General features: G+C 43.8%; 1 long non-coding RNA gene across 1 annotated transcript; it reads right to left on the reverse strand.

Moving 5' to 3' along the window:
• Positions 1-11,680: 11,680 nt before the first annotated feature.
• On the reverse strand, positions 11,681-47,971 carry LOC125917798 (uncharacterized). Its single transcript, XR_007456298.1, has 3 exons — positions 47,716-47,971; positions 44,639-44,803; positions 11,681-12,795 (listed from the first exon to the last, which is right to left on the reverse strand). It is a non-coding gene; the product is annotated as an uncharacterized LOC125917798 (long non-coding RNA).
• Between the last annotated feature and the right edge of the window lie 24,118 nt (positions 47,972-72,089).

The following is a 72,089-nucleotide window of genomic DNA, read 5'->3' on the forward strand; positions in this document are numbered from 1 at the left end:
CGGTGTCTGTCCCGTTCGCTTCTTTCATCCCAGTGCTAAGCACAGTTGCTTGGCACACAGTTAAGTACTCGCCAACCACATGCCAAGTTGTCTTCCCCTTGAGAAGTCTCCATCCCACTTCTGGAAGGGATTCTTTTTCTCCCAGTGTCCTCACATTGCCTTAAGTATCTCCTAAAGCTTAGCTACCTGTGTTCATGGTCTCAGCACGTCTGCCGGTGCCCTGCCCACCCCTTTCTGTGACACCAGCTAAGGTACACTGCAGGCCCACAGACCCTAGCCTGAGAGCGGTAAAGTGCACTGGTTAAGAACAGGACTCTAGAACCAGACTGCCTGGTTTATAACCCTGGCTCTGCCACCTGCCAGCTAGTGACCTTGGCGGGTCACCTCTCTGTGCCTCAGTGTCCCCATCTAGAATAATCATTCCTTCTTCAGAGTGGCCATAAGGTGTTACATATGCTAACATATTTACAGTGCTTGGGAAGGGACCTGGGTCTATATAAATGGCAGCTATGATGATGAAGAGGTGAGGAAGAGGAGGCTGTTACTCGTAATATTATGGCCACAGACATCAAAAGTGTTTTTGGCTACTACTTCTGTTTGCCTTGACTCTTGTGCCAACCAACCCTTGAACGAGATTTCTAAAACCAATAATGGCAAACTACAGTGACTTCAGCTTCTTCCCAAGTGGTCACCCGGGACCCATCTCCTTATTTCTGTTCCATTCCAGGTCCTCCTACCGTGTCCATTCCTGGATTTTTGCATTGGCTTCCTGTTCCTGTTCCAATAGTAGAACAGAAAATCCAGCTCCTATGGCTTAGACTCATTGTCTCATTGCCTCAGAGAGTGCTGCCCAGCTCCAGTCACAAAGGCCATAAATCTTAAACCCAACTACTAAGAGTCGAGAAATTTCCCTACTGGTAGAGGATGAGTTAGCATGTTTTCTCTCTTAAAGTCACGCACAACGAAAGGAGGCGCTTATGGTTAACAGAGTCATGGAGTGACATAGCCAGCCGCTGGAACACTGGGTCATTCCGGGACCTTGGGCTGTAAGTGACTCTAGTGGATGGCCAATAACCTGTGTGCACTGAACAGTCACAGGCTGAGGCAGAAAATCCAGCCCAATCAAAGATACCAAACCTGGTAGAGAGTAACAGCGCCCCTGGGTCAGTCTCAGGAGGAAAAGGTGAAGGTCTGCACTGCTCCAGAGAAGAGAAGGCAGAGATTTCAGATCTGGTTCCGGAAATCAAGGATAATGATCCGTATATTACAGAATACAACACAGTTGTAACAAGAAGTCTATAAACTCAGTATAATGAGTATGTATTCCTTCTTATAAATTCCACTCAAGCTTCTTTCTATAACTCAACTTTTCATAACCCCATTCCAGTGGAGAAACAAAAGTCAGTCTAGGTCAGTGCGCACACAGTGCCCCCAGACTCCCACCCCCAACCTCTTCCTGCTGCCTTCTCTCTGGGACTGGGACTAAGAGCTCAGGGGATGGAGACAGGTGCAGGGGACACTTCTGACCCAAGCTGGCACTGGGCTGCAGAGATATTCTTAGCTGTGACGGGAGCCTTAAGACATGCACTCAGTGATGACACATTTCTGGACACAGGTAAGTCCAGAGTTCCACCCCTAAGCATCTCTTCACCAAACACATCACTTGGGATGCCAGTTTAGAAAAGTTCCAAACTAGAGAGATGGTCTCAAAGTCACTTAACTCCTCCTAACCTCAGTGTCTCCATCTATAAAATAAGTGGGTCTTTTCAAACTCTATGCTTTCCATGAGCCCCTCTTGCCCTTATTCTAGGCTGATCTGTAGGGTTCTCCACGCTGGCAATTTGAAGCAAAACCAGGTCCTCGGTGAAGCAGAGAGAAACACACTGATCCCCTTCTGTCAAGCGCTGAGAAAGAGCAGTCTTTCCACGTAACCTACTTAAATCTCAACTCAAATTTCAAGTATTTCTGTACGAAAGTTTAAATTGTCTGCCACACTGGGGAGAAACAGAGGCCGTTTACGATTGATTACCAGAAGGCAGCCAGCGGTGAGTTTCTAGGAGTTGACATTTGTGACTTTAGTGTTGGGTTGCCACAGGTTTTGCTTTTAATATTAATTGAAGTTACCATAGCTCCCCGGATAGACAGGCTGACGGCCACACAGCATGAGGAAAAGCTGGTGTTAAATTGCTTCCCCCCCCCCCCCCCAACTTGCCTTTTGATTTACGTGTCTAAAGGCATTAAAAATATTCTTCAACCTGAAATGCAGCATTTTTAGTTACTGAATTTTCTTGTAGCTTGTATAATTCTGATTGCCCGAGGCAATCTGGTTTGATGAGATTACATTTTTTTAGACTGCCATCTGACCAATTTCTGCCTTTTGTAAGACTGCTTTGGAACTTTTGACCTTTCTAACTTCAAACATCTTGGAGGGTGTTGTGTTAAGAGGGAAAGAGAGAAGAGGGAACTTAATTGGAGACTTTAGAATCTTGTTCTGAGCAGATGAGGTTAGAGATCTTACACACAGAAGGAATGTATGAGAAGAAAAACTATTGGAGAGTCAGAGACAAAAAAAGATGTAAAAACAGGAAAGGTGGGAAGTGGTCAAGGACGACAGACACAACAGACGTTCCTTCGAAGGTTTGAAGATCATGCTCTTAAATGAGACAAATCCAATCTATCCTGAATGTCTCTCCAGGTAAAAATTTAAAAGTAAATTTCAAAAGATCCTTTACTCCCACTGGATGGGACTCAGGATATAAGCTCCGTCCCTTGGTTCATTTTCCATTTGACTTCTGATTTCACTCTTGTAACCAAATGAGACAGGATATTGACTATTCACCACTGTTTCCTGGGAGAGAGACTGGGCTGTGGGCAGGTTTACTTACACCCAAAACAGGGAGCGGAGACCAAATTATAGTCTAGTTTTTCTGGTCTCATAGATGTAACACGTTTTAATATGGCAATGGGCCAATAATCAGGAACTTAGCCTTTTCCTGTGAAGGTTGGAACTGAGGGTAGTGGGCCAGGACGTGGTGTCTGTGGGCAGCAGAAGCCCTTCTCTTATATCTCAAATGACACCAAGTAGGGCTGCAGAAGTCATACTGGCTAAAAACAAAAACACAAACAAACAAAACAAGACAAGACAAAAAGCCAGGAATATTTGTTCTCTAAGCATCACAGCCTGAGATGGCTATCACAGGTGGCTTTTGGGTTAAGTCTTCACATAAATTTATCGAGAAGAGAGCATATGAATCCTTAACTAAACAGGAGTATCAACAGGATCTGAGACGCAGAAGATCAAAACCAGAAAGCTGGAGTCACTCACTTGAATCACAGCAGATATACAGGGAAGGTAGCAGGTACTGGAGGATATATGGTTGCTGGGACCCCGGAAGCTATTCGGCGTGAAAATGCCAAAGCAAAGATTAAGGTTCAAAGATGCTGAACTACAAAGAGAGGGGGCTGCCTCTTACTGAGGCATTTTCTTCGTTAAAATAACGATGGGCTCCACACATCTGGTTATGCGGTATGTGTTAGAGCAACGGGCGTAAGACCAACCAACCCCTGGTATCAGCAATACCCGTGTCAGTGACAGCGGTGACAAGAACCACCACCCGCTGGCTAAGCTGAGGTCGGCTCTCAGTTCTCCTGGAAATGGACAAGTGTAGTGGCTTAGCAGCAGATGAAAAACTCAGGGTGAAGCCTTGCTTCGTGGTCCTGAAAAAGTGGTTATTCCATTGTGCACTTCCAAAAATGTCCGTATATGGTACCAGAAGAACCCACTGGTTGGAGCATCAACAGGAGAGCCAACTGTCCTCCACGCTGTCAACGCGTATCTTTCCAAACAGGCATCTCTTCAGAGCCTGCAATGCTTACAAGTCTGTTTAGAAGCCTGGAGTGGCTCTTCCTTGACTATGGGCTAAAGTCTAGATTCCTTAGAACTGCATCAAAACTGGCATCAAAAAACTTCACAAATGTGACCTGAGACTTTAAAAAAAATTTTTTTTAATCTTTATTTTTGAGAGAGAGAGAAAGAGCACGAGTGGGGGAAGGGCAGAGAGAGAGGGAGACACAGAATCCGAAGCAGGGTCCAGGCTCCCAGCTGTCAGCACAGAGCCCGATGTGGGGCTCGAACGCACAAACTATGAGATCGTGATCCGAGCCTAAGTCAGATGCTTAACTGACTGAGCCACCCAAGCACCCCAACCTGAGCTTATTTTTTTTTTTTTTAATTTTTTTTTCAACGTTTTTTATTTATTTTTGGGACAGAGAAGAGACAGAGCATGAACGGGGGAGGGGCAGAGAGAGAGGGAGACACAGAACCGGAAACAGGCTCCAGGCTCCGAGCCGTCAGCCCAGAGCCCGACGCGGGGCTCGAACTCACGGACTGCGAGATCGTGACCTGGCCAAAGTCGGACGCCCAACCAGCTGTGCCACCCAGGCACCCCTGAGCTTATTTCTTAATATCTAGCTATACTCTTTCTCAAATTCACAGTGCACTTTTCTACTGTAATTTGGCAAAATAAGCATAACAAAACATTTATCACTGAAACCATTTCTAAGTGCATAATTGAGTGGCATTAAATAAAGCCACAGTGCTTGTGTATGTAAGCATGACCATTATCTTTTTACAAAATTGTTTCATCATACCCAACATAAACTCTGTACCCATTAAACAGTAACTCCCTCTTTCCTCCTCCCCTCAGCTCCTGGCAACTTCTACTCTCCTTTCTGTATCTACGTATTTGTCTAGTCTAGGTAACTCCTGGAAGTGGTATCACACAATATTTGTCCTTCTGTGTCTGGCTTATTTCACTAAGCATAATGTTTTCAAGGTTCATCCATATTATAGCATATTGTCGGGATTTCACTTCTTTTCAAGGTAACATTGTGTACTACATTTTGTTTATGCATTCATCTACCAATGACAATTTGAGTTGTTTCTACCTTTTGACTACTGTGAATAATGCTGCTAAGAACACTGGTATATAGGTATCCGTTAGAGTCCCTACGTTCTTTTGGATTATATATGTAACTGCCAGTCATATGGCAGTTCCAGATTTCAATCTTGAAGAATTGCCAAGGTATTTTCCACAGTGGCGGACCCATTTTACATTGTCACCAATAACATGTAAGGGTTCCAACTTCTCTACACCGTCAACGTTTCTTTTGATGGCAGCCGTCTCAACAGGTACGAAGTAATAACTCACTGTGATTTGGGTTGGCATTTTCCTAATGTCTTAGCACATTGAGCATCTTTTCCTGTGCTTCTTGGCCACGTGTGTATCTTCTTTGGAGAAATGTCTACTCAAGTCCTTTACACAACTTTTAATTGGGTTGTTCAATTTTGGGTTGTTGAGTAATGTATATTCTGGCTATTAATCTCTTGTCAGAGATAGGATTTGCAAATATTTTCTCTCCCGTTCTGTAGGCTGTCTTTGTGCTTTCTTGATAGCTTGATAGCTGTGTGCTTTCTTGTGTCCTTTGATGTACAAAGTTCTTAATTTTGATGAAGCCCAAAATTATTCTTTTGTTTCCTGTATTTTGGTATCACATGTATGAAATTATTACCAAATCTAAAGTCATGAAGAATTTCCCCAATGTTTTGTCTTTTAGAGGTTTTATAAATTTAGCTCTTAAGTTTATGTTGGTCGTTTAGCCCCTTTGAGTTAATTTTCATATATAGAGTAAGGTAGAAGTCCAACTTTATTGTTTTGTATGTGGATATACAGTTTTCCCAATACCATTTGTTGAAAAGACCGTCCTTTTTTACTGGTCTTGTCAAAAATCAATTGACCATATAAGTGAAATTTTTTTTCTGGGATTTCTGTTCTATTCTATTGATCTGCATGTCTGTTCTTGTGCCAGGACCATACTGTTTTAATTATTGTAGCCATATTGTAAGTTTTGAAGTTATTAAGTATTTGTTAGTCTTTGAATTTTTTCTTTTTCAAGATTGTTTTGGCAATTGCATTCCATATGAATTTGAGGGCTGGTTTTTCCATTTCTGCCAAAAAGTGGGGGGGTGTTGTTTTGATAGCAATTACATTGAATCTGTAGCTTGCATTAGGTAGTGTTGATACTTTAAGTCTTCTAGATGTGAACGTAGGATATCTTTACATTTATTTACATATTTAAAAAATTCCTTTCAGCAATGGTTTATAGTTTTCAGCATGCAAGTCTTTTAACTCCCTTGTTAGGTTTATTCTTCAGTATTTAATTCTTTAGATGTTATCGTAAATGGAATTGCTTTCTGACGTCTTTTTAAATGGCTCACTGCTGTGTATAGAAACACAACTGATTTGTGTGTGTTGATCTTATAATCTACAACTATGCTAAATTTATTAGGTCTAACAGCTTTCTTGTGAATTCTTCCAGATTCGGTATACATAGGATCATGTCATCTGCAAATACAGTTTTACCTCTTCCTTTCCAATTTGGATGCCTTTTATTTATTTTTCTTGGCTAATAGCTCTCATTAGAACCTCTCGCACAATGTTTTATAGCAGCAGTGAAAAAAGGCACCCTTGTCTTGTTCCTGATCTTAGGGAGAAAACTTTTAGTCTTTCACCACTGAGTATGGTGTGAGCTGTGTGTTTTCATAAATATCCTTTATGTTGAGGAGTTTCCCCTCTACTCCTAGTTTTCTAAGAGGTTTTTGTCATGTAATGGTGCTGGATTTTGTCAAATGTTTTTGCTGTGTCAGTTGAGATGATCAAATGTTCCCCCCCCCCATTTTATTAGTGTGATATGTAATGTTGATTGATTTTATGTTGAACCACCCTTGCATTCCTGGGATGAATCCCACTAGGTCATGGTAGATAATCCTTTTAATATGCTATTGAAATCAACTTGCAGATCTGCTCAGTACTTTTGTGAAGTATTTTTGCATTTATATTCATGAGGGCCATTGGCTTTCAATTTTCTTTTCTTTATTTGGCTCTACCGTCAGGGTAATGCTGGCCCCAAAGAATGAGTTAGAAAGTATTCCTTCCTTTTTCATTTTGTTAAAGTGGAGGAGAAGTACTGGTGTTAATTATTCTTTTTACGTTTGGGAGAATTCACTTGTGAATCCATTTGCTCCTGGACTTTTTTTTTTTGTTCATGCTGTTCAGGGGAAAGTCTAGCGTTTAAGGGAAGAAAGTCCTGCTGCGAGGCATTTTCTTAAGAGGGCCGAGTTCCACAAAAGAATTTTCCCAGGGACACCTACCAATACACTTAGTTCAATCTAATCTTCACTCACCAGATGTTTAAATTACTTCTGGCTATTTCAAAACAGATCACACCTGCAAGAGTAAAGGCATCACACAAATTCATCCTGGAAGGGCAGAGACTCACAAGATAGCACCAGGAACTACATTCAGGAGTGAGTGCCGTCAGAGTCATTCTAAAGTGACTCTGAGGGAGATAACACAACTTAAAAAGTAAGCTGTGGTTTGTAACTAGCCTTGATACTTATGCATACAGTATGTGGATGGTATGTTTTAGTTCACAAAGGTTGGACCTAAGCATAACAAGTCTTAACTAAACAACATGCTTTATATTTATTTGAAATTCTCTTGCTCTGTTTAAAAACCACATGTGTCTTATTCCCTTTTATGGAAATTGGGGGTAAAAACAAGTTAAAAGCTTGGATGTTGGAATCAGTCTGGAATAACATCTATAGTTACTGTTATTAAGTAGGCATATTAAAAGCAGATTACATAAACCTAGGTGTTAAAATTTGTAGTTCTTTAGGCTTTTCTGGATTCCAAGTTTTCTCTGACCTTGATCCAAGGTTGTATTTTTTACAATGTATATTGTATTTTAAAAATACAATGTAAAATGTATTTTTTAAATGTATATTTTAAATATATATATATGCATATATATATATATATATATGTGTATGTATATTTACATAAATATTTTTTTCTGGGCACTTGCCCATCAGTATTCATAAGTGTATTCAGATGTCCATAAACCAGGAAGACTGCAAGAGGCCAAATGAAACTCTTTGCTTCAAACTCTACACAGTTGGGATGTTTTGGCTATGGAACCCCAGGAAACAGTACTGGTAGGAAATAATTGACAGAAAACTAATGAAGAATAATAGTGTCTGCATTTCCTTTTACCCCCAAGGCAGGGTGGGGGAGGGTATGACTTCTAGGTCTCCTATTAGTCTGCTTGCTCTTTTCATCTTTGGCCACAGAAAATCTCCTTCTTGATCTCAGATCGGCCACCCAAATCTGGGCCCCACACCGTTCATTAATTTGATCTCCTCAAATACAGCTGCGATCCATTTTCTTTGAATTTTTCTTCCTTTGCTGCATTTGTTAGAATTAGAGCTTAAGTCCCTTGAGGCAAGAATCTTTTTATTCCATATATAATTCTTTTGGGTGGTCGTGAGTTAATATCAGAATTGAAAACCACCTAACCCTATTTATAAAATTGGTTTGCATGTTTAAATGGCTAAAGTAATCATGAAAAGGGAAAAAAAACTGTGTGTGCCAAGGACATACTACTTGATATACGTGATCCCATTTCAGCTTTCAATGACCCTGCGGTGGGATCGTGTCCCTATTTTACATGAGCTTCAGAAAGTGACCTGGCTGCAACTTAACCCGAACTTTTGCTGATGTCAAAAACCTCACGCTCTTTCCCTAAACTATCTGCCTCCAATTTGTACTGAGGTCTGAACCTAGTTGGTTCAGATCCTTGACTCCTTTATGGTTTCTTAACTCAAATTTTATAGTTTCAACACCATAAATGCTAGCTCGATGGAAAGGCAAGTGCAAATTCATCACACACGTGCTATTAATAAATTAAAAAACTAAAAAAAAAATATTTTGACAAATAGTTAGGACCCCAGATTAAATATAAATTTGGCATGGATCCCAAAAAGGTTGCCCCATAGAGCTGAGGTTTTCAAGCTTTCTTTTCTTTTCTTTTTTTCTTTTCTTAACATTTATTTTTGAGACAGAGAGAGAGAGAGACAGAGCATGAGCAGTGGAGGGGCAGAGAGGGAGGAGACACAGAATCTGAAGCAGACTCCAGGCTCCGAGCTGTCAGTACAGAGCGGACACAGGGTTCGAACCCACGATCCGTGAGATCATGACCTGAGCCGAAGTTGGACGCAACAGAATGAGGCACCAAGGCGCCCCGGTTCTCAAGCTTTCTTGACTCATGGCACCCCTAGACCAAAAGAAACAGCTAACCGTTCTCTTTACTAAGTAGGTAGGTACTAACAACTTAGTACATACTTGTGTCTTACTATCTTACAAAATCTGTGCGAAAAAAATACAAGTATATTGAAATACATAGTTCTTTTATTCCAAACTTACCATAATTACTTATTAACGGAAGCTGTGCATCTATGGGGCACCGCACAACTTCTCAAACCTTGAAACAAAATCATCTGCAGTTCTGGTTCCACATTTTCACTTGATACTTGCTTTTTGTCACAGCAACTGCCTAAAATCCGGCCTTAAACATGGCACCTTCAAAAAGCGTGCACTCCAATGTTGAAACTGAACCATTTTGAGCGAGTAGTTTGCACAGTATCTGACAGATGTCGGTGTTTCCCTCAAAAATTTAAAATATCCTGGGGTGCCTCAGGGGCCAGGCAAATCTTAAGAATATCTTTTTCCCTCTCTTTTTTCCTCTCTCTCTCTTTTCCTCCCCTCCCCTCCCTCCCTCTTTCCCTTCCTTTGCTTTCTTCTATGTTTGTTTTATAATGATAAAACCTCTTAAAGCCTCATTTGTAACTCCAACCCTCTCTTTATGACTAAAAATTTCAACCTGGCTTGAAGTCGGCAGAAAAGCATGTTTTGACGGAAAGACATATGGGAATCTGATGTTTAGACACATTTTCCCAGAAACAGAGCAAAGTTTTCACCAAAGAATATTTTACATGATCCTAATCTACCTTACACTTGATGAACCAAGGAAGATGGAAGGAAAGAGGGAGAGGGAGGGGAAGGAAGGGAAAAGAAACTTGATCAATAAATCTTCTTTATGTAGACGCGTGACAGTGGGAGGTGGGGTCTCTGGGAGCTGAATGGGTCCCGAGGGTGGAGTCCTCACGAATGGGAGGCTTGGAGAGCTCTCTCACCCCTTCTACCGTGGGAGGTGCACAAGCAGACGATGAAGCAGGAAGTGAGCCCTCACGAAATACTAAATCTCCCCAGGGCCCTGATCTTGGACTTCCTAGTCTACACAATCAGGAGAAATAGATTTCTGCTGGTGAAAAGCCGCGCAGTCTACGGTGCTGTTAACGGCAGCCTGAATGAACCGAGACGGATCCCTTCAGAGTTTCCTTTTCGGCAGGAGGGAGGACATTAAAAAACCCAAAAAAGACTTTGGTCCTGAAAGCAAACACGAGAAGAAAATAAGCACAACAGGAGCTATGCTTACAAACTGCAAGTCGACTGTCCTATCGTGGCTGACTTTTTTTTGAAGTTTATTTATTTCTTTGGAGAGAGAGAGAACGAACAGGGGAGGGGCACAGAGAGAGGTAGAGACTCCCAAGCAGGCCGCACACCGTCCGCGCAGAGTCTGACGGAGGCTCGAACTCAAGAAGCGTGAGCCTTAGTTGGCCACCCAGAGGCCCCGTGGCTTTTTGTTTGAATCGGGACAGTCTATGTTATGCTATGCTGACAACTCCCAGTCTCAGTGGCTTAAGCCAACAAAAGTTCCTTTCTTGTTCTACACCTGTCTAGCACATGTCTACACCTGCTCCTTGCACTCCCTCGGGGACCTCATCCTGACACGTGTGCCTGTAATCACCCCCCTGTGGCGGGAAGAGTGCATGGCCACTCAACACGTCCGCCTCAAAGACACGACCCTTCCGCTCCCACTGCCTTGGCCACGGCCAACGCCGGTCACGAGGCCAGGCTGAACTCCAGGCCGATGGGAGACGCACGGCAGCCGTACGGGCCGGGAGGAGAGGACGTGGAAAGGCAAGAGCTTTCCTGCCGTCCAAACCTGCTCCTGCAGCACCCCCCCCATCCGGGGCTTGTCCTGTCCACAGGAGAACGGTCTTGTCAGCGACCACCACACCCGCTCCCTCCTCCCTCCCTCCAGCAGGATGTCATGGAAAAACCGCAAGCTGGATTTTCAGACCACAGCCACCCCACTGGCCAACTGGTCACCAGGACGGTAAACGAGATCATGTGTGGTCTGGTCCCCGCTGCAGGGCTTTTCATGCTTTCTGAACCGAAGAGCTGAATGAGGTTGCACCCCGACTGGGGGGAAGGAAACAGCGGAAGTGGGGAGGGGAGCACCCTGTGTGGCTGAAACAATTCTTGAGAATCCCAACCGCGGCTGGTGAGGGGCGCTGGGGCTGTTACAGGACGGCCGTCATGCTTTCATGGAAAGGACAACTGAAGGAAGGAGAGTGGAGGCAACAAAAAGCACACAGCAGGAGGGGGGAGTAGGAGGGCGAGAGTGGGGAAAGGGTGATGGGGGACAGGAGCACCGTTCTGGTCTCCAGTCAGTGACGGGCGCAAAGTTCTTCTTAAGCCCCGTACCGCGTGACTCCAGGCTGTCTCGCAGGGTGAGCCCAAATGCATGCTCCGCTGGGGACCCTGGGAGGGACACGGGCAGGTCCTCCGCGTTTGAAACCTGACTTCCTCTTAGAAGCACATGCTGGGTTTGGAGAAATGCACTAACACTGGTTTTGTTTTCCAAACTCACCAACTGATGACATAATTAAATTTTATTTGGATGCCTCGAAAGACATAAAAGGCTGAAACATTTTGACATAAAAAGAAGAGCTGAACAGGGTATGAGTTTAAAGATGAAGCATCCTATGGTAACCAGAGGGCACCCGATTTCCCTGTGACTCCCTACCGTCCAAATAACATTTAAATTCTGATGTTCGTAAGATTGCTTCATAAGTCAGCTCCTTTCACGTAAGTGAAATAAGTCACTGTATTTAGTAAAGGCCAGTGATGTCAGGTAGAAATAAATATTTGATGTCACCGATCAGAAACGTCAGAAAAGGGGCACAGCTGGTTTTAGACAAATCCAGTTTCTGAAAGTTTGCGGGTGCTGAAGACGTGGGGGGACTCCTTGCACTTGTCAAAAACGTCGCCGAGAGCCCTGGAACTGGCGACTCTCCCGGTGCCTTCCAAAAGAATTCTTGCTTCCAAATGCAGGTTTCTCTATAAACTTTTCAGGAACACATCTGCTGTGAAAAATAAGATGTTCGTAGCACCGGGACTCCAAACAAAGCAGAGAGACAAAGATACATTTTTAAAGGGGTAATGAAATTCAAAATTCTTCCCACACAAGGAAAAGATGACTGTGTAATTAGGTTCTGACTTGAAGACAAGAGGTTGAAAGAAAATGCAACCCCTTGCATTTCTTGCCGCAAATAAACCAAAAGGAGCTTAATTTAAAAGATATGCCATGGCAACAGTTAGTAGGTTTTAGGTCAAATAACCAATGGCCCAACTCCACGAGAAACACAATCAGCCTCATTAAAAAGTGTGGCTGGAGCAGAGGCAGGGAGACCAGGATAAATGACTGCTCTTGGAGTACTGATGTGATTGTTTTTCTGTTCACTGAAGATTTTAATTAGAAATTTCTTCTTCTTCTCCAATGTTTCATTTAGTTGTGTTTTCACTAGAGATTTTGACAAAAAAAGGCGAGAAGAAGAGCCAACAGAGCCAGGCCCACGGACACCCTCAGTGCACGGTCTTGACGAAGATTTTGCAAGCGGAGGGCCATCCTGGAGCTCGCGAAGTCTCGCCCGACGGCAGAAGTGTGGGATACTGAACTCGGGTGATTCCCAAGCCTATTTCTGAATTCCTAGGAAGACGGAAACATAGAGGGGGGGAAAAAAGATTTAAAAGATGCAAACAAGCCCTACTGTGATGTCAATCAAATAACGAGTCCCTATACAAGGAGCTTTTTTTGTCTTTATTGAGATGCAACCGACACAGGACATTGTTATCGTTCAGGTGTACAACCTCATCGTGTTTTGTATGTTCCAAAATGGCTACCACAAGAAGTCTAGTTAACATCGACTACCACGCATAGTTACAATTTTATTCTTGTGACAACTTTTAGGATTTAGTCTCTTAGCAACTTTCAAATATACAACTCAGTATTGTTAACTACAGTCACCACGCTGCACAGTATGTGCCCAGGGCTCATTCACACTATAACTGGAGGTTTGTGCCTTTTAACCACCTTCGGGCATTTGCCCGTCGCCACCCCAATCCATCTGTTCTCTGTAACTACGAGCTTGTTTTGTCTTTTTAAAGATTCCACATGTAACTGAGCCCGTACAGTATTTGTCCTTGTCTGACTTATTTCACTTACCATATTGCCCTAAAGGCTCATCCATGCTGTTGCAAATGGTAACATTTCCCTCTTTTTATGGCTGAATAATATTCTGTTACATACATATATATATCATCCCACATCTTCTTCATCCATTTATCCACCGATGGACACATAGGCTGTTTCCATACCTTGGTTACTATAAATAAGGCTACAGTGAACACAGGGGGGTTAGTGTTTTCATTTTCTTCAGATAAACACACAGAAGAGAAACTGCTGCTGGATCATATGGCAGTTCTGTTTTTAATTTTTTGAGGACCCTCCAGACTGTTTTCCACAGTGGCTGCACCAGTTTGCATTCCTACCAACAGTGCCCTTTTCTTCACATCCTCGCCAATGCTTGTTATTTGTCTTTTTGATATAACAGCCATTCTAACAGGTATGAGGTGTCACTGTGGTTTTCATTTGCGTTTCCCTGATGATTAGTGATGTTTAAGTGCCTCTCATGTACCTGTCGGCCATCTGTATGTCTTCTGTGGAAAAATATCTACTCAGATCCTCTGCCCATTTTGTAATCAGATTGGTTTTTTTTTTGCTAGTGACTTGTAGGAGTTCTTTATATATCTTGGTTATTATTCCCTTATCACATATCAGATAGACGATTTGTAAATATTTTCTCCATTCAGTAGGTTGCCTTTTTGTTTTGTTGATGGTTTGCTTTGTTGTGCAGAAGCTTTTTAGCTTGATGTAAGAAGCAGCTATCACTTAGTTACTCCTTCAACAGAGACACATTCAGACATGCACCATGGGCCAGATGGCCTCAAGTTAGGTATGGGGAAATCACATTTCCTTTCCTGGAAGTGTCAGACCAAATTGATGATTTTCCAGATTATACACAACATATACGAGACAGAGTGTGTGTTTATGGAGAATCAAGGCAGAATTCATGAAGCCTAACGTTTATGTAGAGTGGAATCATAGGAAAAACGTTAACTTTTAGGGATGCAACCACATCCACTCGGCAAAAGAAGGACAGAGGAAAAACTGTGGAAGCCATGTGATTCCACAAACGTATCCCTCAGGGTGGAGATTTCCAGCCGGGGCCCTGCTGCAGGAGGGCTGCCCCAAACTCGCAGAGGGGTCTGAAGGGGTCTCGGCGGCCAGAGGGACGGGCCCTCCACATGCGGCTCCCTCCGTTTACTCCGCTGGGCAGTGTAGCCACTACCACTTTCTCTGTGTGCCAGGCATGGACAAGGTCGGAAAGTCCTGCTTGGAAGGAGCACGAAGAGTGAGGAGTCACCGCCACACTGCTTTTTAGGTGGTCTCTGTTCCCTGATGCTTCTTCCTGGGGGTGCAGAGGAGTAGGGGGGGAGGCACCTGGCTGCTCTCAAGATGGCTCTGGTTTTGTAAAGTGTAACTTAAATTCTATTATATAAGATTTCCGCCTTGTGTACAGGCTTTAGAATCGGTGCCTCTTCTGAAACGTGAAACAACATTTTGAGGGAGGGGGAGGGGGCAGGGGAGGAGGGGAAGGATGTGGGGAAGAAGAGCACGGGTGGGAGGAACAAAGTAGGGGGAGGAGGGGGCGACCCAGAGGCAGGACAGCATAAGGCATGTCCGTGGAAGAACGTGTAGAGAAATACACAGAAGCACACGTTATTTTGCTTATTCTTTCCTCCCAAGCTCCCCAAGAACCCCCTGCTGACACCTTCGTCCTCTGCGTGGGAAGTGCGGGCTGCAGCTGGGCCAGCAGAGGCACTGGAACCGCACGTTCCGGAAAGGAACAGAGGCAGGAATGGGCAGGGTCTGTGGAAGGGAGGGGAGAGAACGAGAGGAGAGGGTCCAGTGACAAGCTGAGGTGGGAGGTGACGCACGCCTTCGTTAGGATGCTGGCGGGAGTCACGGATAGGACGGACGGTGGACTTTGGGCGGAGAACCAACAGGACCTGTGTTCAGAGGAGTTAATGAGAGGTGCCAAGACTAGGAATGGGGAAATAAAAAATCACCTTTACAATCCAGCCTCCACTGCCTAATACCTCCATGTGACGGATGTGCAACAATTCTTGCTCTGACCGTAGGAGACTAATTGCAAAGTCACCGAAACTGTTAACCACAAGGATAAATCTCTCGACCCAATGGCAGTCGAATCGCTATTTACTTCGGCGCCCCATAGGTACCTGGGCTGATGCCCTGCGGGGTCCGTCCCTCAACAAGGGACGTGCACCCCAGAAGATGGAGCTCTCTTCCCCCCGAGGCAGTGGGGGCAGCGGCCAGAGCACAGAGGTGCGCCCAAACCTGCCTGCACCCCAGAAGACCATCCTCTTGTGCAACCGGCTTTCTGTGTGATGTGCTAGAGTTAAGAACATGTGGACAAACTTTTATTTTGACTAAAAGTAGTCTTGGGGGCGCCTGGGTGGCTCAGTCAGTTGAGTGTCTGACTTCAACTGGGTCATGATCTCACAATTCGTGGGTTCGAGCCCCGCATCGGGCTCTGCGCTGACAGCTCGGAGCCTGGAGCCTGCTTCGGATTCTGTCTCCCCCTCTGTCTGCCCCTCCCCCACTCACACTCTGTCTCAAAAACTAAACGTTAAAAAAAATTAAAAGTAAAGTAACAAAACTGAAATTAAATTAAAAAAAATAAAAGTCATCTCACTATCTCAAGGACAGCACTCATATGGATGCACTACAATGACATCAACGATGGGGCTTCTTCCAACGCAGGGAGGCTGTCTAACTCACCTCTGGCCTCTTGAAACTGCACAACTACAGGTATAGAGCAGGGACTCAGTAAATGTTTAGCAGTGAATCAGTGAATGAATGAATGAATGAATGGGGGATGAGATCCCCATCCTCATCTGACCAGATGAGATCCAACCGGTCAGAAAGATGCCCTTCCGTGTCCCTGGTAACCGACGTGGCCTATGATGTGTTCAGGGAACTAATCTACACGAATCCTAAAACCTCGCCTCTAGAAATTAAATCAACGCTTCTTCAGTTTGGGTTTAGAAGACCATAACTAAGACTACAGACCGTTCCCCAGAGAAATGTGGAGGTCCCCGCGCACATCTGCGCGCAGCCCCCCGTCACGCTTCATGCTGTATGACCTCAGGAGGATCACAGACACCCTCACCCAGGAATAGATCTGGATAACACAGAGACGGAAGCTTTCTTTTTAAGAAAAAAATATGAATGCAAAATTAAGTACAGGGCCCTGGAAGGGGGCCCTCAAAGAGAGGCCCTGAAATGAAACCTCTCCCAGCTTCTAGAAATATCCACCTCTGTTCCACCCCAGGCTCTGAATGCTGGACCTTGGTGCTGCACCTGCCATTCAAGGCGCTGTCACTTGGTGATTGCTGCTGCCAGCTGGGGCAGGGGTCAGGCTGACCTGGGCAGGGCGAGGTGCGTCTTAAAGCCTTACGCATTTGGTTGAGCTTATAAAACATTCTGCTTCACAAAGCTGCAGTGCAGGTAACGTGCCTGTGCTCTCAGCCTGAAAAAAAAAAAACCCTCGGCTTCTGACGGTTTCACAACATTTCTTCTTCTTCTAACTCATTTGCCATAAAATTGCTCAAAATATGAAAGTTACTTATTATACGACCATAGTGGGTCAGCTGTAATTGTAGTCAACATAGCCATTTTTTCCCCTGGGCATTACTCAACCACCCCCCCCCCCCCACCCCCCCCTCACATACCAAACACACCAGAATATAAAGTGCTCTGGTGACAAGCCGCCCTCCCGTTCCTAGTGGCCGCGTCTGCACCACAGAATCGCACACGAGCTCCAGGAAGCCCACCTCACCTGCCAGTCTCCCTCAGATCAAAACACAGCAGGAGAAGGAAGATTTAGTCTGTCTACCACACTGTGCGTCTTTTACTGTCTTCACCTTTCACCGATTCAAGACCTTAAGAGAGTCTGATGATGTATTTTTAAATATAAGGTTGAAAAAAAAAAGGTTTCTCAGAAGACAGTAATCAGCAGGCAGCGAGCTCTGTGTACTTCAGCTGTCACTATTGCTGTGGCACTGAAAGAAAAGAAACTTGAAAATACAGGAAACAGAAGGACTTTCTCATCAAGTCCAAGATGCTCAAACACAGCAGACCTCTACACAGTGAGAAGGAGCATTCACGAGTAGGAAATAACACGGCATTCCTATAACGCAGTTAAAATAAAAAGTGCTTATAGGTGAGGTGACGATCAATACCCAATCGTGAGGTAAAAGTTTACGTGTGCGCGCGTGCACGACTGCACGCAGAGAACAATGTGTGTAAGTGACTTAGAGAAAAAGTTAGTATGGTCGATAGTTCTGGAAAGTAGACAGAAGGCTCAAACCCTCCCTAAACTTTTTTAAAAAAACATTTTTTTTAATGTTTATTTATTTATTTTTTTTTTTGAGAGACAGAGCACAAGCAGGAGAAGGGAAGGGAAGCACGAAAGGGAGGGAAGACACAGAATCCAAAGCAGGCTTCAGGCTCCGAGCTGTCAGTACAGAGCCTGATGTGGGGCTCGAACTCACAAACCATGAGATCATGACCTGAGATGAAGTCAGATGCTGAACCGACTGAGCCACCCAGGCGCCCCATTCCTCCCTAAACTTCTTTAACATTACTGCCAAAAGTCAGTGGGGCTCCTGGGTGGCACAGTTGGTTGAGTGTCTGACTCTTCATTTTGGCTCAGGTCATGATCTCAGGGTTGTGAACTTGAGCCCCACGTCGGGCTCTGCGCTGAGTATGGAGCCTACTTAAGATTCTCTCTCTCCCCCTCCCCCTTCCTCTTCCCCCCTCCCTCTCTCTCTCCCTCCCTTCCTCTGCCCCTCTCCCCACCTTGCTCACTCTCCAAAAAAAATAAAAAGAACTAAATCTTTAAAACAACATTATTACCAAAATTTATTAATTCTTGAAATTCAAGACGCACTTCTCTCTCTCAAACTATAACGCACCCAATATGAGAAATTTTACTGCTTATTAAAACTAAACCAACACCAACTCTCAAACTTACACTTTTTAAGAAATCAAACTCCACTTACAAATGCCTTTTTTGAAACAGACAGAAATTTGAAAGGAGGTAGGATGTGACCTTTGTTCAATAAAGATCCTTATATTTATCCAGTTATAACAAACTAAGGACAACTCTGAGAAAGTGTTAACTTGGATTAACATGGGCTCTTCCCCTCCCTTGTAAATCTCACTGCTTCCTTGATTAATTTCTAAACATGTTGCTAATTTTTTTTTTTTTTTTTTTTTTATTTATTTATTGGGGGGGGGGGAGCAGAAAGAGAGAGAATCCCAAGCAGGCTCTGAGCTGTCAGCACAGAGCCTGATGTGGGGCCCAAACCCACAAACTGCAAGATCATGACCTGAGCCGAAATCAAGAATCAGATGCTTAGCCGACTGAGCCACCCAGGCACTCCTATACTTGCTAAATCTTAACATATCCTACTAGTTTTCAAAAGTCTAGTTTGTTAAATCCAATTAATGTAAGAAATCTGTGAATGTAGAACCAAGTACATATTCTGAAAACGAAGCCAAACAAAAAGAATGTTGATGTTCAGGAGCTTTACAGATCAGATCAACCGGGTGGAGATAAACGAAGGCTTTAGAGACAAAACTCAGTCTAGTCAGATGGTGACAACAGTCCATCCTGAATTATCCCTTCCTTGGGCAGTTACCCAGGCATTGCTAGGGAAGGGAGAGAGCCCCACACACGGTCACACTGCACGCACCAATGTCAAATGACACCAGTTCTGGGGACAGGAAGTATGCCGGTCCCAGACTCTAATCCCATCTCTACTGGAGGATTTTGGGACAAATGATTCATCCTCTCTGTTTCCACATAAAATCACCTAAAAAAACAGAGGTACTATTAGTATTTTCACATCATGGGGTTGTTACGGGGATCGAATGAGATTTGTATATTCAGTTTTTGAGCACATAAAACTCAAGATTAACAATATTCCGTGGTAGTTTGCAGTTCTAAATACCAAACTGCCTCAAGATGTTCTCTTTGTAAAATGATAAGGTCACTATGTTATCTATTTCTCAAGTACGATTAATTGATTTATGCTACTTTTGTCCCTTATGCATCATCAGGGGACACAAGGTGTGTAACGAATGAGCATGGGTTTCGAATTCCGACAGGGCAGAAACCGAATCCAAATTCAGACACTTAGCAGCTGTGAGACCTTGGGCAAGCAGTGGAAACTCCCTAAGCCTTGCTACCTCTCCTATGAGGCAAAGCTATCTCAGTATCTACCTTTAGTTGATGTGGAAAGGGGGGAAAATACCACACCCAGCGCCCTGGTGGATGCCTGGGATACAGAAGGTCTGGATAAAGGGCTATTTTACCCCAGCCCAGCAGTGGGACTTGGGACGTGGGGAAGGCCAGGGCCTCCCCCAGCGCTGAGCAAAAGTACCAAGTGAGACGGACACGTGCGGCCCTGGGTACCACCCTCAAGCACTCGCCCACAAGAGAGGGACTGTGCCTCCCTTGCTCCGACATCTTTTCCCCTCTGGGCTCTTACTCTGTGGAATGAGCCTTCTGGAACGGCTCTCAACTAAAACCATCTCATACATGAAAAGAAACTCGAATTCCACAATTTATGACACGGGATTCAGCCATCAGACGTGCCAGGGGCCCATTTTTACATCTGCTTTCTCCTTTGATATTTAATTTTGTCATAAACTTTTTTTTCAAAGAATCTAAAAACGAGGGAAAGAAAGTCACTGTCGATCCCATACAACCTTCTTGCCCTTGCTCTGTGCCCAGCCTGAACCAGCCAGCTCCCCCCCACCCACGGTCTTCCCCCAGCCTCCTTATTGTTCTCCCACGGCCCCGTCAGACAGGACCTCCTGTAGGAAAAGCTCTCTCAACCATCGCCCCGCCCCAGAGGACAGAGGACTCAGGTCCTTCCCTCCGTGGGGCTGGGTATCCTGCTGACTGGCCCTCACCATGGCACCCGTCAGTGGCACCTCTCTACTCCTGCATGATCCTGTGTATACTCCGTGAAAGGGGCCTCTCCAATTGCGCCCTGGCCCAGCATGGAGTGTGGGGGGGGGGGGCAATGCTAGCTGAAGGAGTATTTGCATTTCTACCTGTTCCTCAGTGCTGGGGATTCACATTTTATACAGGTGTGGACAGTCTTCCATACAAACTGCCATGTGCCTATTCTTGTATTTATAAGATTCTTGGGCAAATGGAACAGGGGGTCAAACATTATCTATACACACAGCATAAATATAAAATAGTAGCAATGGGGAAAAACTTACCAGTGGAGAAGGAGTGTGGTATATTAGCTTTCTATTGCTACTTGAATAAATTACCGCAAACCTCAGGTTTAAAAAAGTTTTTTAAGTTTATTTGAGAGAGAGACAGAGATGGCAAGCTGGGGAGGGGTAGAGACAGAGGGAGAGAGAATCTTAAGCAGGCTCCATGCTTAGCTCAGAACCTGACATGGGGCTCGAACCCACAAACCTTGAGATCATGGCCTGAGCCGAAATCAAGATTTGGACACTCAACCAACTGAGCCACCCAGGCGCCCCCAAACCTCAGGTGTTTTTTTTTTTTTTATATTTTTATTTATTTTTGAGAGAGAAGGACAGCGTGAGCAGGGGAGGGGCAGAGAGAGTGGGAGCCACGGAATCTGAAGCAGGCTCCAGGCTCTGAGCTGTCAGCACAGAGCCTGGTGCAGGGCTCAAACTCATGAACGGCGAGATCATGACCTGAGCTGAAATCGGATGCTTAACCGACTGGGCCCCCCAGGCACCACAGGTTTTAGTAACATTCATTCTCTTGCAATTCTGGAGGTCAGCGATTCTAAAATCAAGATGTCAGCAGAGCTGCGTTGTTCTGGCGATTCTGGGGGGTTGACGGGGAGGGGCGCTGGTTTCCTTGCCCTCTACCTAGCTTCTAGAGGCGGCCTGTATCCGTTGACTTGTGGCCTCTTCCCTCCATTTCCAAAGCCAGTAGTATCGGCTTTTTGATAAGGATCCTTGTGATCTACATTGGGCCATGGGGATAATCCAGGATAATTTCTCCATCACCACCTTTACTTGAATCCCATACCTGAAGTCCCTTTTGCCATGTCAGGCAACATTCACAGGTTGCCGGGATCAGGATGTGGGTTATTGTGTGTGCGCGTGTGTGTGCACATTGTGCTCACCACTCCTGGCACATGTGAATCCCCATGGTCTCATTATCCCACCAGGTGAGCTCAATGCAGGCAGTGCCGAATAGTCCCCGTTTACAGGGAAGAGGGGTGCAGGGCACCTCCCTTCATGGCTGGCTGGCCGTGAAGCTTCCTGGAGGAGGAAGAGGGGGGCTCCAGGACTCAGCCTCTGCTGAGGTCTTTTCCTCCTGCCAACACAGACCTGTGAAGCCACCACGTTGGTCCTACTCATGGCTCTTTCAGCCGAAACAGAGAAGGACCTGAAGGACGTAGTCGATTAATGTTCTCTGAAAAGATACTTGTGTTCCTTTGCATTCTATATTTATATTTTTATACAGATGCAAATATCCTGTCCTGTTCTTGGGAGCTGAATGGGCTTGGCCTTCCAATGGAAAGTCGTGCTGTTCTGAGGCCTCACCTGCATTTCCTCCTCTTTATCAAAAATATTTATAAATTATTAATACATATGACCACAGAACCAGAAGCATGAGGATCCAGGAGGACAGGGGGATGACAGCCTCTACGTAAAAGCCTCTACATTCTCTACTAAGTAGAATGAGAAACGTTTATGCATTGGTCACCATGTGGCCGGCAGGACTGCGAGTATTCTGTATGCATTCTTTTCTTCCTCCCCAATTCCCAGGGAAGCTGTTCACAGGACTTCATTCCAGCTTGCCCAATTTACACAGAGCAGGTATACCAGCGAAGCAGAGGAGAGGCCTGGCTTCGGTCATGGTGAATTTAGCATTGGTCGTAATGTAGCGCAGGTGCCCTTATAATGCGATGGGAAGAAAAACCAACCGCTCCACAGAAAATGACGGTGTGGGTCAAGACTCCAACCGGCAGACTTTATCCATTTTGCTCACTACTGCATCTCATGGAGATACTGGTGACATTTTGTGTCTCTACAGATGGCCATTCCAGGAAAGCCAGCCTCCCGTCTCGGAGAGGCGTTTCATGCTACCTGTCTTACGGTTCTGAACCACATGCTGAGATTCAAGTGTGACCTGTAGATGGCACCTTGCTGAATTTTCTCTGAACGCGGGCGCGTGCGCGCACACACACACACACACACACACACACACACACACACGTGATCTGCTCACATTAGGATGTGCTGCAAAATGTGTTTTAATGAGGAACAGTTGGTCTGGTTCTGCTCAAATAAAAGACACTCCTGTAAGAGACTTGCCACCTGTCTTCCCATCTTGCAGCACAGCGTCGAAGGGAGTTCTTCTGTCCCTGACACCTGCAGGTATTGCCAGAGTGCCCTCCACGTGCCAGCTCCCTTCCTCCGACTGACAGACACCCTCCCCTCTGAGCCCCGTGTCACTACCAGATACGAGGACAGACAGCGGATGACGGGTGCCAGGCTACCTCTCTCCACTGCTCCTCTAGACAATGCCTCAAACTGGGAGCATCTTGATACCCTTTCGTTCTGAGTCCCTGATTATCTCCGAACCAAAGGTCTTTGTATTCTCTAGTTCCTGAAGTCTGTGAAGAATATTATATGCATACTCCATCAGTACACTGGCCTGTAGCTGGATCCACAAATTAAACCTGGGATCGATTACACCTGTTCATTTATTTGGGGGAGACTATTTACATTTTTAAAACTTCTGTCACAGAGTTACATGATGAGAGCACAGTACTGTCAGCCTTCCTGTAGCAGTTTTGGGCATGGGCAATTCTGAATCAGATATTATTCTTACATGACTTTCCCCACACCCCCTCACCTCAAATGTGTCATTGCTATCAGGTCATTAAAATCGCAAAGGGAAAATCGTAAACCAGAACATGCCCACACACACACAAAATCACTACAATCTTGTTTTCTATCTTGTTTTGGTGACAGCAGAGTAAATATGAGGCTTTGTGAATAGGGCCAAAGATACATTATTAAACTATGTACTGTATGATCAAATGCATTTCAGACTACATTCTGAATAATGTTGCCTTGACGGTCAGCAAAGGGAGAGCTCTGATGAGCCTCTGCTTGGTCTGGGTGACTCCTCTCAGGGTGTCCAAACCCCTGGCTTGAACCGAGGCAAATGAAAGAAAGGGATGATCATACCAAAATCAAAGCACAGCAGCCACCCATCACCTAATTATTATTTTCTGTGAGATCGTAATTCATCCGACTCGAGAGATACGAAAACAACTCTTAAGCTCTGAACTTCTTTTAATGGATTCAAAATATTATGTGTAAATTTTTCTTATGGCTCAAAGGCACTGTGAGTGCTTCAAGTGGAAGTTAACAGGGATGAAGGAAAACATGTTTGATAGCTCATAACTCAAGATAAATTAGAGCTTAGAATCACCTTCTTGTTTTTTTCCAACTGAGCCTGAACATACGGCCTATGCAGAAAATCTATCAAAACCAAAGATGGGATCGATGCAAGCAAATCACGTTAAAATATACATGATGCGGTGCAATACACTGTCAGAAAAGAACCTCAAAATCTGATTCTGTAAAGATTACTTTAAATACAAAATCATCTTCATATCTGAAAGTTATCTCTATCATGATTGTCTTTTAATTCCCAAAATACAAACTTAAGGAAGCACCTCTTAAAAATTTTTTTCAATGTTTATTTTCGAGAGAGAGACAGAGTGTGAGCGGGCAAGGGGAAGGGGGGGGGGGGGGGGGGGGCGGGGAGAGGGAGACACAGAATCCGAAGCAGGCTCCAGGCTCTGAGCGGTCAGCACAGAGCCCAACACCGGGTGTGAACCCATGAACAGCAAGACCATGACCTGAGCTGAAGTCGGATGCTTAACCGGCTGAGCCACCCAGGCGCCCCAGGAAGCACCTCTTAATGTCAGTATCTCCAATGTAAACTGTTGCCCCAGTCCCTGATAATAAGGAATGCATACAGGTGGCTGCCCAGACTTTGTAATTCCTTCTCAGCCCTACAGTTGTGGGGTTCTAGCTGAATTCTGTCATCTTCTTTAAAGTTCCCAATCTTTCACTTAGCACCCAGTTTCCATTCTAATGCCTTACACTTGCCTAATTCTGGCTTGTTACATTTACCAAAATCAGTGGGTGAAGTGAGGGCAGAAGGATCAGATCTAGAATAACACAGTATAAAAGCCTTTGCCAACAGTGGTGTTTGTCATGTGTTTACATATAACCTCTTTAGTTCTACAAAAACCAAGAGGTCGCAAGCTTTGCCAAAAGGCATGTTATCTGAGGTCTGGCATCTTAGCGGGAGAGACACTTACAGTTTTACTTCTTATTCATCGTGAGAAGATTTTCTTACTCACCACACTTAAAAAACCAAGCTATTTATTTACCATGTCACGATTTGGCAATTACTCTAGAACGTATATGTAGGTCCCTCTTTGGTTAACTAAGTATCAGCCACAGATGTATATAGAAGTACACACACACACACACACACACGGGGGTGGAAATAAAGAGGGAACCAAGAGGCGCCCTTAGAATCATGAAGTCAGTAATCACAATGTTCATGACGATGGTGGAAGTCTGAACCCCTCTATTCTGAAATACTGGCTGGAAATCAGAATCCATGCAAACTCAGGCTGCCCCACAGGTGTATCAAAGCTGAAGACAGGACAGGTGAATTGGACCCAGATGCTTTACTGATAAGGAAGTCTTTCTGATCTTTTTTTTTTTATGTTTTTATTTATTTTTTGAAGGAGAGAGAGAGAGAGAGAGAGAGAGAGAGAGAGAGGGGCAGCGAGGCAGCATGGGTGGGGGGGAAGCAGAGAGAGAGGGAGACACCGAATTCGAAGTGGGCTCCAGGCTCTAAGCTGATAGCACAGAGCCCAATGCAGGGCTCGACCTCACAAACCACGAGATCATGACCTGAGCCGAAGTCGGACGCTCAACTGACTGAGCCACCCAGGTGCCCCCAATCATCTCTTAAGCTACAACACAAACCAACCCTCGTTCCACGGAGTGTACTCAAGAAGCCGTGAACGAGGGTGTTGACAAACGGAACAATCAGGTGTATGAAAGTTAATCTTTAAGCAAGCAATTCAACTCAAAATAATTACTCCTAAGGATTTCTTCCCACTAGGTAACCGTGAGAGTGTGTTGACAGATATTTGTGTTTAAAATGAGAAAGAAGTCGTGTGTGATGCTAACTGCTGTCACCATGCAACCCTCCCCTGTTCTAAGAAGCACTTTCGGTGATACTGGGAATATGGTTTGAGCATCAGTGAGTTCCATGAACTGCATGAAAGGAATAAAGTCGATGGCAGGCGCTTTGCTCTGTCTCAAAGAATCTCGTAAACGATGAGCTAACACGTAAAACGTTTCCTAGAGATCACCATGATGGTGATTCAGCTTGGAAGATGCAGATAAACTAGTTAAGAAAAATTACATGGTATGTATTTAAACTCAGCCATCTGAACAAAGTTCACGTCTCCATTTTCCTCTCACTTCCAAAGTTCCAAAATCCATCCCAAGGCATTCTCATTTCCCCTTTCTATTTTGAATATGGAAAGTTATCAAAAAGTTAAAAACAACAGCCCTACCAAATGTCACTTAAGATAACAGCGAAGATTAATAGGAAGAGACTTCATTATTTATATAGCTATACAAGTGTGGCAGGCAACCTCCAAGATGGCTCCCAGTGATCTTCGCCTCGGGGCGTTCACATCCTTGTGTAACTCTTCCCTTTCCCCTCGACTCTGAGCTGAATCTGACTTGCTTCTAATTAATGGCACTTGACATAAATGATGGGCTTCCACTTCTGAAGTTAGATTACAAAAATCTGTGACCTCCACGTTCTTCACTCTCTGCTGGCTTGCTCTGAGGAAAGCCGGCCGCCATGTTGTGAGCTGCCCTATGCTGAAGCCTGCGTGAGAAGACCCTGAAGGAGACCTCTGACCAACAGCCACCAAGGACCAAGATCTCAGTCTCACGACCCATGGGAAACGGATTCGCCACCACCACACAAACGAACTTAGAGGCAGGTATTCCCTCAGCTGACCTTCCAGTTAAGGCTACCCTCCTGGTCAACACCCCAACAGCAGCCTCATGATAGGCACTGAGTCAGAGGCGCCTAGTCGAGCTGTGCCCAGATTTCTAACCCACAGAAGCTCTGAGACGATAAATGTTTATGTGCTAATTTTTGAGGTAATTTGTCACACGGCAATAGACAACGAACATAACAAGATGCCCGGTAGAGGGCTAGAAACTGATTCACATGTGTGTTGAGACGTGATTTTTATAACAGAGGCATTTCAGACCACTAGGACAGATGGACTTTCAACACAATTTTCTGGAACAACTGATTATACACACAGAAAACAATGAAATTTGACCCCTACCTACCATCCTTAAACATCAATTCCAGGTAGATTATTTACCTGGGAAAGGCAAAACTAGAAACATGTAGGTAATATGGGCAGAAAACCTTTCTAACCCCCAAGGCAGGGAAAGAGTTCTTAGATCACAAAAATACATGAAATTCTAAAGGCACCACGGAGAGGTTAAAAGACAAGCCACAAACTAAGAAAAGGCACGTGCTTCACAGATAGCTCACTTTTAGACTTTTATACTATCAAGAAATCCTAAAAATCAGTAAGGTATTAAGTCAACAGAAGAAAATGGACAACAGACTTACACAGACTCTTTATCGAAGAGGAAATCTAAATAAAGGAATCCAACAAATGTATACAAATATGCCAGCCTCGTTTGTAATTAGAAAAATACAAGTTAAAAACAATGAGACACTGATTCACACACACTAGATTGTCAAAGGTAAAAAGCCTGTCAGTATCAAATGTGGGTGAGGATGTGGAGACCCCAGACCCCCGCGACATGCCGCTGGTGATGACGTACATTAACAAGGCTACTTCGGGACACGGCAGCGTGTTATCGGGAAAAGAGGAAGCAACACACAGCTGCCAATCCACCGACGCAGCTCCGAGGTGCGTCGCTCAGACCAGGGCAACCACTGCATGTACCTGCCAAACTCCAGTCTCCTTCCTGGCTTACATGTCATGTTAGGAGCTCTAGCAGGGTTTGGGCTACAGATGGGGGAGGAGAAAACGTTGGTCTAAGTAGAAAAAGCAGCCCCAGGAGGTGGGGCTCAGAGCTGTGGGGCCAGGACTTCCTGAGAACGTGAGCTCTCTAAGTGTCTCCCTCACAACCTCCTCCTTTTCTCTGATGGGCCCCAGCAACAACCTGCCTCTCCCCCTGAGCGTCTCTCCTGTTCCACCTCTCCACTGCGAAGGTGTTTCCCGCACCTCTTAAAAAATTCCTGGCCCACGTGGAAAACAGAGGAGATGTAAACAGCCTCTCACTTTTTGCTTGGATTCCACAGGATAAAGTCAGTCCCTGTATTCGTTTCCTGTCACTGCCGTAACACATGACTGAAAACGAATGGCTAAAACGACACAAATTTATCGTCTTACAGTTCTGGAGCTCAGGAATCCAACGTGGGTCTCATATGCTGTCCAACTTCCAGAGGCGCTAGGGGGGAGTCCACTTCCTTGCCTTTTCCAGCCTGCATTCCTTGGCTCATGCCCTCTGCCTGCCCCTATCCCCCCAACACCTTCAAAGGCAGCTTTCTTGATGATCTGACCTCTGATTCTCCTGCGGCCCTTCTACTTGTAGGGACTCCCAGGATTATACCGGGCCCACCTGGCTAATGCAGGATAATCTCTTTATCTGAAGGCCGGCTGATTAGCAAATTTAATTCCATCTGCAACCTTACTCCTCCTCGGCACTCGACCTAACACATTCACAGGTTCCAGAGGTCAGGACTTGGACGGCTCTGGGAGACAGTTATTCATTCTGCCTACCACATGCTCCAAGGTTGACGATGCTGAGTTGTTGGCTATGTACACTTCAGAGGATGCCATCCAAACTCTCGAGTCCTTTAGGTTTCCTTAATAGAAGACCACGGGAAGACCTTTAACTTCTACTAACTTCTATCCTGGAGGCTCTGTGTGGAAAATGAGGGTTGTTTTGCTCTGTGTCGTTACTAGTCCCCATCCTTCCGAAACCACAACCGAAAAAACAAGACACTGAGTTGGAGAACTAGAAGAATTAGATCTCGAGTCAAAGCAGGATGTGATTTCTGGTGGGGCTACAGAAAGAGGATGAGAAGGTAAGCAGCACCCAGGCCAGGACCTCACAGGGCGCGGCAGACTGAATACACGAGTGGCCCCGACTCTCCACACTCCCCGTGTCTGCGCCTTCTGCCACGTCACTTCACAGCCCTCTCCCTGGTCTTGTCCACGTGACTTACTTTGGCCAGTGGGATGTTATCAAACATGATGCATATGCCCCGGCTTGAGAAGTACTTTTGTATTCTGCTTTCTGTTCTTCTTCCTCTGCCTTTACCATGAGAAGACGCCAGGCTAGCCCGATAAAGGAGGAGCCATGCAGAATAGAGCTGATTCACTCAAGGGGTCCCAGATGAAGCCATCTTGACCCTGGCGCTGAACTACCACACACGGCCAGAAGCCCCGAGCTGCTTAGGCACCTTACAGCTCACTGCAGATGTCTGAGCAAGCCCAGATGACGTGAGCCTAGTGGCTCTAAGGTTGTGTCATGGGGCATTTATAGTGGCAACAGTTCACTGATGTATAAGATGACCAGGTATTTGGTCCTGCAATCCTTTTTAGTAAGGATGTCTATGTCTATGCCCATGTCCATGTCCATGTCTATCTCCAACACAAACACATTCATTCATTCACTCAATAGACGTCTCCTAAGCATTCGCTATGGCATGCCACGCACTGTTCTAGACATTAAATACAAAGACATGAATGAAGCAAAATATCTCAGCACTTAGGGATGGAGTTTCCATTTTAGTACCTGGAGACAAAGAAACACAAATATTTGGTGTGTCTGCTGGTGAGATTTTCCATGGGGAAAAATGGAGTAAGAATGGTGGGGGTAGCTATTTTATAGAGAGCTACTCAGGAAGGACTCACTTATAGGGCAGTATTTCAGCAGACGCTTGACGAAGGAGAGGACGGATGGGTCACATAGGCATCTAAGAGAAGTGTTTTCCAGGCAGAGGGCCCAGCAAGTGGAAAGGTCCTCCTAAGGTAGTAGAGCTGATGTGTCCACATTCAAGAGCTGATGTGTTCAGCACGGAGACCCAGTGTGGCTGGCCCAGAACATTCAAGGGTGAGAAAGGTCAATGATGGCGTCAGAGAGCCAATGGTGGGGCCGAGACACTAGGACTTGACACTTTTGTTTACACTGTGAGCATGAGGAAACTCAACATTAAATTTTTTTTTTATTCTGGTAAGAAATATATATAATGTAAAATTCATTATTGTAATCATTTTCAAGTGCACGAATCAGTGGCATTAATTATACTGGTCACATTGTACATCCATCACCACTATCTCCAAAACTTTCTCATCCCTCCAGAGACTCTGTAATCAGTAAGAAATAACTCCCCAAATAAGTCAGTCAGAGAAAGACAGACACTGTATGTTTTCACTCATATGTGGATCTTGAGAAACTTAACAGAAGACCATGGGGGAGGGGAAGGGGAAAAAATAGTTACAAAGAGAGAGGGAGGGAGGCAAACCGTAAGAAACTCCTAAATACAGAGAACGAACTGAACGTTGATGGGGGGGTGGGGAGAGGGGAAAGTGGGTGACGGGCATTGAGGAGGGCACTTGTTGGGATGAGCACTGGGTGTTGTATGGAAACCAATTTGACAATAAGTTATATTTAAAAAAAAAGACAAGAAATAACCCCCATTTCTACCTCTCACCCCTGATAACCTCTAATCTACTTTCCACCTCCATAAATTTGCCTATTCTAGATCTTTCATATAAGTGGAATCATATAGCATTTCTCCTATTGTGCCTGGCTTTTTCACTTAGCATAGTTTTCAAGGTTTGTTCATTCACACGGTGGTATTGAAAATTCATTTCTTTTTATGGATGATCAAATTTCCATTATATGTATGTATCGCATTTTGTTTATCCATTCATTTGCTGATGGACACTGGGGCTCTTTCCACCTTTTGATTATTGTGGATAATGCTGCTATGAATATTGGTGTACAAGTATTGGCTTGAATGTCTGCTTTCCATTTTGGGGTACATATGCTAGGTCATATGGAATCCTTGATGGTTTTAAGCATAAGGAGACACAATCTAATTTATATAGAGGGTAGAAACAGGGAGACCAATTAGGCAGATTGTGTTTATTTTCAGATAAAATAGTACAACACAGAAGAGGAAATTCCCTCCTACAAGAATATCTAAAAGAAAACGATCTATAGCAAATAACACTATCCTGGACCGTAGATGTTCTGTGATTGCTCAGAGGAACTGACCTCATCTGAAGGGATGAGAGAAAAGAAATAGCCATTCAATGTCAATGAAAAAGGGGAACTTAAATCATGATCATGAAGTATTTTAGGCAACCGGACTTCACAAATGCTGTCGCTGGTGATATATGTGTCTGAAAAGACCAATGACCAAGTCTTCTTCTCATGGTACATACGTGATTTGGGCAAAACATAACCCATGCCCATGGAGCATCTTGATTAACTAGGCCCAGATAAATCTTCATGGACTATCACCAGGCCCCCAATTTCACACTGCATATCCATCGATCACTTCCTATGTGCTAGGTGGTGCTCAATGCTTTCCATGCATTATCTCATCTGTCAAAATCACCCTACCAAGTAGACTCTGTTACCCCCAATTTATAAAAGAGGAAACACACCTAGGCAGGAGTAAGTGACCAGCCAAGGATCATGCAGTTAATAAGGAACAGAGCCAAGAGTCCAAATCCACACTGTATGACTCCAAAGCTCATGTGCATAAGAGATACTCGATCTTTCAAAATGGATGTCTGCAAGAAAGAAGCCCTGGGAGCCAGGAGCTTCTGGAAGGAAAGTGCTGATCATGATAAATTACATTTGCGATGGTTCTTTGCTCTTGTGGTCCTTTAGATTTCTCTGTTGAGTGGTGGCAAATCTCAAGGGCACCGCATCCTATTTTTATTGGTGGACTTCCTACCAGATAAGCGTTGACCTGACATATGGCTCGAATGTTTATATTTACCAGTGATTTTATAGAATTGCATTGAGGAGACACAGGGGCAGAAAATCTGTTTCTACAAAACCCTTTAAATTTACAACACCTCAAACTACATTAGAAAACAGAGATCTCCATGGCTCTATCATTTGAGGCACATCTCACAGTCAATATTCTGAGTATGATGAGAGAAACAGGCTGTCAGTTTCATCATTAGAAAGTAAATGGGAAGAAAACTGAAATCTGTGGTTAGGAGCATGCCCAGCTCTAAATTACTCATCCCTACAACTTCCATGGAAAGAACTTAAATTTGCAAGATGGTTATCAGTTTAAAACGGGGCTTTTGCAATCTGTTTATCGAGATGTCAGATGACTTCAAAGAACAGGCTGTGGGGCGTGAGTAGAATTTTTTTAGCCATTGAACTAAACTGGCTTAGTTGAGGTATCCTAAGTCGAAGTAACTGATTCCCAACTTCCCTGTCTTTGGTCGAGAAACTATCCATTCCAGCTTGCATGTCACTGAAAGCCAAGTTCATTCAACAAATACGTACTGAGCCCAGCTACGTGCCAGGCGCTGTGCTAGGGCCTGGGGCTGGTGGGTACACAGGACACACAGGGTGGCGTTTTTCCTCACATGGGTGACTTTTACTGTTATGCTCACGCTTAAAAAACTTTCCAACAGGTCATGGTAGAAACTTCTAGTATTCACCCATATCTTCTCCTTATTTATTCATAAGTGTGTATTTCTCAAACATTTATTTTTTTTAAGAGAGAAAGCATGCACGAGCGAGTGTGAGCAGGGGAGGGGCAGAGGGAGAGAGAGAGAATCCTAAGCATGTTCTGCATGGGGGCTCCGTCCCAGAACGCTGGGATCATGACAAGGCAAAATCAAGAATTGGACGCTCAACTGACTGGGCCACCCAGGTGTCCCTCCCAAACTCTTGAAGTAGGTGGGGCCATGTGAGTATTCTGGTCAGTAGATGTGAACAGAAACGCCATATGGGATTCCTGTGCTGAGGCAGGAAAAAGCTGGGCTCTCCAGCCATCCTCTGCTTGCAGGCAACCTGCGTCCTAGGACTGTGTGCTACAGACGATCCCTGATTGCGAACTGCCCCCTAAAAGGTACTAGATGTGTTGCAGGGTATGCAGGAAGGAGAACTTTGCCTGAGATCTCCGAGTTCATGTGTTACGGAAGCAAAGCCTAACCTCTCATGGGCTGGTTCCGTGGGCTGTATGTCTCACGTATTAGGGATGAGTTCTATTCGACTTCAAACCCAGAGGTCTTACGCTTCACAGCGAATGTCACTTTCTGCTGCCTCCCAACTGCCCACAGCGGCTCACGGATGCCCAAACGAGGCCAGATTTGTTCCTGCGCCTTGTCACCTGACCGGTGTTCCTGTCACATGGAGAAAAACGTCCGTCTTCACTTGCCTGATGAAGTCCTCTCCACCCCCCAAGTCCAGTTCCAATCCCACCACGTCCGCGAAACCCTCTGCAGTGCAAATTGTTTGAACAGCCTCCTCGCACAGCCAGGCCTCCACACGGAGCGTTCTGCCGTAGTCATGCAGATTCCAAGGAACCTCTCCCATCCTCCTCCGTCCCTAGGCTGCAAGCTTGGCGGGCTCCACGCTCAGGTGCCACGTGGCGAGATGCTGAGTGTGAGGTAAGCTTCACGGGGAAGCCGACGGGGCCTGGGTCCGCCCGCCTTCGGGTGCAGGGTGGGGCAGAGGGAACGCTTCTCACCGGCAGCTTCCATGTGGCTCTCGGTGTCGTTTCTGTCTTTCCAGCAGAACCTACTCGCCAGCCCTTCCAAGAGTCCTGGGAACTGTACCCCTCTGCAGAACCCTTCCTGTTTAAACTAGATGAACACTCTTCTGTTGTCTACAAAGAACGTGACCCCACCTCCCCTGATACCTCCAATCTTCAGAGGCTTCCTATCTTCCAATTTTTCTCATTTAGCACTTGATAGATTACACGCTTTGTTGAATATGCACGTATCCTCTCTTCGAAGCTAGACTTTCTCCTCCTTGAGGGCAAGAGACCACATCTCAGACTTCTGCACCCCAAGCAGGGCTTACTTACACAGTACTGGGTCTACTTTAGAAATTGACAGGATGATCACATAATTCATTATCCAAACCAGGACATTTTGGGGAGTGGAAAAAGGGGACTGTTATTAATCACATCAGGACAACAGGCATAAACCAAGATGGTCCCAGACAAACTGAGACACATGGTCATGCCTGGCACTGATAAGGGCCGACCAAGGAAAATGGGAAAGACATCTGAAGGGAGTGTAACGTAGTCAAAGTGAGAGCATGAGAGAGCAGTTCGGGATGCCTGAGTTCCAATCATCACAGGAGCTAAAACCCTCCTGGAGTCTCCCTCCCTCCCTGTCAGCAGGGACAGGAGGTGGGGCTTACGTGACCTTTCATGTTTGGGTGTGGCTGAAATACCCCCTTTGGTTTTCATAAGAAAGCTTTTTCCATTTGATGCTTTTATGACGAAGAATACCTTTTGTTCTAGATGAATTCATTGGGGATCTGGTAAAAATCATCCATAAAACTTTAACCCCGAGAGCAATGACATTGCACAGGCAGCCAGTACACCTACACGGGACCCTCTCCCTCACCCCAACCCTGGCCTACAAGGGGTCACACCAGAAGAGCAGCATTACCAGGACCCCCCGACTGGAACCCTCCTCGCCAGGGCCCCCATTTGTTATTTCCCTGTCCGATATCTAGTCCGGATCCTAGATGATATTACGGTCAGTTGATGTTGAAACACACCGTGAGAAGCCAGGCATCACCAGCATGTTGTTAGGTGTGACCAGTCTCCTCTCGGGGGTACTAACCTTTCCTCTTGTCCTCAGCCCTTCCTTGCTCTGAGCGTCTGCCCGGATGCCTCCGACCTCAAGCTCGCCGTGCCTTCCCCTCCCTTCCACGGTGTGGACGGCGGGTCGGGAGGGCGGGCCAGTGCCTGCCCCTGTGGTGGCTCTTTGTCACTGTGCACGGCAGCGTCCACGTGTGCTGGCCCCTGTGCCCTGGCCCGGGCTAGAAATACTACTGAGGTAATACGGGGAAAAAGCCTTGCCACCACGCACGTGGTAGAGGATCACCCAACGGGAGGAACTATTGTTATGAAGGCACAGCGGGCTCCCTGACGCATGCAGTTGCCCTCACCGAGCCCGGGTTCGAGCCTCAGGAGGAGCCACTCCACAGCAGCAACCGCGCGAGGCAAGTGGAATGCAAGCCAACTGCTGAGCCTCCTGTCTGAGGGTGGCACTCAAACAGGCCCATGGAAGGGACTGCAGACCTACCGAACACGCCCTGAACGGACATAACCACACCGGCTCAGCTGGAATGTACTTCACACAGCTCAGCAGCATGGGATAAAATCTGCGTCTCTAGACCATGAGACCCAAATACGTCCAGACGGGTCTGCAAAAGAAACTAGTTTGACGCACTGTGAAACTAGGGTTTTCATTGCGTGTGACGCCAATTTAACATACGGGCAGTTGAAGAATTCAATCTTGTATAAAGTTTAAAAAGAAGGAAAAAAGAAAAAAAAAAAAAAGAAACCAGAAAAACTGCTTGGGGTTGGGGCCAACATCTGAGGGGTGGAAGGGAAAATAGGAAGGGACACATCCTCATTTGCTTCTAACACGGTTAGCTGATCTGTTTGAAATTAGACCCACTTTCAACTGTTTTAACTTAATTATTAAGCCATTTCTTAACCTCATGAATGCAGTTTGCATGTGCTTTCAGATCTGGCCCTGAACTAATAGACCCTTTCACTTCAGTGGTTTTGGAAATGAATGTTAGATGGAGAGGAAAGCACTGTAAGAGTGCTTTTGTAAGGGTCAGGGCTCTGAAAATATAGCGTAGTTTGTACATAAAACTCAGGACACCTGAATATCCTGCTGGCCCTTTGTCGGGCACCGAAGGCCAACCACGCCACCCTTCTGCTTCCGTTCCGTGGGCAGTCGGCTGTGTTGGTGCTGAGCTATCTAACTGCTCAAGTGAATCCATCATTGGGATCAAAGTCCCAACAGATGAGAAACAGGTGGCAGCCAGGCACCCCAGGGGCAGCCTTCCCATCACTTGTGAGAAACAGAAGGGTAGGTTGTGCTCTCTGTTCTAGAATATTCTCCTTTATTTTTTTATTTATTTTTCGTAAAATCTATTGTCAAATTGGTTTCCATACAACACCCAGTGCTCATCCCAACAGGTGCCCTCCTCAATGCCCACTTTCCCCTCTCTCTCACCCCCCATCAACCCTCAGTTTGTTCTCAGTATTTAAGAGTCTCTTATGGTTTGCCTCCTTCCCTCTCTGCAACTTGAAGAGGCACAAAGAGAAAGAAATGTCTGTCGGGAGAAACAGCCAATGCTACACGATTTGCTGTTGAATCTCCTGTTGAGTTGTTATTCTTATTACGTGCAGAAGCCTCTGAATTTGTCCATTTCTATCCGTCATTTTGTAGGAAATCCACAGCTCAGGATTACAACTTTTGCGGTGACAGAAGGTCGTGCAATGTTTACCTTCATTGATTGCTTTACTGCTCGGCATGTGTCACAAATTAATAATGATAATACGAAGAGTAGCCAACCTTTACTGACCGTTAAACCATTTCTATGTAAATCCTATGACAGGTACTATCATCATCCCCGCTTACAGAGGAGACGGTGGAGGTGGGGAGAGGCAGAATAATATGCCCAAGGCCGTATTTCTTGTACATGGTAAAACAAGGATTCAACCCCAGGTAATCAGAATCCAGAATCAATATTCTTGTTTTTTTTTATAAAAATTTTTTAACATTTATTTAAAGAGAGACACAGAGCGCGAGCAGGGGAGGGGCAGAGAGAGAGGAAGACACAGAATCCAAAGCAGGATCCAGGCTCCGAACTGTCAGCACAGAGCTGGACGCGGGACTCAAACCCACGAACTGCGAGATCATGACCTGACCGGAAGTCAGACGCTTAATGGACTGAGCCACCCAGGCACCCCCATAATCAATGTCCTTAACTGCTGTACAATAATGTAGAATGGAAGTAAAGTACATTTAAAAAAAAATTAAGAGGCAGGAAATCACTGATTTTTAAAACTACACTTAATCCCTTAATCAAATATTAATATACCTACTATGCACCAGGCACTCTGTTCACAGTATCTAATTTAATCCTCTGTGAACCAATTATGTTTACGGACGAAGAAAATGTGATTCAAGGAAGCTCTACCAGAGCAGAGGCACATGTAAACCCAGACTGAGCCCAAACATGACAGACTCCAAATCTCAAGCTCTTTTCACAAAGCCACCCTACCTCTTCCTTCTTTAAGGCAATCCTTTGCTACTAGGAATAAACTCGGAAAGAGAAAAACTTTGAAATAAAACTCACTGCTTAGAAGTTTAGAATTGGCAGAGAATTTTCTTCTTTTCTCTTTTCTCCCAGGCACAAAATGGCTCCGACTTCATAAGTGTCAATCTTAGTAATGGCAGGATTCAGGGCGTCTGGGTGGCTCAGTCGGTTAAACTTCCGACTTCAACTCAGGTCATGATCTCACAGTTTTTGAGTTCGAGCCCCGCTATGGGCTCTGTGCTGAAAACTCAGAGCCTGGAGACTACTTCAGATTCTGTGTCTCCCTCTCTTTCTATCCCACGCCCTCCCCTGCTCATGCTCCGTCTCTCTCAAAAATAAATAAACATTAAAAAAAATTTTAAAAAAAGGTAGGACTCAAGTGATTTGCTAGAAAGAACACCAGAAGTGAAACTAGTTACCCTTGGTCAAGTGGTGGTAGTGTTGGTATTCTCCTGTCTTCCTAACATAGACTTATAACTTGAATACCGTTTTTCACAGAACACAGAGAAGATGGTTAACGCTGACCATTTTCTCCCTCTCTGGATCCAGTGTGAGCCTGCACTGGAATATGAAAACTACCGCCCAGAAGTGATCAGTAAGACTCACAACTCCAAAGGGAAGGTGGTACGAGCCTGGGCTTAAAGACCCAGGCCTGACCTCAGAATGGCCACGACCCAAAAAACCCAGAAAATAACCAGTGTTGGTGAGGACGTGGAGAAGCAGAAACCCTTGTGCACTGTTCGTAGGAGTGCAAAATGGTGCAGCTGTTGTGGAAAATACTAAAAATAGGACGACTGTATGATACAGTAGTTCCGCTTCTGGGTATATACTCAAAAGGTCTCAAAGAAGTATTCGGATAACCATATTCACACCCGCGTCATTATTCACAACAGCCAAAATGTGGAGGCAACCCCAGTGTTCGCTAACAGGTAGATAAACGACATGTGGTGCAGACATATAATGGACTATTGTTCAGCCTTCTAAAGGAAGGAAATTCTGAGACATGGTTCATAGTGGATGAACCTTGAAAACACTACGCTAAGTAAAACAAGCCAGTCAGAAAATGACAAGTATAGTACGATTCCTCCTGTATAAGGTATGGCACCCAGAGTAGTCACATTTATCGAGACAGGGAACAGAACGGTGGTGGCTAAGAGCTGGGGCTAGTGGTGAATGAGGAGTTGCTTAATGGGAGTGGAGTTTCAGTTTTACTGGAAAAACAGTTACGGAGATTCGTGGCACATCGATGTGAATATACAGTACTTAACCCTTCTGAACTGTACCCTTGAAGGTGGTTAACATGGCAAGACTGATCCCATGTGTGTCTTACAACAATTCAAAAACAAGAACACAGGCTTGAACGTTGGTAAGAACTGCACATAAGTCCTGGCTTGCCTCTCCCACCTTCTGAATTTGTGACTTCAGTTATTTATGGAGTTACTGATGCTCAGATTCCTTGTCTGTGGAATAGGAATCATCACAGTACCTTCCTCACAGGGTTATGAGTGAGTGCAGGTAAGCTATCTGGCCTGGGACTTGGTCCATAATAAGCACTCCACGAATGCTGGTTTTGAGTCATGGCAGTAGGCACGGAATATTTAGCCAATGGCAGAATGAGTATTAGGAGAGGAAAAATCCCTTGTTGCCTCTTAAGATGTCACATGAGGTGGCATTTGTTGCCTTGTGGGATCTAACGGGGCCCAGGGCTGGGCTCACAACTTTGAAAGCTCAGAAACTGTCCTGCACCTACAGAAAAGACCACACGGACAGGACAAAGGAGACCAGTATATAAAACTAGAATGCCAGTTTATTAACAGCACACTTAAGAAGACTGAATAATCCTATTTTCTTCCTGTAGGCAGATTTGTATAGGAAGGCACATTATCAAAAATTGCCTGGTGAAATGTGGACTCCACAAAGGGAAGTAAATGAATCAAATTTATAATGGTACCAGGCTAAGGGAATTAGATGTGTTCATTTCCAAATAGGGATGGTCTTCAGGGTTTTTGAACTCCATCGGCCAAAGCACCCTCTCTTCTGGATGCACTCTCACGGCCAGTGTTGGGCTTCTGGACTTTGTTGTGCTCGCATGGCTGACCATTCCTAACCTCTGACTGGCCTACTGTTTCTCTGGCTACCTTGATGCTTTGGGGTAATTCCGCCTATCTTTTCTTCGACCAAAAAGATGTTGGGTTTCATTTAGCTATTATTTAACTTAGGTACTAGAGCAATATAAACTCTCATGTATTCTGTTTAGAAGCCTAACAAAAATCATTAAAAACATTCATTGAATTTTTATACACTGCTAAGGCAGTAACTGTCAAGATACACTGTCAAGTGAAAAACAGAGAAAGTGTCTACAATTTAAGAAGGTGACAAAAAATATGTGCATGTATTTGTTTATATCGTTAAAACAAAAAACCATGGGAAGAACAAACTGAAAACTGAAACAAACAAAATTCCTTAAATAGGTAAGAGAAGAAACAGGATGGAGAAGACAGAAGGTGAACTTCTCAGAACATACTTCTGTAGATTTGATTTTGTAAAGTAACTTACATAATTTTAAAACAAAATTAAGATTTTAAAATTCCAAAAAAAAAATGAAAGCAAAGTGGAACAAATGCTCCCCAAAGGAGTATCCATTTGTTGGGAAAGCTGTACAGAGAGGAACGATTTCGGCTGGCTTTAAAACCTCTATTGGCCAGGGTGCCTGGGTGGCTCAGTCAGTTACACATCTGACTTCGGCTCAGGTCATGATCTCACAGCTCGTGAGTTTGAGCCCTACATTGGGCTCTGTGCTGACAGCTCAGAGCCTGGAGCCTGCTTTGGATTCTGTCTCCCTTTCTCTCTGCCCCTCCCCACTTATGCTCTGTCTCTGTCTCTCTCTCTCTCTCAAAAATAAATAAACAAAAACAAGTTTTAAAACGACTATTGGCATGTACATCCCCCAAGGGATATACCCATGAACAAAACAGCTGCAAAACTAGGACCACCACCACCGCCACCACAACTAAACTCCGTATTCGGTAATCATGGTGTTGGTGATAGCATTGGTACAATTATTATTAGACAGTTATATGAGTATCACAGGATAAAGCAATGAGTACTTACGTTGGGTTATTGGGACCTGGTATTTTCAGTGTGGAAGAAAGAAGTTACAGATGTTTAAGGTGGGTGATGGGTATGTGAGATTATTATACTGTTCTCTCTGCTTTTGTGTACGCTTGAAATTTTCTCTAATAAAAATTTTCCTTAAGAGAGTTAAAACAAAACAACTCATTGATCCTAATCTTCAGTGATGGCTCTCAAATAATTTTTCGTATTATCACATGGTCATGAATGTGGTACAAGTGACAGTGGGCCATGTTTACCCTCGGGTTTTCTTCAGGTGAAATGACTAAACAGCAAAGCAACTTTCTACGGAACCTTCAACGGTATAAAAAGATCATCACACTGAACAGGACATGCTACTACAAATTTAGCTTCCATGAGGGAGTGTGGCAAAAATAACCATGCTCTTCACATCTTAAAACGGTGCTTTTGCTCAAGGTTCCTATGCCTCCGGCCCCTTTCACTAAACACCTCCTCCCGACACGCATGCGACATGTGCATACTCCCGCCATCATGTTTACAACCCACTCCTGAGGAATTATCAATACGTAGATGAGATAGTCTTCTCCATCCATGGTGATGCTGTTCCACTCTACTGTCTGAAGTTGGAAGTGTGAAAATTTGGTACGATTACATTAAAATATTAAAACTGCTGTTATAAATAGCAAATACTCCTTCCCACTTGAGAGTTCTTTTCTTAGGAGAGTGGTTTTCAAACTTCAGCAGGCATCAGTATCACGCAGAGCTTATTAAGAAAACAGGTTACTGGGTCTTGCTCTCAGAGTTTCCAACTCAGGTCTGGGTTGAAGCTTGAGAGTTTGCCTTCTTAACAAGTTCCCAGATTTGCGGATGCTGCAAATTTGGGGACCACACTTGAGAATTATTATCCGAGAACATCTCTGAAAGCATATGTGTCCCCTGCTTCCTCCTAAGAACAAAGCCCCCTAATACTTTCCATAAAAAAGTTCATTATCTCCCATTTCTTTGATTTATATTTATCCCTTTGAATTCCATGACGCCTTCCACTGTTTTAATTATTATATAGCCTTTTTATCTGAAATTATCCTTCAAATGATACTTACTCAGAAATGTTCTCTATTAGGCTACAGGTGGCAGTTTGCCCCCATGTTCCCCAAATAACAATCAGACTAATTTTGGCTCCTTCCTATCCCCTTTTTCTAATCTTCTCTTCCTCCAACCAAACTGAAAAGAAGACAGGAATAATCATAAAAAGATGTTACCATACGCTGTTTCCACTAGCATAAAATTTCTTAGAGGACAGCAACCTTTTGCCTTTATTATCGCTTTCCTTTTCCATCATGCTGTGAGCATTTACCTATTACTATCTGAAAGTAACAAGGCCTGATTTCTATTAATATTTATAGAATTCAAAGCCCTGCCACAGGGTAGGCATTCATTCAATCCATTTTTGTCAAATAGAATATTTCAATCACAGAATCTCAGAGACAACCGAGGTTCGGCGAACATTGAGTGATAATGCAGAAGGTTACAAAAGCCTGTTACCGCCAACAGCAGGAGGCTATAATCTGGATCTCACGATGCCCACCCAGTCTGTGTTTCTTCCCCCAGTCTGTGTACCTGTCACCAGTTTTATCAAAAGACGTCAACAGGGCCTAAAATGAGACAAAACAACTCTAAAGTAGCACAGGGCTAAGTACTTACAGGATTATCAAATTCTCAATTAGGGTAATGCATTTACTATGGACAATAATTTTTTAACACAGTGTTTTGCTTTAAATGCTCTGACCTTTCCGGATTTCTTTACAAAGTGTATGGCAGGGGGCATCCTTCCAGAAAGACTCAGGAAAGCCTACACAATGCAGAAACCCATTCGGATGGGATTGGTCCTCTGGATCTGAACAGATGATCCTAATATATAGAGACGCACCCCCCACGCTGACCTCCGTAAATGTGTCCTGCATGAGAACGGCTGGAACAATGAACAAACCCACGACTATTAGTACCAGGTCATCTTCAGAGTTTTGCTCTTTCTAGACGCAACTAGATTTCAGGGAAATGGGAAACAACCGTTTGGTAGCTGTGTGCTATGTTCCAGGAACAGGATCAGGTGGTTTACAGGCACTCCAGAACCTATTCCTTCCAACGGCCCTATGAGATAGACATTATGATTCCCACGCATTATGATTCCAAATTAAGCTTGGGAGTTGCATGGCTCGGGTAAACTGGCAAGTCCAGATGCAAAGTCAGGTCCGTCTGACCCCAAGGCCATGCTTCATCCACGCAGGTGAGCTGATGTTTTCATTCGAGAGTTCCAGCACCTTTACGAGCGCTCACAGAGCTCCAAGTGCCGGAAGCATGGTTTTCACCTCTACCAACTACTTCTAAATTCTACGAAAATGTAGGTTGTTCTCTTCCTGCCTAATGTATTTTGGTTTCTACCATCAGCAACAACATTTCTAACATCAGGACAAATTCATTAAAGAAGGCTTTCTGGACCCCGAGCCTGGCGTATCTTTAAAAGCTGACAAATAATGAAGTGTAAAGCTATGCTCATTAATGTCCAGGAAGTCACACACGGTAACGAGAGACTTGCCTGATTTCTTCTCGACGCAAGCATCCGAACTGATAATCCCAAACCCTTTGGTTTCATGCATACTCTAAGACTCCTCCTCGAAAGCCAGGAGGGCCAGCACATCCTAGCAAGGATCTCGGACAGCCCAGGGTGGAGGGAGGCTGGTGGTGGGAACAGATGTCAACACATGTTCTAGGCTGGAGGCAGGGAGGAAGGCAGAGGGGAAAAGGCTGCTCCCCCACTCCCCGGAATTTAAATGGGGCTGCCCTTTTAGCAAGAAACAGTATAGTTAAGGAACTAACAGAAGGGCACTGCTTTTCTTGGTTTACGATAATGTTTCCGAACACTGTCCTTTTCCACGGACACACGTTGATGGGATTACGTCCGGCAGGGTCTTTGAGATAATAGTTTGCCCCCTACTGCCATGTGCTGTGAAGTCCTTTGCATTGTGGCAATTTATTTTCTTTTAATTTTGATTTATTTTTATTTTATCATTCAGAGAGAGAGACCGTGAATGGGGGAGGAGGGAGAGACAGACAGAGACAGGGAGAGAATCCCAAGCAGACTCTGTGCTCGGTGCACAGCCTGACGTGGGGCTCCATCCTGTGACTCTGGGATCGTGACCTGAGCCCAAATCAGGAGTGGGATGCTCAACCGACTGAGCCACCCAGGCGCCCCTCACTGTGGCAATTTTAAAGTCAACCTTGTAATACACGCTCTGTAGAAAAGCAAACAACAACTACCACAGACCAACTTCCTTTAAAAATTTCTGAAGTATTGGGGCACCTGGGTGGCTCAGTCAGTTAAGCATCCGACTTCGGCTCAGGTCGTGCATGGTTGGTGAGTTCGAGCCCCGCGTGGGGCTCTGTGCTGACAGCTCAGTGCCTAGAGCCCAGAGCCTGGAGCCTGCTTTGGATTCTGTGTCTTCCTCTCTCTCCCTGCCCCTCCCCCACTCACTCTCTGTCTCTCTGTCAACAATAAACAAACATCAAAAAAAATTTTTTTTTAATTTCTAAAGTATTAGCTAACACATCAACAGCCGACTCTCTAGCAGTAAAATTTAAATTCTGGATTCTACTGTTCCTTCCGGGTCATCCATCCCAAACCCCAAGGATTTTTTTTTTCTTTTTTTTAACAACAGCAAACATTCATGGTTGTGCTTATCCAGTATTAGAGTTCACTCCTTGTTGAGGACGACACACAGTTGGCGGGGCCGTGACAGAGGCTGGTGTGCGTCATTCCATTATCAGTCAGATGGCTGTGCACAGACATTTGTCAGGCTCGTGAGAGGTGTCACTCATGTTTGGACACCAGAGTCCATCACCACGTTAAGTGAGAACGGAGATAAGAGGGCCCTCTTTGTCACTACTCTCAAAGTCTAATTAACATGCCATTGTGACTTATTTTCAGGGGAAAGATAATACGCGTACTTAAACAATTGTGGAATTGTATGGTCAGATAAATATCACTTCTCCCTTTTTCCGCATGTGAAGTCATGGCTGCGTATTTTTTCTGGAGTGCTTAACAATTGTGTTGGAGAAAGGACATCAAATGATGCTTGGAAATGTGACACACATTTTCATTTCACACTCCATCAGCTTTTACAACTGTAGCTCAATGAAATGTAAGAGAGAGGTTGGCAAACAGCCATATTTACACCAAGGTATAAAACAAGGGTCAGGTTACTTTTTTATAGAAAGAAAAAAAATTGTCTAATTTTCACTCCACGTGACCAAAGCAGATATTCAACGGACGCCCTACAGAAAGGTCCCTAACCGCACACACCGGATGGACACAGTTTGGTGCCTGTTCAACTGCGGCTTTTGACTGCGATAAACAGCTTTGTAAAGCATGAAAATGTCCCTTTCCTCACCCCCTTCCACTCGGGATCTGCTGACACCGAAATATACCAGTCAGATGGTCCTCAGTGTTCCATCTTCCACCTGAAAATACTGCCTCCTGCCCTCCGCCTCTGGCCCGGAAGCAGAAACAGCTATTCGTCTCCAGGCATCGGCAAAAATGCATCTTCCTAATTCAGATTTCAATCTGTCAGAAAGGATTAAAGCCTCGTGCGTGCATAAAAAGGGAACTCCAAATGATAAGGGAAACGTGGGCTGGAGACACGGTGCTTCTACAGCTGCTGTTTTGCCAGCAGGGTAGAGAGGAAAGCGTCTTTTTACTCACCTCTGGCAAACCCGAGACTTCTCCCTTCGCTAATGGTTTGCTGATGGATGGCGTGTATACTCTGGCGTCTGATACCGGCTGCCCTTTCATAAAATGTTTTCCTGATTCATAAATGTCCACTTCGATCATCTTCCCCATGAATGTGAGGTCCTTTGGCACTAAAACCTTGAAAAAAAGTTCAGAAGGCTTAATTTTTTTTTTTTTTAAGTGAACATCAAATCTCAGAACCGCTTCAGATCTATAGAATCCCTGCCCAGAAGGCAGAGGCTGTCTGTACACCTCGCCCCCAGTTTTCCTAGCGTGAGTGTCCTATCATTAGTAAGATATATAATTAGCAAGCCAATACTGATGTGCCACTGTTAACTGAAGCCCACACTGTATTATTCAGATTTCGTCCCCTAAGATCCTTTATTTCCCGCTCTGAGATCCTGTCCCAAGTAGGCTCCATCTTGCAGCTGCTCAAGGACCTGCAGATCTCCGGCAAGGAAGGCATTTCTGGAAGGAGCTTCCTGCCGGGCGGCAGACAATGCTCTCTCATTGCGGGACGCCTGCTGTCCTGAGGCATGTGGTAGGCAGGCCCGGGAAATCCCCCAGCAATCAGCCAGTCACTTTTGGACAGGCCTTTGATATTCTGCTCTTGGCTGTCCCAGGCGATGAAGAAAACGGAGACAACACTGATGAAAGCCTTATACTTTTAATACCTGCCAAGGCAGCTGTCAGAAGAATGGCTTGAGTAGACGCTTCAAATCAAAGGCCTGCACGTTTATGTGGATGTGAGCGTGTGCGAGCGCGTGGGCGTGTGCTTTGGTTGGGGGCGGGGGAGGCAGGGCAAGAACGCGTACAAGCGGCCTTCTTAATATCCCAAACGCTGGTGTTTGCGGCTGGATGACTCCTGGAACTAAGGGTTCCTGTTCCCTGCCTTCCCTCTGTTATCAAATGCATCCAGGTTCCACCTGCATCCAGGATCCCCTGCTCGAGTTGACGGGAAACTGTCGGCCGGCCGTTCGAAGGTGTCTGATGGATAGTACTGGTTTACCTCGACAGATGCCTCGCTCCTTTGGGGACCTGTCGCCGGTTTGCACGCAGTGTGTTTCCCTCACGCTTCTACTTCAGAGCCACAGCTGCGTGCCAGTCTTTTTAAGGTGGGATCCAAAATAAATAGACTAAATTCTAATCCAGCAATCCTTTGATATCTAGATACGATCTCCCCTGCTGGAACGCATCTCACTTGGAAAAAGAATGCCTGTGAAATCTTTGATACGCTTCCTTGTGGACACCAGCAAGTCACAGAGGCGCTGGCGGTCCCCAACCAATTTCTCTGGGATCTCGGTCTTTCCGGGTTTGGTTCTTTCATGACCACTGAGCATGCGGCTTCATCCGACGGTAGGAGAAAGGTCACCTGGGCGGTGAATGACTCACGGCAAGCCCAGGAACTACAAGGCTTCAGTATCAGAATATGAAAGCCCTTTTACATCGGTTTTCATAAAACAAGGAAATCTCTGGAGTAAACCGTCTCTGAGAGATGTGGTGCTATTCCGGGGGAAAAATAACTCTCCTTGATCTGCTGCCTTGATCTGAATGAAGGGCTCAGTGTTTTTTTTTTTTTTTTTCCCCTCCAGTTTTAATAATTGGAAAAAGCCCGACTGCTTTAAATTGGAGGAAACAGCTAATGAGGCATGCCATTGCCTTTAAAATGAAGGGGAAAAAAGTTCCCCGCTGAGGCAAAAACCCAGATGGCAGAGAAAAGAGAGGGAAGAGGCGACCAAAAATACAATCGAGTTCCTCCCCGGGGCTGAGCAGGTTGGCCTGAATAGGAAAATGGCTCTCTGGAGGCAACTAATGAGATGGAAAACGGGGAAGGAGTGCGGGGGACACCTCCTTGCTGTCGTTTCTGCCGGGCCTGGGACAGAACAGGACGGGTTTCCCGTGGGCCTTGACAGGAGCCTCCCAAGTCTCCGGGGGCTGCGGGGCCCCGGGTGGGGTTATTCCATGTGGAGCACGGGTGCGGTGGGGGAGGGGAGTAGGGGGAGGTCGGGGAGGGGGGCCCTCCAGCTACTGCCGCTCTGCTGTCCACCACGGGCAGCCAGCCTCCCCGGCCTCCCTCTCCCTGACTTGCCCACAGCGGCCTTGAGGGGCTTCCCGAGCTCTGATTTCAGCCATGAGCCACAGAAAAGAAAATTCACTCTTCATCTGATGAGAAAGGAACAAAAAAAGTAGGAAAACCCATCTGATATTAAGACAAGTGAACACAATCCAGGAGGGACCCTCGAAATCCCTAGGCCCGTGGGACAGTGTCCCATGTAGGAGGGGAGACACCATGTCTTTTTGGGCCCTTCCCAGGACCACCGGGGGAAGCAGAGTCCCAAGTGCTGAAACAGGAGCCTGGCTGGCTCCGGGGGCGGCAAGGTAGGCCAGCTCATTGGGGGGGGGGGGGGGCGGGCAGCCGTGAGTGGGGGGCCCTTCGAGCTGGCCCTCGAAGACGACTCTCAAAGTGAAGCTGTTTTGATCCCCATACTGGTCTCCAGAGTCAGTCACACTGTTTGAGTTGAAACCACGGAACGGACTCTTTTCCCTTTGCCCAGCATTCTTATCAAGGTGGAAATTAAAAAAAAAAAAAAAAAAAATACTAAAACTAAACACAACTCAAAAAACAACCAGGCGACCGACCCCTGAGTGAGCGCTGGGACAGTGAGAGGAAATCCCGGCCCTTCCAGGCTGATGTCGCCCGTGCAGACATCCTTCCTGTTCTCTGGGCAGGACTTTCCCCTGTGCCCTGCCAGGCTGCGGAATTCTGGCAGGGGGAGCTGCCTCCTGAGCTCCCACAGCCTACAGCTGGTTCCGTCTAAGAGTAATGAGGAGTAAAACACAGCTACTCCTTTGTGGAGGTTGTTTTGGAGACTGAGCCACCGAGATAGCCCCCGTTAGTCTAGCTAGCTGGAGGCTGTAAAACAGCCTTGCGGTGACAAGATTCTACCACCTTCCATCCCTTTGAAGTTCCTTTTGCTTGAAGTGGTTTACTTCACAACCTTCTCACTCTGGAGAAAGCGTTGAGAACTTAATGCAGAAGTGTCTCTCACCTGCTCATAGAATCGATTGTGTGCGACATAGAACTTGGAATCAAAAGATTCTTCTGTCACTAACACTTGTTGTCTTTCACCAATCTGTGGAGACAAGGGGAGAAAAAAAGAAATGGTAAAGACAGAAACCTGAGAATCCCAAAGAAAACTGCCCGCCCAAAGAGTTCTGGATCAGTAGGCAGTGTCCTCTTGGACTGAAAGCAGACTCCGGATTGCTACTCACTGAACAGCTAATACAGGAAGCATTGATTCACCTTTCCTGAAAGACATTAAGTATGCGCTAATACAAAAGGAGCATAGCATGAAATCTTATTTCCTTACCTAACTAAGAAACAAAACTCAGCTTCCTCTTTCCACGTAAGAGGAAGTTAATTAAGGCGTCTAAGACACACAAAAGTCTCATAAGTATCACTTTGTCTCTTGAAGCAAAGTTGCAAAACAAGCCAGGACAAGCTGCTTCTAATCCAAATTCATGAAAATATTTTCGCAATGGTAAAGAGTAGTAATAAACATTAATTTGAGTTATGACGGATGTCACACTGAAGAAAATGCCTCAAAAACTAGTCATTAAGTCCTTGCATCTAAACATGTCACGCATTGCATATGATTCTGAAATTACCGATTAAATTCGTATAGCTATTTACTTATTATATACATTTTTCTCTCTCCTAAGAAACTGTTTCTTCTTTGTTGAAGCCATGACCTTATGCTCACTGGTTTGTTTGTTTTTTAAGAAAGACAGAAAAAATATGGGACTGTTAATTCTCTACAGGATCAATCTACATTTATGATCTAAGTGTGTATCTTTAATAACCAAGAAGTTAAATCAACCAAAACATCAGTTAAAGAAATGTGACTAGTCTACAAACTTCTACCAATTCCAAGTTTATTCCACTGCTAAATGCAACATTTAAAGTATCAATTCTTTTTTTTTTTTCATAAGGTTGTCAAAACGTCTGATGTAGTAAACTAGCTGGATTGAATGACTGTGCCCCAAATTATTTTTGCCTTTGCTACTTGATAAAGACAACCCTCCATTATTAAAAGCACATGGACAAGAAGATTTTTAAAAAGCAGTCCCTATTCTCAGATATAGGGACCTGTCACCATGTTCAGGCAGTTAGCATTTAGGAAACGTAAACACAGCTGCACTCAACAGACCACCTAATAATTAGAAACAAAACAAAACACCAAACACCCCTCTCCGACACACAATGCCAATGCCTAAACACACTGCAATTTACTATCTTTTTTACCACCTCATTCAAAATGTAGCCCCCTTAGCCAAAGGTCGTAAGGTCTTGAGGATGATCCTTATCAAAGCCTTATTTCACTCCCTGAAAACGAATGGGAAGTTGCTGCAACATTAATCTCTTTTAAAAATCAAGTCACAACAAAAGAAAGTCTCCCCAACTGCGACTTTGAATGGGAATGGCTCTGTTTATTTAAAAAGACGGATGGATACTGGGTTTCACTGAAGTATATTCTTCTGGAAGAAAACTTAGAATGTTTATACACAGTTCACAGTGTGAGTTGCTTATAACTTAAGCTAAGTATCTGTCAATGGTTCTTAAGGAAATCTGCAATTACACTTGATCTCACATTAAGTTTTTGGGAAATTAACAACAATATGAGACTGCAGAGTCACTGAAAACGTAGGCTGCTTCTTTCCTCTTGTTTGTATGAATGTGGACGGCTGTAGTCATCATCTCTGGGCTGTTCTATTTTACCTGGAGGTACTAACAATGATAGCAATACATACACAGAGCTTGAAAGGCTTGCTATGTTTGTACAGTAGAGGGAAAGGCTTTCGATCATCCATCAGAGAACTCTTTGTAGGTGAGTATTTAACTATCATTCGCCAAAGGGATGCAGGAAAACAGCTACGTGCAGTGATTTACGGCGGCAAACATCTCTGCCTTGTGTCCCCCCGGCCACAGATTCTGTCTCACTGGTGAGGCTCCTAAAGTTCCTCAGAAGATACTTAGCAAAAAATGAGCCTAAGAAACTAGGACTTTTATCAAAAGCTGCTGCAATCTATCCCAACCCCCTGAAAAAACCAACAAAAACAAGAATAAATGCTCTCATACATAAAGAAGATATACAGAATACAGATACACAGAATGAAGGTGCAATGAAGTGAATATCAATAAGAGAAGTGACTATTTGAAGGAACCTTAAAAACACCAATGACGCCAAGGAAGGAGGGAAGTTCAGGCAGGACCCCCTCGAAGAGGCAATTTTGCCTTGGTGACAATAAGGGAACTTATGGACCAAGGGTTTGCTTATAAGGCTCAAATCTTTCTCTAAATGAGCTACCTCGCCCTCTGCTTTCCAACTGTTTTCTCCCCAACCTCATAGGATAACCCAGCATGGTTAGAGACCCATATATGACAAACAAGATTTAGGGTAATTGTCCTGATTTGCCTTAAGAATGTCTCTGCCAACCAGCAAGGTTGTCCCGGTCTGGGGCAGAAGTTGGGGGGTCGGGGTGGGGGGAGGGCAGGGAAGCAGGGAATCTGGAGAAAAAGGGCAAAGCTACAGATATCCTCAGGCCATGAGGACAGCCACGGCCCAGCTATGTATTGTGCTAAAGGCAGAGAGAATCCACTGGAAGGGATTCGTGTGTTTTACCGACGGAGAATGATGGAGAATACACTGTGTCTCATCCGAAATTCTGCGACATCTACGTTCACCCGACATTCTGATATTCTCCTCTGGCTACCTCACCATCATTGACAGGAATGCAAGGTTACAGCACTGGCTTAAGACAAGTCTTCTGCAGAAGAACTTAACACAAAGATGGCTTGTGCTATTCAAGAAACGATCAAACTCCCCAGAATATGTAAGAGGTTAAAGTAAATGTTTGCACAAAGATCGTGACCAGGAGCGCAAATTAAGATGCCAGTGGAATTGTGAGCCCGAAGCATGGTTCCGAGGCAGCTTCCAGATGGGGGGAACATTCAAGGACAGGAGGGAAGGGGGCACTTGGAAGTGTGGGGAGAAGCAGGGGTGCAGAGTTCTAGCAGAACTTAGGAGAGAGCATCTCAGGGAGGGTTATTCAAAAACACTAGCTGCCACATGTTTGACAGGATCACACGTAGATGCTGGGGCGGGGGGTGGGGGGAGATACGGGGTCTGAGCAGATTATTTTTTTAAGATAAAAGAGATGTGACTACGTTTTGGGTTTTCACATTCCTTGTCACAAAATGGAGGGGTGGGTGAAACTGGCTGCAGGTGGGTAGAGGAGAGTCAGGCTGATGAGGAAGTGGGTCATAACACGTAAAGGACCTTTCAGTTCCAAAGTTCTAGGTCACTCTTCATGGTAGATCGGCAGGCTAGGGCCTGGTGAGCCCGAGAGCTTTCCGATGGAGGAAACACGAACTCTACACCCAGGCTTGCTTTCCTTAAAGTAAATATACGCTTATGGCCCTCTGCAAATTTACAGCTACTTTCTTGCTGCACTTAAAGTAATGTGATCTCTAATGCACACCAAAGAAATAGTTACAAAGTCTCTCAATAAGCTGTCTAGTGACATGAGTCTAAAGAAGCCGGTCAAAATCTTCCCAGCAAAGCCCTTGTTTTATAATCCTAACAGAGACAACGCTTTTGCCTCGGATTGTCTTTATAGGTATATAATCTGTACAGTTGAGTAACTAAAATGTGCATTTAATTTCTTCAACATTTTTTTTAAATTATTTTTTAAAGCTTATTTCTTTTTAGAGAGAGAGAGTGAGCACATGGGCAGGGGAGGGACAGAGAGAGGAAAGAGACAGAGACTCCCAAGCAGGCTCACATTCTCAGTGCAGAGGCTGACATGGGTGGGGCCCAATCTTATGAACCGTGAGATCATGACCTGAGCCGAGATCAAGAGTTGGACACTCAACTGACTTAGCCACCCAGGTGCCCCTAATTTCTTCAACATTTGAGAATCTAGGAACTTGGGCTGGGAAGTTAAGGATTTCTATGGGAAACTCAGATTCCTTTTACCAAGTCTGACCTTGATGACATTGGTACAAGGGGCTGTCATCAGTCCTGGCACCTGCTCTCCCAAGTGGGCCCACTTTGTCTTGTATTCATCAAATGTCCGCATAGAAAGCTGTTTTCCTAGGGTGTGCAGAACTTGGTCCATTGTAACCTAACTTTAGAACGATGTTTTATGAAAAATGAATTATAAGAACAGTCTCGTAAAACCATTCTTCTTCCATTTCACAGACCGTGTCACCAAAGTGAGGGATGGGTATAGAACAAGGACTCACAAGACCCTGCATTCCTGGCCATCTCCCAGAGCCGATGTGAAGGAACGCGCGAGAGGCACAATTCTCCAGGCCTTGTTGAAAGGCTGGTAGAAAGGTTCTCCGAGTTATTTGTTTATTTATTTACCCACAGAGGCAGAGGTTCCCTAAATAGACCAGGAAGGTAAGAACCGGGCGCAGGTCTGACAATCTCAGATTCCACAGATAGCGCCGGCAAGATGTGGTGATTTGGTCAGTGGCACGGACAGAGAGCAGAAAAGGAAGTCTTGGAACCAGAAGGCCATGCTACCTGGTGCCTCCTACTTAAGTGCTAGCTGGACAAAGGGGACGGCGTCAAAGATCTCATTCGGCTGTGCATGACTTGCCCCTGGGTAGAGAAACATCTGTGACAAACAAAAAGCAGGGTTTTAAAATTCAATTTTTGGGTAGAATTTTTAGTACGTTACATCATCAGCTAGCTGTGTTATTTGTGTCACATCTATGTTTAAACTTTCCTAAGTGCCTGAAGTTGTGAGAAACATCAGTTCTAACCATATGCCCAGATGACACACGTGAAACACGTGCTTGCATTGAAGAGCAGTGGTTTCCAACAGAATTTGGTTGCTGAGTGAATGCTCATTCAAGTCTGCTCTATTTCTCCATTCGTCCTTGGAAAGTTCCTACGGGGCTTTAAATCCTCCAGGATTTAGAGAGAGAGACTGAACAGAATCACTTGAAGGCAGGCAAGCAACACAACATTAAACAAAGACATTAGACTATGTGGACTTTTCCCTGCAACTCAGGACAAGTGTTACTTATGAAGGATTCCCTGCACTTGAAGAAGTAAAAGGTTTCTTTGAAACTCCTGTATATGACTTTAAGTGTAAACTATATGTAAAGTTTATTTCTTTTTATTAGTCCCCCCCCCCCCACCCCTCATTTCTATTTCACTTTATACAGAGAACCTGAGAGAAGGTTTGGAAAAGAAATTCCAATTCCAGTCTCTAACCTAACTGGAGGGTCAGGTTAGAGAGACCTCAATATTTCAGTGTAACTGCTCAGGGTCCAAAAAGCATTCACAAAGAACAAATATGTATTTGAGGACCACTGTAAAAGAAGTACTTATTTCCTGAAACAGTTAATAGGAAGGTAAAGAAATTATTTTGTTTCCTCCGAAAAGTTTCCAGAAATTAATTTTTCTGTCCAGTTGCCTTAGGGGGAAAAAGGAGATTAGAACACATCTATCAAAAGCTCTCGTAATTATTTATATACCATTCCTAATAAACCTGAATATTATCTCTGTTTTTCCTATGAAATAGTCCAACATTCCATTTCTGCAGGTAAGCTGTTGAGGGTTTTTTGTTATTTTTCTTTGTTTTCTTGTTTTTTGTAGATAACAAAATACAGTTTTTCCACCTGACTGGTTTCTGAATGCATGACTCTGGAAAATGTCAAATGTCTTTCTTTAGCTGCAGTCAAATTAGTTCCCCCCACCACCCCCCACCCCAAGCTGCCTGGAACATGTTAAACACAAGGCTGTGACCCTAAACTCTGAAATAATATTTCTAGTGTCTGTGCAAAAGCCTGCCCTCACATACACCTTTAGACTAATTACTGCAGTGTAATGTTGCCAGCGAACCACTGTAATTACACTTGGAGAAAAGTGTGGTCTTGTTCTCTCCTAGCTAATGAAAATGATAACCTTTCCAGTTTGATTCATCATTCACAACAGGCAGAGCATGTGATGCCGGGTCTCCAGGGTATACGGTAATTTTCCTGACTGTTTATGCACACTCCCGTTTTCTGGCCGTGCAGAAGCTGGAATGAAAGAACCAGGCACACTAATGGTAAAAACAGTCGACAGTAATAACAGCAATAACATTAAAATTTAATATCATCCTTACTCAACAGTTCCATTCTCTAATGAAAGGGCCACGACACAGGAATGTGTGTCAAAAATGATGATAGCCCAGAAAACAAGTAATGAGACTCCAAGTCCATCATACTCAAAATCCTTGCCGTCAGTTTATTGGTCTACTTACAGATTCCTGAGAGACGCTGGACGGTTTATTCTCAAAGGGGCTGACTTATATCGGGCTCTTAGACACTGACAGAAAATACATGCTATTAGAGTTTTTCAAAGCAGTATCTGCTAGGTGAAAAACCATATATTGTTTAGCTCTACTTATTAGTAGGAAAAAATACATTCAGTAGGGAAAAAAAATGTTCCCCTGGGGTAGAATATCCACACCTTTAAGTATTTCATCTATGCACATCCATTAATTACCCTGAGTATCTTTGTGATGTTATTGTTCCTTCTTCACGTTTCAGAAGAAACAGGAAGAAAACGGCAAAAAACAATTTTTGGCTCTTCGCAAAAGCAGTGATGCAATATAAAGAGATCAGACCCAAGGTGGTTCTCTTGAATCAAATCGGACTGTGACATTCCTTCTAACAACAGCCCTGTGCCCTGTCTTCTTCAGTCCCTGGCTGGGTTTTTTTCCAGCCATGTGCCCACTCTACCATGAGAAAAGACAACCTAAGGGAGTCTCTTCCCAGTGAGAGATAAAATCCCATTCTTAGTAACAGAGCTATTGTCACCTGCTGGCTGAGAGCCAACAGTCATAGTACAGTAACTGTGCTTTATTGATCTGGTTAAAATAATTCTCCGCAGCAAATAGTTCCATGATAAATGCCAATCAGATCCCTTTCCAGCATTAGAAATGCAGACCTGTGTGCTAACTGAACTTCCAATTCAAAAAACAACCAAGTTTTAACTACCTGCCTGTACATTTTTGGTATTCTAGAACATTCTAAGGTGTTACCTATAATGCTTTTGTGGAATTAAAAAACAAAAACAAAAACAAAAAAAACTGTGTTAAAAACATAGAACATGAGATCCACTCTCTTAACAAACCCGAACGAGTTTCCCTTTCTTGTCGCAGACCCGGAACAAAGTATGTTAGATCTATTTTTCCTGCATCAGGTAAGCTCGACAATGCCCAGGCAATATAGGAAAGTGCTCAACATTTAAAACTTATCTCAAGTCCCAAGGCCAGATGTCGCCAGTAATATCTATCCATGAGATCTTATTAATGGGATGACTAAATGAGACCACTATGAGATGTTCTGTGGAACCCTTTTTTATTTAATAGTCCAATTCTAAGGCTGGACAATTATCTCCATCCCATTCACTTCCACCTTCCTGATCTTTTCACACTGGCCTCTCCCAGTCATTCCTCAGCACATCCGGGTCAATCTTCTTTGATGAGCTTCTCTTAAAGGCACAGAAATGGTCACACTTACCAGCTCAGAACTAATTAACAGACCACCTTTCCTGGAGGAAAGCATCTTTAGGATTTTTGTTTCACTGACAACACAATAAATTAGCCAGATGACACAGATAAAGAAAGAGAGGCCACTGAGTTTTAGAGATCTAGCGTTTATGTAATTCTAGTGATGTGCAGGGATTACCTGCCACTCGCCCTCACCTCTTTCCTCAAGAACCTCATTCCGGAAGTACTGCGTGAAGACTGCTGAGAGCCAGGTGACTTCATTCTCCTAAACACGACTGCAGTGTAAGACTCAGAAGAATTCAAAGAAAGCTCCGGACATTTGGAGGAAAAATGGTACGGGCCTGGTCTGCAGGACACCTTGCAGTTTTCTCCGGGGTGAAAGGCTTCTTTTCAAACACTACATTATAGGCAAGGATGGATAAGTTCTAGTACACCCAGACTCTAAATGTGAATTTTTGGAATCATCAATTTTAGAGCTGGCATGGGTGGAAGAATGAATAGATCATTTAGTTCAAATACATCATTTTATAGATGAGAAAACTAGGGCTCATTAGAGATTAAGTGACATGGCCAGAGTCATACAGCCCGTAATATTCATCCATCACATGAAAAATGGATTTTATACTGACAATTGTTTTTAGGCAAGTGAGTTACTGAATAACTCTAAACCCGCACCACCCAGCACAGTGGCCACGAGCCCTTAAAAATGTGGCAAATCCCAACTGAGAGGTGTTGTAAAATACACACTAGTAAAAAACACACAGCAGATTTCAAACATTTAACATGAATAAAAGAATGTAAACTATTTCATGAATTTGGTATTGATTACATGCATATATTTTTGACAGATTGAGTCAAATCGAATATATTCTTAAAATTTACCTGTCTTCTTTCTTTTTTTAGTGTAGCTACCAGAAAATTTAGAACACGATCTGCGGTTCACAGGACATTTTTATTGGACATGGCTGCTCTAGACCATTATTATGTAATTTTTAAGGATTTAACAGAAATCCATTTCACTGGTGATTTAAAAAAATTTTTTTAACTCACCACAAACATTCTTAATTTTGGTAATCATATAGATGCAACAATTTAATTTTAGGAAAGAATGCACACATATCTATAAGTTATAAAGGTGGGAATTGTGAACTGGGAAATTCCTCTTTTTGATCTTTATTCTTGCTTCCGTTTTTCTGGTCCATCACAGGCTCCCCCATAGCTAAGGCATGACCAACTTGCTTGTTTGTTTGTTTTGTTTTGTTTTGTTTTGTTTTGTTTTTTGGGAGATCCAGGCAACCAAGGGGAGGCCATCTAAATTTCCCATTTCGTGTGGCTGCAAAGCAGCCCTATAAAAACAAAACAAAACAATGGTGTTTCGACTAAAAAGGCAGAGATCGAGCATTCTCAAATTCATATCTAAAAATGCCAAATAATGAATGTCCGAAATGCATGCCACCTTTGGTAAGATAAACCTTTCCTTACCGACCCTGTTACGGAAGAACTCTGCATAGACGTGAGTAATAAATAACACATGCACTATATCCCACCATCTTTCCCCCATTTGCCAGCCAGGATTGAGGCTGAGGAAGCAGAAAGGATTAAGCAGAAATCAAAGGCAGCCAAGTGCTAATGGTGTCTAATTAGCATAACAAAAGACACTGCCACAATCTTTCAGCAGTGGGCAATACATCTCATTAAAGAAGACTGAATAACAATTATTCTCTCCCGCTCCCCCCATACCTCTTGGTTTAGCTCCGGGAGACCCTGAGAGCTCGGTTCCAGAGCCTCTGCTTTATGGGCCAGGCATTCAGGCTGCAGGGGAAAGAGCCTACTTGTATTACTGTGCACCTGCATCTCTGTGATTTATTCTGATTTCCTCTCCTGCCGTGAAAGTGCAGCTTCTTCAAGCACATACAAGTCCTGCTAGGCAGTTTATAGGTATAGAATACTGAGGAATGGCAATGCTAACAAAACAACAACAGCAAAAAAAAATGAATGCTAGTTCCCCCCTAAAATGTCTTTATTTAAAGAAAATTGATCTATTTGTCTCTCTTTGTCTATTCTGTTTTTCCCCTTTAATGTTACTTCACTGTCTCAGAGGTGATGAAGGTAAACGGAAATTTTACCAAATTTTATTGCAACCAGTCATTAGCTGTGGGCATGCGCACACGCCTGCACGTGCACGTCGTGGAACTTAAATGGGAGCAGTCTGATTCAAAACGACCCTCTGTCCCTATTTCCTCTCGGTGATACAGGACGAAGAAAGTACATATAAAATTCAACCCTAAAAAACTGTGGTTGCAGGTGGACACGGTAGTTTTTGTATAGCAGGTGGGGGGTGGTTTTATATGAAATTTAAAGCAGGAATAAAGATTCTACTTAAACCAAGAATAAAAAGAAAATCCTCTTCCACAGTGATCACTAAGGAAGATGAAAGCTTCAAGTAATCCCATGTACTCTTTCTATCAATCTACTTTGGAGGAAGGGCTGAGTGGGGAGGAAAGAGAAAAGGGCACAGTCATTTAATACAAACAACTGCCAATTCTGAGCTTTATTTCTTGGTCAGTAACACCTTTCAAAAAGGAATCTAGTTACGAGGGTTGCTTTGATTTCTTTTTTAATGGCCTCTCCTGCCAAACACAATATTATATAGTCTACTTAAACCCCAGTGTTGCCATGTCTGTGAGTGGCTCTAGGAAAAACCGTTTATCACGTATGCAGACAGGAACCTCGCAATGGTTACCAAAGACTAAACAGCAGAAACCAAAGCCAACTCACCGAGTAGCTGAGAGAATCCTACTGAACCTATTTAGTAGGTCTGGATGTTTCAGACTGCCACCAAGTTACCGTATTGCAGGAATTGAGAGACCCTGAATAGTGGAGCCATTAAAAACAGTACAGACTGCTGACCTGGGGGAAGGCACTTTAATGCTACCCTGCACGTGGCGGTGAGCAGTTAAAATAAACCTTGGGATATCACTTAAATACAAGAAGGCCGTCCTCTGTATGGTGAACCACTCGGCAATCAAAAGCCGGTTTCCATCATCCTTCCTATAGGTAGGGTGGATTTTTAAAAATCCTCTCTCCCACTGAATTTCTCCTGTTTCATAGATCACCTTGTATTTTTTGTTTTTACTTCTTTGCCTATTTCCACCTTAAAATGTTGCCTAAAAGGGCATGCAAATATGATGATGCATTATCGCAAATTCTATGCGGCTTCGTATTTTAAAGGACAATAGGTTTGAATTTTAATCCCCAGTGACTAGATTTCTCCTAACAGCCACAGTCTTGATCTACCGCCTTATGTCTTACCAAAGGTTTCTGGGTATACTCGTACAATCTTCTTCCCTTTTCTTTAATTAAAAATTTTTTAAATTAATTATTTTGAAGGGGGGGGTGAGTGGGGGAGGGGCAGAGGGAATCCCTGGCAGGTTCTGTGCTGCCAGCGCAGAGCCCAATGTGGGGCCCAAACTCATGAACAGTGAGATCATGACCTAAGCAGAAACCAAGAGTTGGACGCTTAAGCGACTGAGCCACCCAGGCGCCCCTCCAGTCTCCCTCCCTTCCAAGACAGACCCCAGCCAAAAGGATGAGAGCTCAAGAAGAACTAATCAGAGAGTCAAGAGGCCTTCAGTTCTACCTCTGCTCCTAACTAGCTGTTTGACTCTGAGCGAGTCATTTCCCTCTGGGGCCTCAGTTTCCTCCTCTAAAAACAAAACAGGGGGATTTGAAATCAGTAACGGGTAAGGCCATTCCTTGTGTTTCTAAATTAGGAGTTCCATGGAGAAGGCTGGACCGCCAGCCAGGTGTCCCGCAGTGACTCAGGCAGCAGGGTTCTGCTGGGACCGGGGTCTGGGACAGGTGGCCCGCCCCAGCCTGACAGCAGGGACTGGTCTCAACACCCCCGGCTCCTTCCTCTCTCTTCCAGAGCTGACGCACGGTCCGGGCTTCGTGTTTGCCAAGGCGCAAGGACCAATGCAGAATGACTGGGAGTAACAATTCGGGGATCAGGTTGACCCACGTGAAAGAAACAATGAAAACAACTTGGCTGGAGCCTGGAATTTTTTGGTTAGTAACCTAGTTTGGGGGAGTCAGTATGTATGTGGAGAGGTTTGATTACTATTAGTAATACAGCTGACAGTGGCCCTGTTACCGCTAGGAGCAAATTCTGGAATTTCCTGCTTCAGTCTACTACAAGAAGATGGCCCTGTGAGCTGAGACACATCTAGAGCCCCTACTGGAGGTGCTGATTCAAGCAGCTGGGAGACTTCCAATTTTACGTACAGAACCGTCTTGTGACACTATCCGATTACGGCTTCAGAGCAAAATAACTTTGAGAAAGCAACACTTCAGATACATGACTATTTAGTCTAGACTGATGCTAAACTGGCTAACGAAGCCAAGTCTGCGGGAGGAGTTAGAATCCCAGCCCCCAGGAGCCCAGGTCAGCAGTCCTGCTGGGCCGACCCCAGCCCTCTGGAACAGTCCTGCCTGGGAAGCAGAGATAAAGAACTCTTATGCTCCCTTTCAAAGCCATGACTCAAAGGATTTCAGAGAAGGAAGACAAAGCATATTTAATGGGGAGAGAGGAGGAAAACTGTCCAATATTGATAAATCTACAACTCATTTGTTCAGGAACTATTGGAAAGATGAATTATGCTGAAAAAGATCCTCAGCAGCTTCTTGTCATTTCTAAAACATGATCCTATGCCTGCCTGAAAGAGTTAAGGCTGTATAAATATTTATCATTCTTCTTTCAAAAGGATAAGAAAAATTCCTTTTGCATACATGAATTTCAGATTGCTGAGCAAACATTAGGATATGGTCAGGGGCCCATCATCTTAATGAGGATATGGTAATGATAATGTGTTGGAGATATATATATATATATATATATATATATATATATATATATATATATCTCGTATATATAGAGAGAGAGCTTGCTTATATATGATCCAAAAAACCCTAGAGATTTTGATTTTATACTTAGGCATGCACAGACCCGAGAATAGTTAATGCTCTCAGAAGCATATGGACGGGATGACAGGAATACCATCAAGGGCTTACTTTGGGACCAGGGTGAAAGATTCATTAAAAGTGATAAATACGATATGCCTTTCTTAATGTTTTGCAATTGCATATTCAATATAGCAGGCCAGTGACTACGCATTTTAACTGTCTTTATTTTTAAGAGAGCTGCCAGATTTTAATTACAGATTAAACAGTTATTTGCAAATGAGTACCTCTTCATTAACATATCAGAATCATAATAATAAACAATTCTCTGCTACAAAACAGCACCCTGAACAGTGTGAAGTTTAAGAACAGTACATACATATGGCATTACAGCAGGGCAAAACAGCCTACTCACCTTGAGCAAGCTGACACCTTAAAAAATGTTAAGGGAAGTAAATGACCTTGATGAAAGCTCACAAGATTCTGTATTTTATGAGACTGGAGATTTTGTTTCCTTTATTTGTGGCTATACCCCTGGTGCCCAGCTCCACGCCTGGTTCCTCGCAGGTTCTCAATAAATATTTGTTGAATGAATGAATGAAAGAGCCAGCGTTTTTAAGGAGTATATAGTTATATTTTTGTAGTTATACTGTCATGTGTTAATACTTTTAATAACATTGCTACACTGAAATCAAATAATCTGTGAGGTTACCCTCAAAGGATTTAATTCAGAAATTTATTTGAAGGGCTGGAGAAGAAACGCAGTTTTCAGTTACCACCTCCGTAACAAACAGCAGCTGTGAGAATCTTATTTCATAGTTCCTCACTTATTTTTATTAAAAAGACTGAATTTTTTTAGAGTAGTTTTACAGAGCAAAACAGAGGGGAAGGCACAGAGGTTTCCCACACATCTCCCTGCCCCTAAGCACACACAGCCTCCCCAACCCATGTGTCACTTCACTGACCGTAACAGGTGCACCACTCCTGTGAGGCATGTTGACAAGATTCCCTTATTTTTCATTTCTCAGGTATCCTCTTGTTGTTTCCAACTCGTAAGTGCAGAAACACAGAGAAGTTAAGTAACTTGCTCAAGGCTACTCTGCAGGACAGAGCTCCCAGCTCTCAGGCCCAGTGTTTTCTGAGTTGCACAACGTTGTACCCTCTCTTTACTACTTTTTCGGTGTCTGCAACCAAACACCAAAAAAAGAAAAAAATCTTAAAAAGAAAAACAGAGGTACTGTAGTAAGCAGGCAACACAGGGGTGCCTGGATGGCTCAGTGGGTTATGCTTCTGACTCTTGATTTTGGCTCAGGTCACGATCTCACAGTTTGTGGGATTGAGCCCCACGTCGGGCTCTGCGCTGACAGTGCGGAGCCTGCTTGGGATTCTCTCTCCCTCTCTGCCCCTCCCCTGCTTACTCGCTTTCTCTCAAAATAAATAAACTTGAAAAAAAAAAAAAAGTGAGCACACAACACAGTAAAGCAGAAAAAGATGGGAGATGGAAAAGTAATTTTTGCCATCCTTCGCTCATCAATAAAGACGGAACACAATGAAAATATTTTCTCAAAACAGTCCCCGAGAGTTGCCTGCTCTGTTTTAGGCTACAAGGTCAAATACAGAGCTTCTAGTGTGAAAGTGCAGGCTAAGAAAACTGCCTCTAAGATTGACGTCAGCCAGATGAAGGGACGCTGGGAGCCCGGCTGGCTCAGTCGGTAGAACGTGAGACTCTTGATCTCCGGGTTGTGCGTTCCAGGGTTCTGAGCCTCACGCCGGGTGCAGATTGCCTAACGAGAAAATCTTTTTAAAAAAGTAAACGATGAAGGCGGACTTTCACCAGAGATGAGAGGCGTGAGGAACAAGAGAGGCCGGTGTGGGAGCTCCTTGTAGAGCAGGTCATAAACAGAAGAAAAAACCACAAAAGGTTGCTCAGAAGATGTACTTGCTGCCTTTGTTTGTTTGTTTTTTTAGGGGACGTACGAGATGAGGAAAAATTAGTTAACACAAATCAGTAGCCCCATGGATCATTCATGCCTAGGCAAAAAAACACTTGGGCAGAAGTTTTAAAATTCAAAATGTTAATCCAGTTTTCTTAACAGTTATTGCATATAGGCTGAGGGATTCTGAAAACCCTTGGAGCTGTAAATTGTGGATTTTACCAAGCCCAGTGGCGTATAACTAGTATGGGAAGGAAATGGTTTCCTTTATTTCTTCACCAAACACCCCCACTCTACAGATCACAAAACTAAGGCCGACTGATGTGTTCTTAGTTGAAGTCAGAGTTTATAATGGTGACGCTGAATAATTTTTTTTTTTTGGAATGTTCTAAAATTCTAAGTGATAGCAATCTATTACTTGGAGTACACATAAACAGAATTATACAGCAAATAAAATGTTGTATGAAGGTGAAAGTTAATAGCTTAAAATATTCAGTCATAAAATTTTATTCCTAATTAAAAAAAATATGAAGAGGTATTATAAATAAATGATTAGTTTCAAATTCTTCAGCTTGCCAGAAAGCTAGCAGGCAAAAAAAAAAAAAAAAAAAAGGATTTAATGCTAATTATTCATTGCCCTCCCCCCAACCAGCATTTCCTAGAAAGCACCAGGACTGCCCCCTGAGGAAGTACTTGCTTGCCTCTAACAAGGCAACCTCACCTTCAGTACCTGACTTTGTGGAGCGTTAGTCCTGAGGTTAAATAAGGCCCAGCCTGATAAATGAAGGAAACATCTCATTATTAAGAAGCAAACCCATGATAATGAATTGTTGATTCAGGGCAATTAGTTTTATAAGCCTATTTCGGGTAATGTTTCTGTTCTGTTCCCATTCTCCCTCATCCTGCTCCCCCCCACCTCCCCACCAACCAATGCAGGCACTCTGAACCCTCTCCTCTCTTGGAAAATTCCACACTTTCTTTGAGCAGGTATCTTCCCTTTCCTCACCCCGAAAAGAGGTGAGGGAAGACACAGTGCCCTGCTAACAGCAGAGGAATCACTTCCCTTCCAATGAGCCTATCATTTGCTATGTCCTAGTTTAAAAGAGAACAGGGATCCTGGCAAATAAGAGTGTTTGAACTTGTAAAACTGACTGTGGCAGGGGCGCCTGGGGGTGCTCGGCTGAGCGGCTGAGTCTTGATTTAGCGTCAGGTCTCATGATCTCACACTTCGTGTCTGGTTCTGCACTGACAGTGTGGAGCCTGCTTGAGATATTCTCTCTCTCTCTCTCTCTCTCTCTCTCTCTCTCTCTCTCTCTGCCCCTCCCTCGCTCTTGCACGCGAGCGCACTCTCACTCTCTAAGAATAAATAAAATTGTTTTAAAAGCTAAAAACATGGCTTCCTGTTCGTGTGCTGAGCTCAGAATTACACAGGGCACACATCACATTAACAGCACGTCCGTGTTTTGTCCACGGACGTATCAGTGGAAATACACGTACGGAGACCAGATGCGCGGGCTTTGGGAAATGATGCTGTTACGAAGATCCTGAAACATACAGCCACTGTGGTGTAGTTCAGAGCGATGGTAAGAAATTTAATTTCACAGCTGTTTCCTTTTCCCTCTCATCTATCTCCCCCTTTCCCCAGCATACTGCCCCTGCCTTGGATACTACAGGACTGTCCCTCCAATCCTCACTGCTCATCTTCTCCGCTGCCCAACATGGGTCGCTACTTTCTTTCTTAAGCTGTATTTTCTGAGGTAGCTGACTGACCCCGAGTATCAAGGGGTGAGAAAACAGGTTGGGTTCAAGTGAGTTCTGACGTTTGTTTGGACAAGTTATTCCCTTTCGCCATCTATAAAATGCGGGAAGCTCATATCTAACTATCTTTGAGTTAGAAAGCACATGAAAATATCAGTGAAAATACAACAGAATACATTTTAAAATTTCACTTCTACAGGTTTATTCAACATTTCTGGGTAGGTTGCTAGGCTTTGAGAACACTTCTTATCAAAAGTAAACTATTACTCTATGTGTTTGCTTTCATTATCTTTTTGGGAAATCATCAAAAAGGATCAGTAAGTGATGATGCTTCAATTTCCTTACAGAACAAATGTTTGAGTAGATTCGGCAGTCATGTTTGAGATAATGTATCTCTTTGCTACTTAAAAAAAAAAAAAGATCAGATGAAAACCTTTAATAATACCCGGCCAGGCTAAAGATCATATCACACTCTTTAAATCAAGTCTTTAGTTTTGTAAATCAAGTGCTCTGGTTTTATTCAAAACACTTACTTTCCTCATGTATCCTTTCTGGCAGTTAATGAAAAGAGGGTAGAAAAAAAAAATCACATCAAGTTTCCAAACAGAATTAGGTGGTTCAATCAAACCTATGAAAAATTTGTAATCATTACAGACTAGGAGTAGATCTTCCTTGTATTTTATAACAGGCTCTCTAGAAAATGAAGTGCGTGGGGGCTGGGGGTAATGTTCAATGTATCAAAATAATAATTATCATGATATATAAAAACTAAATATCATAAAAATGGAAATAAGCCAGTGTATTAATGTGGAGGGGGGAAAAACCTTCTGAAGTAAAAGGTTAGAGGCCTAACTTTAAAAATAATGCAGTATTTTATAGATTTTCATTCTGTTCAAGCCTGCCTAAATTAACTGAGAATACCCAAAAGTCTAAAAAAGCATATTTCAGTACGATTTTAATTTAAGAAGGAGAAGCCTTGCTTATGTAAATAATTCAAATGAACAGCAGAGCTGGGGATTTTAAAATCATAATTCTTCTCTAATAGTCAAGGGATGATGAGGATTGCTTTTCTCAAACGAACTTCATCCTGTGGAGACATGTGCAGACTACAGGGCAGAGAGATCCTTCGCTTCAGCCGTCCTGTGCGTCTTAGGGTGTCACATTCTAGGGGGAGCCTGGGTGGCTCAGTCATTTAAGTGCTTAGGTCATGGTCTCGCGGTTCATGGGTTCGAGCCCCGCGTCGGGCTCTGTGCTGACAGCTGGGAGCCTGGAGCCTGCTTCACGTTCTGTGTCTCCCTCTCCCTCTGCCCCTGCTCCCACTCATGCTCTGTCTCTGTCTCTCAAAAATGGATAAATGTTAAAAAAATTTGAAAAAGATGTCACATTCTAGCACATGTGTGTCATCATTTGTTCATGTACGGGTGGCTAGCTACACACAAGAAATCCAAGTGGTGCTTTGACTCCTATATGTAGACTATAATTCACAAAAAACTCCCAGGCAGCTCAAACACTTCACCACTGCGGAGATGAGCTTCATACCCACTCAGCACACCCCCCTGCCTGACTTGCGCCATCTTCTAGACGACAGCCTTTTCACTTCCTCTTGTGTTGCTGTGCAGCCTTTCAACAGCCACACTAATCAGCATGAACACTCATAAACAATCTGTGGTTTGCAACTGGCTGATGTATAGAAAACGGTTATTTTCTTTCAGACGTATACTCACACGAAAAACCAAAACCAAATCTTTTAAAGCTTTAATGCTTCCCTTATCGTAGTCTTAAATAAAACAGATGTCTATTCTGGGGTGCCTGGGTGGCTCAGTCGGTTAAGTGCCTGACTCTTGATTTCGGCTCAGGTCACGATCTCACGATTTGTGAGATGGAACCCCAAATCAGGCTCTGTGCCGACAGCGCAGAGCCTGCTTGGGATTCTCTCTCTCTGTCTCTTTCTCTCTCTCCCCCTCTGCCCCTCCCCTGCTTGCTCTCTCAGAAATAAATAAACATTAAAAAAAAGAAAAAAGGTCTATTCCATCCCAAGATGTATGCTAGGAAAGAATCTTCATTTTTTTTCCTTAACAAATACAAGCACTTTACAGATATTAGCCAGTTCAATGCTCCAGACAACCTCATTGGGGCAGGAACTTCCTCTTGACGAGTCTGAGACCCAGAGGCACCAAGTCCCTTGCTGGCAGTCTCCCAGCTGATAAGTGATAGGCACAGCCCACGTTCAGACCTGGAGGTCTGGCTCCAGAGTCTGAGTTCGTAACTACCATATAATGCTACCTCTTCAATTTTAAAGTCAGGTTACAGTGTTAGAATGATTTCACCGATGCTTAATTAATCTCGGGGAGCCGATAACTACCATGTAGCCTGCTCTGGAGTTAAAATGATCTTTCTTATTTGCTGAACCAGTATAGAATATTCACGACTTTCGGAGATGAAAGTCAAATCACAACGTTAAAAGTCACCAAGGGATCAAAGGGACTATGCAGCTAAGAGGGTGGCTTGCATGCTCCTTTATTTATTAGTAATTTTAAACAGATCTGTTGGTTTTTTTTTAATGGATAATCAGTGCACAATAAAAGACACACATAAACCACGCAGCTTTTGGAAATGAAAATGACAGACTAAATCTCTGTAGGTGAAAGTGGAAGCTAAGGACACATCAAGCCTAAGAGTCATTGCAGGTGAGCACTGAATTTGTCCCTGAGCTTCCTGACCATCAAAACCAAAAGACTGGCATGGGTCCCTAGGGGAGCTCCACTGTTTGCAAACAGGGAGATGGTGGTCTCATTTGGAAAGCAAACTTCATAAAACCAATAGGTTTATACTTCTGTTGTTTTTTTTTTTAAAGTAGGCTTCATGCCCAGCACCAAGCCCAATGCAGGGATCAAGACCTGAGCTGAGATCAAGAGTTGGAAACTTAACCAACTGAGCCACACAGGCGCTCCTAGATTCATACTTTTAATCTACTAGTAGATGGTCAGGAAATCTGTCTTATCATCCTTGCCTAGGAAAGTAATTTGCGCTCAACAAATGCACATTAAAATGGAAGACAAGAGTGGACTGCCACATAAGAATGTCCTTGGCTATATGACAACAGTTTCATTCAGCTCTGCCATATCACGGGGCCACCATCACTGTGCGTCTGGATTCCCAGCCTCGTCATGGGAACCTGGCCTCTATCTTACAGCGCTCTGAGCCATTCCCCATAATCCACCTAGAGAGAGATGCCTGGTCACGTCACACCTCCACTTAAAACCCTACAATGGCTCCCCACTTTTCTCAGGGGAAAGTTACCACATAAAGCCCTACTTATGGTTGTTGTTGTTTTTAAATTAGTGCACAGGAGGCCATATAATGAAGATGTCATAATTCATTTAACTATTTTCCTATTAATAGACATTTAGCTTGTTTCTCATTTTTGGCTATTACAACAACAACGCTTGCTTCTTTGGAGGCGTTTGTGTTTCTCTAGAAGTGGGATTACTAGGTTGAAGGAAGAATATTTAAACTTATGATTTTCACATAGGCTTTCTTTCCCACCCCCAGTAACACTGTCTATTACCAATTAAAAGAAAAAAGACGACTCTGCTAGCATAAAAGGTGAATATTTTTATTACAATTTTCACTTTCCTAATTGCCAGTGAGATAAAATGAACACCTTTCATATGTATTATTGAACTCTTTGTCCATTTTTCTGTTGAGCTGTAATTTCTGAATTACAATTATTGCAATTATTTTTTTTCCTAGTTTGTTGCTTATCTTTTAACTCTTACATTTTTTCTTGAAGTTCGGTATAGGTGACACACTGTACATTGGTTTCTGGTGTACAACAGTGATTTGACAATTACACACATGATGACATGCTCACCACAGTAAGTGTAGTTACCATCTATCTCTACCACTGATCTTTTACCATGTCATTCATTATACAGAAGCATTTGCTGCTTTTGTAGGTAAAATTTATCCAGAAACCCTGCTGGGTCTTTGATGAAGATTATACAGACTCTATAGAATAACATGGAGAGAGTTGACATTACCATTATTTTATTTGTATTTTATTTTTTAATGTTTATTTATTTTTGATAGAAAGAGAGAGAGAGAGTGAGCACGAGTGGGGGAGGGGCAGAGAGAAAGGGAGACACAGAATCCGAAGCGGGCTCCAGGCTCCGAGCTGTCAGCACAGAGCCCGACGCGGGGCTCGAACCCACAAACTATGAGATCATGATCTGAGCCTAAGTCAGACGCTCAATCGACTGAGCCACCCAGGTGCCCCTACATTACCATTATTTTAAATTGCCCCATCCAGGAATATGTTATGTTTCATAATTTAAATGTATTTTATACTTTTGAAACAATTCTATGAAATTTGAAAAAAATATGTTTTATATTCTTTGAAACAATCAGTTTTGATCATGAAGATCTTGTAGGTTTTTTGTTGGGTTTACCTATAGGTATATGTATTTGCTTAATTTCTTTTGTGAATGAGTCTTTTTCTATTATGTTTTTCTACCTATGTATTTATCTATATTTTTATTAAAACGTGTACTTAAGTGTCTCTCAGGCAGGCAAACAAATATATCATGTATTAAAGAACGCCAAGTTAGGCTTTGTGCTGATGGTGTGGGGCCTGCTTGGGATTCTCTCTCTCTCTCTCTCTCTCTCTCTCTCTCTCTCTCTCTCCCTCTCTCTCTCTCTCTCTCTCTCCTTCCCTCCCTCCCTCCTCTGCTCATGCTCTCACTCTCAAAATGAATAAATAAACATCAAAAAAATAATAATCAGGGAGTGATGGTAGAAGACAGCCAAGGTAGAAATGTTTTTGAATTTTTGATTAGTAAAGCATTATACTAATGAGGAAAGAAGGGAAACCAGAGTTATGAGAAACTAATTTATTTTTAAATTCAACTTTTCATTTTAGAGAGAGAGAGCACATGGGGGTGGCGGGGGGGAGAGAGGAAGGGAGGGTGGGAGGCAAAGAGGGAGAGAGAGAGGGAGAGATAGAGAGGGAGAGAGGGAGAAAGGGAGGGAGAAAGGGAGGGAGAGAGAGAGAGAGGGAGAGAGGGAGAGAGGGAGGGGGGGGGGGGGGGAGAGAGAGAGAGAGAGAGAGAATCCCAAGCAGGCTCCACACTCAGCACAGAGCCCAATGTGGGGCTTGATCCCACAACCCTGGGATCATGACCTGAGCCGAAATCAAGAGTTGGACGCTCAACCAACGAAGCCACCCTGGCGCCTTGAGAAACTAATTTATAGTTTTGATTTTACAAATTCCAGTAAATGACAGCGTCTACTTTTTAGACAAAACGATCTCTCAGAAAATCACCCGAGGGTGTTTCAGGATCTCGCCTCTTACATAAGTCACCCGTGTATTTTGTAGAATCTTTAAAAAGAAGTGGTTCCACAGGTTTCCTTAACCACCAGGTTAGTACTTTTTCTGTCAAATTCTTCATTCGGCCTTATCAGGGAGCCCCAAACCCAAGCTTCCCATGAAGCTCCCCATGAATAGCTGAAGCACTCCTGATTCAACCCAATTTTAGATGCTGCACTGTAAACCCTGCACAGTGGCCCCCCTCCCCGAGCCAGGGCTTCAGTTACCCGTGGTCAACCCTGGCTCGGAAGCAGATAATCCTCCTTCTAACAGGAAGTCAGAAGGTCAGCAGGAGCCTAGTGAGACATCACAGCGCCTACACCCTTCAACTCACTGCGTCCCATCATGCTGGTCTTTCATTATCACAAGAAGAGTGAATACAGTAGAATAAGATATTTTGAGAGAGATCGCATTTCCATTACTTTTGTTATAGGGTTACAACCGTTCAATTTTATTGAGTTATTGCCCTTAATCTCTTCCAGTGCCTGATTTGTAAATTAAACTTTATCACAGGTGTGGGTATATAGGAAAAAACTTGGTATATGGTACTATCTGTGGTTTCAGGCATCCACTGGGGGTCCTGGAATGTACCCCCTGCCGATATGAGGGGGGAACTACTGTAGTTGTTGTTTTTGGTTTAAGAATGTATAATGAACCCAATTTAGTGTCACTCAGCTTCAACCATGAACTCATGACAAGTCTTGTTTCATGTATTACCCGTTACCTCCCCAGATTTCTTTCTACTGTTTGATGTCCTTCACCCCCCTCCCTTGCAAACTGACTTGTCTTCTGTATCTAGGAGCCTGCGTAGTTTTTGTTTTTTTGTTTTTTAAGATTCCACATATAAGAGAGAGAGCATATGGTAACTGTCTTTCTCGGACTTATTCTGCTTTGCATAATGCTCTTGAGCTCCATCCATGTTGCTGCAAATGTCAAGATTTCATTCTTTTTTATGGCTGCATAAAATCCCATTGTGTCTGTCTGTATATATGTGTACACACACACGCACGCACGCACACACACACACACACACACACATACACACTCAAACCTCTTCTTTATCTGTTCGTTCATTGATAGACATCTAGGTTGTTTCCATATCTTGGCTACTGTAAATACTGCTGCAATGAATATGGGGGTGCAGACTACTTTCTGAGTTAGTATTCTCATTTTCTTCAGATCAACACCTAGAAATGGAATCGCTGGACCATAGGGTAGTTCTATTTTCAATTCCTGAGGAACCTCCATGCTATTTTCCATAGTAGCTGAACTAGTTTACATTCTCACTAAAGTACAAAGGGGCTCCCTTTTCTCTACGTCCTTGCCATCACTTGTTACTTTTTGTCCTTTTGATAATAACCATTTGAACAGGTAAGAGGTAATACCTCATATGGGTTTGAGTGCATTTCCTTGATGATTAGTAATGTTAATTATCTTTTCATGTATCTGTTGGCCATTTGTATGTCTTCTTTGGAAAAATGTCTAGTCAGATATTCTTCCCAGTTTTGAATTGAATGGTCTTTTTGCAGTTGAGTTGTAGGAGTTCATTATATATTTTGGATATTAGCCCATTATCACATATATGATTTGCAAGCATTTTCTTCCATTCAAGAGGTTGCTTTTCATTTTGTTGATGGCTTCCTTTGTTGTGCAGAAGCTTTTAAAGTTGGACATATTCATGCTTATTTATTTTTGCTTCAGTTGCTTTTGTTTTTGGTGTCAGATTTAAAAAATTGTCACCAAGATCTATGTCAAGGAGCTTCCCACCTATATTTCCTTCTAGGAATTTTATGGTTTCAGGTCTTATACTCAAGTTTTTAATCCCCTTTAATTTTTGTGTAAAGATACTGATCCAGTTTCCTTCTTTTGCATGTGGCCGTTCAGTTTTCCCAGCACCATTTATTGAACAGACTGTCTTTCCCCCTTGCATAATCTTGCTTCATTTGTCATAAGTTATGTGACCATATATGTGTGCGTTTACTTCCGAGTTCCCTAGTCTGTTCCATTGACCTATATGTCCTTTTCAATTGTTCTTTTCGGTTACTTTTAGTTTTGATGGGATCTCATACTTGGCTTATCCTCAATTATCTTATTGGTTTTTCAGTTAATTCCACTGTATTTCCTGTAATTAATTGTATACTTGTATGTATTTTCTATAGACTAAAGTTTTTCTGCCCTTTCACGCTACTGTGTTCCCACTACTTAGCACAGCTCTTGGCACACTGTGGGAGATCGATAAATATTTGCTAAAATGAATAGAATTTAACATGTAAATTCAGGTTTCTCTTCTCATATACAGGTGTCAACACATGTTCATTTCTCCCTATAACAGTCAAACGTCTTGAAGGAATTAACTTAGGATTCTACTGTCCAAAAAATTAATAATATTTTTAAAATTATTTTTAATGTTTTTATTTATTTTTGACAGAGAGGGAGAGACAGAGCATGAGTGGGGGAGGGGCAGAGAGAGAGGGAGACACAGAATCAGAAGCAGGCTCCAGGCTCTGAGCTGTCAGCACAGAGCCCAACACGGGGCTAGAACTCAGGAGCTGTGAGATCATGACCTGAGTCAAAGTCAGACACCCAACCAACTGAGCCAGGTACCCCAAAAGCTTAATAATTAATTACCCCATGAAAATAACACAAATTAAAATGAAATACACTTTTCTAAATAATCACTGAATATAGGAGGAAAGAAAAACTCCAAATAAGTCAACTTGAGAATAAAAATGATCAAAATACTACCTATTAGATAGAAGACTAAGACTCAGAAGATATTTTTTTAAGACTCAGAAGATTAAAACAAGTAACAAATATTCCACTT

This window comes from Panthera uncia, unplaced genomic scaffold (assembly GCF_023721935.1).
Source record: "Panthera uncia isolate 11264 unplaced genomic scaffold, Puncia_PCG_1.0 HiC_scaffold_245, whole genome shotgun sequence".
Classification (NCBI taxonomy): domain Eukaryota; kingdom Metazoa; phylum Chordata; class Mammalia; order Carnivora; family Felidae; genus Panthera; species Panthera uncia.